This window comes from Ammodytes marinus (genome assembly GCF_949987685.1).
Source record: "Ammodytes marinus genome assembly, chromosome: 5".
In the NCBI taxonomy this organism is placed as follows: domain Eukaryota; kingdom Metazoa; phylum Chordata; class Actinopteri; order Uranoscopiformes; family Ammodytidae; genus Ammodytes; species Ammodytes marinus.
This window is the reverse complement of record NC_137234.1, coordinates 6,310,213-6,382,301: the sequence shown is the minus strand read 5'-3', so window position 1 is coordinate 6,382,301 and position 72,089 is coordinate 6,310,213. Positions and strand designations below refer to the sequence as shown.

General features: G+C 40.0%; 4 protein-coding genes across 4 annotated transcripts; 3 read left to right on the top strand and 1 right to left on the bottom strand.

Annotated features, from left to right (window-relative positions):
- The first annotated feature begins 22,777 nt into the window (after positions 1–22,777).
- On the top strand, positions 22,778–32,094 carry LOC307250407 (rhombotin-1-like). Its single transcript, XM_080027480.1, has 5 exons — positions 22,778–23,147; positions 23,881–24,094; positions 29,688–29,813; positions 30,230–30,343; positions 31,960–32,094. Exons 1-4 carry the CDS (start codon positions 23,126–23,128, stop codon positions 30,336–30,338), a joined length of 471 nt encoding a protein of 156 aa, XP_079883606.1. The 5' UTR covers positions 22,778–23,125; the 3' UTR covers positions 30,339–30,343; positions 31,960–32,094.
- A 1,698-nt stretch (positions 32,095–33,792) lies between these two features.
- On the top strand, positions 33,793–38,339 carry ric3b (RIC3 acetylcholine receptor chaperone b; the record flags this gene model as incomplete). The annotated part of the gene is made up of 6 exons (XM_080028514.1): positions 33,793–33,913; positions 35,101–35,324; positions 35,747–35,828; positions 36,408–36,501; positions 37,035–37,165; positions 37,852–38,339. 6 exons carry the CDS (start codon positions 33,793–33,795, stop codon positions 38,337–38,339), a joined length of 1,140 nt encoding a protein of 379 aa, XP_079884640.1.
- Positions 38,340–40,071: 1,732 nt separating this feature from the next.
- Positions 40,072–45,120, bottom strand: psma1 (proteasome 20S subunit alpha 1). The gene is made up of 10 exons (XM_080027369.1): positions 45,059–45,120; positions 43,565–43,609; positions 43,344–43,445; positions 42,744–42,847; positions 42,276–42,364; positions 42,031–42,101; positions 41,769–41,898; positions 41,400–41,479; positions 40,835–40,939; positions 40,072–40,399 (listed from the first exon to the last, which is right to left on the bottom strand). Exons 1-10 carry the CDS (start codon positions 45,059–45,061, stop codon positions 40,328–40,330), a joined length of 801 nt encoding a protein of 266 aa, XP_079883495.1. The 5' UTR covers positions 45,062–45,120; the 3' UTR covers positions 40,072–40,327.
- A 19,285-nt stretch (positions 45,121–64,405) lies between these two features.
- On the top strand, positions 64,406–66,815 carry LOC307250811 (calcitonin-1-like; the record flags this gene model as incomplete). Its single annotated transcript, XM_080028022.1, has 3 exons — positions 64,406–64,491; positions 65,581–65,715; positions 66,626–66,815. 3 exons carry the CDS (start codon positions 64,406–64,408, stop codon positions 66,813–66,815), a joined length of 411 nt encoding a protein of 136 aa, XP_079884148.1.
- Between the last annotated feature and the right edge of the window lie 5,274 nt (positions 66,816–72,089).

Here is a 72,089-nt window from a genome sequence, read left to right as displayed (position 1 = left end):
ATTCTGTTTTTTCTAGCTGGTGTGTAACTTGGTCTTTCGTCAACTTTGGATTTTGATTGATGTGATCTTTATGATGTGGACTGACTCAAACACGTTCATAAGTTATCCTAATGGCAAATAAGCCAAGCTAAGCAGCAGTAAGAACGGGTTCATCATGAGTGAAGTGATTCAAGTGATTCACAACAGATTGATTTCATTAGTCATAATCCTATAACCTATAACCTAGATTCTAGATCATTACATCGTCATTGATAAGCATTTCTTATCGATAAAGCACAACTTTAACATTCAAAGCAAATTATTTTGTGGACCCCTTGGCTACGAGTGGTGTACCCCACTTTGGTATAGAGTACATATGTAATGTTGTTTCTAAGGGAGAAAAGCTGATTGATCATGTTAATTGTGTACCTGTATATAAAGAACAGTAGCACTAATGTTTTTAATGTAATTTTGTTTTCAATATGGTGGAAAAATAATGCAGTGAGAATAACTAATGTTTGCTTATCTGCATTTATTTATTACAGGTGAAAAAACTAAGTGCATTGGGCTATGTCCCAATTTTATTTCATGCCAGAAGGGAGAAAGCCTCTGGAAAGTGGGTGGCTGATGTCATGACCCATCTGCCACCCACTGAGGATAACATGAAAATTGTGGCCAGCATGAGAAAGGCTTACAATTTTGTTTTGCTTAAAGCAGGTAGGATTTGTGTCATTTAAAAGTCATGACAGTTTTAAACGTTTTGCCTTTGCTGATCGAAAATAAACATACACATTTAATATTGTAGGGAACCAGCCTCAGCCTCAGCCTCAGCCTCAGCTTCAGCCTCAGCCTCAGCCTCAGCCTCAGCCTCAGCCTCAGCCTCAGCCTCAGCCCCAGCTTCAGCCCCAGCTTCAGCCTCAGGCCCAGTCTCAGCTTCAGCCTCAGCCCCAGCCTCAGCTTCAGCCTCAGCCTCAGCCCCAGCTTCAGCCCCAGCCTCAGGCCCAGCTTCAGGCCCAGCTTCAGCCCCAGCTTCAGCCTCAGCCTCAGCCCCAGCTCCAGCCTCAGGCCCAGCTTCAGGCCCAGCTTCAGCCCCAGCTTCAGCCTCAGCCTCAGCCCCAGCTCCAGCCCCAGCCTCAGGCCCAGCTTCAGGCCCAGCTTCAGCCCCAGCTTCAGCCTCAGCCTCAGCCCCAGCTCCAGCCTCAGCTTCAGCCCCAGCTCCAGCCCCAGCTTCAGCCCCAGCTTCAGCCCCAGCTCCAGCCCCAGCTTCAGCCCCAGCTCCAGCCCCAGCTTCAGCCCCAGCTTCAGCCCCAGCTCCAGCCCCAGCTTCAGCCCCAGCTTCAGCCCCAGCTTCAGCCCCAGCCTCAGCCTCAGCTTCAGCCTCAGCCTCAGGCCCAGCTTCAGCCTCAGCCTCAGGCCCAGCTTCAGGCCCAGCTTCAGCTTCAGCCCCAGCTCCAGCCTCAGCTTCAGCCCCAGCTTCAGCCTCAGCCTCAGGCCTCTGCCCTGGCTGAGCCCCAGCCTCAATTTTATGTATTAGACCTATACCCTGCCTTGGCCCAACCTGAGCCTCAGCCTCAGGCCCTGGCCGAACCCCCCCCCAAAATAAGAAAGAGTAGGTGAACTGTGGTCTTAACACACTATGTATGAATTTCCCATTTTTGTAATCATTATTCATGAAATACAGAAATCCTCAGGTGAATTTGGCTCCAGTCCTTTCGGCTAGGCAGTAGGATTTTATTAATTTTGTAATTAGGCTACATTTCGGCCGTGAAATCACCATGAATTTGATGGCTAATACATTCTTTAGTTATTTAGCTGTATTTTTGTTGCTTGTTCTGACATTTCCAAAGTTCAAGGACCATGTTTAATGTTGTTCCCCAGATTTTATGAAAACTTGTTTAAAATTTGTTAAAGTTTCATACAAATGCACAAGACTGCAGATCGTGTCACATTCCTCTACTTACTGTTTGACATTTATGGTTCATTAATATTTTCTTTTTTGTCATTTAAGGTTGTCGGAAATGTAGCAGGCAAAAAATATTTCTTTATGACTCTGTCATAGAAAGGAGGATGAATGAGGTAAGATATAGAAATATATTTTTAATTTGGCTGTCTGATCATCTCTCCATTGTCTCTGACTCATCTGGCATTTCACAAATCACAAAACACTGACCATTTAAGTTCAACTTCAGTCATTCTTGTCCTCATCCATGTATTACATGCAGGGTTGTAATTTTACAGTGGCCACAACGGCCATGGCCCTTTGCGTGATGCCCCTTTGAGGTTCACAGGCCACTGTGGCCTTGTTGCCCCCTTCTTTCAATATTCTGCTTTACGTCCAACTAGAGCGATTTTTATTTAGCCTATGGCCAGTCAAAACAATCTAATAGAAAATAAATGTTACATACAGCCTAGATATCTGTACATATTAAAATCAGATGATTTACAGTTCTACGTAATATCTCATGTTTAATTTTTTTGTAATGTTTCATATAGTGATGCAGGTCCACTGCTGTGAATAGGCTAAATACAACTTTGATCCTTTTTATGTAGCCGTATAGTTAACTTTGGCCTTGGTGCCCTGACGTGTGGCCTTTGTGCCCCCCGCCAAATATGCCCAACTGAAGGCCAAGTGGCCTTGCCCCTATAATTATGAAATTCCAAGCCTGATTCTATGTATGTCTTTCTGTAGGGGCAAGCAGAAGTAAGGGTGAGATGGTTACCTTGCTCTGCATGGTAAGTACTGGTTTATATTGCCTTCATACATGTCTTTTCTGCTTCCATTTTTAACCATCTCATATGTAGTGGATAAAGGTTGGAACGTATATTGTAGCACACACGACTTCGAATGTACAGGTGGGTCTCCGAAAATTTGAATATTGTGAAAAGGATGACCGCAGCCTTGAGAGATTGTCATGTCCACTGGGTTTTAAGTCCAGAGTCAATGCAGCCTTCTACCAGGAGATTTTAGAGCAGACGAGCTTTATGGAGATGCTGATTTCCTTTTCCAGCAGGACTCAGCACCTGCCACAGTGCCAAAACTGCTAGTAACTGGTTTGCTTACCATGGTATTACCGTGCTTAACTCATCTCATCTGAACCCCATAGAGAATCTGTGGGAAATTATCAAGAAGACAATATTTTGAAATGATGATTTTTGGTTTTCATGAGCTGTAAACTGTAATCATCAAGATAGATTAAAACATAAGAATTGCTTGAAATATTTCACTTTATATCTAATGAATCTAGAATATATGGAATATTAGCTTTTTGAAATACATTTGTGGGACAAATTTTACTTGTTCACAATATTGTAATTTTGGAGAGCCATCTGTATAATAATTACACTATTGGTATAGGATAAATGCTGTGTCAGATATTGTCTAGAGGATTTAGCCACTAGCTCTTTTCAATACCATGCCTGGTGCCATGCATAATTGTCCCTATGTGATTCTATGTAGGAAGTAGACATTCATCAATATATTGGCAGAACATCAGTATCGGCCGTGATCATCCTTGTTGACTGATATCGGCTATTGGCTAGTTTACTTTCTATGACTTTATAGATGAGAGTGGCTGATGTGTATCTGTTACATTGCATCAAGCACTATATATGTATATGTTTGTATAAAAACAATATAATACAAGACGTACAATACTTTTGGAAAATATATATGCTTTGAAACTATTATGTTAAAATGGCTCCTCCATTTTTCACTGTTCTAATGTGATTTTGCGCTACTTTTACTTACAGTGGACATATCTGGGAGGAGACATGGGAGCCGGCCTGCCAGTTCCCATCCTAAGATGCCAGCCACACTGTTTTTTCATTTATTATTATTGATTTTTGTTTAAAATAAAGGAAAGTTTACCCATATTTCTGTTTATGTCTTTCCATTTACCTTGTGGATTAAAAATTATTGACAGAAATTAAAAGATTTTGGTTTTACTTTTCCATCATGTTTAGAAACATCATGTGACAGTTTTGTGTTTCATAAAAAAGATTGTAGAAGAAAATATGGGAAACAAATATAAATAATGCATAATTATATTTGGATATATTTAGTTCAATTTAACGTCACAATTATTATTTAAGTGGATTACATTAATAATAATAATTAATAATTGCTTGGATTTATATAGCGCCTTTCATGATGCCCAAAGCGCTTTACAGGGTTCCAGACAATTCGTTCACACACAGTCATACCGGTGGTGGTAAGCTACCATAGTAGCCACAGCTGCCCTGGGGCAGACTGACAGAAGCGAGGCTGCCATTCAGCGCCATCGGCCCCTCCGACCACCACCTCAAACATACAGCAGTCATACACATTCACACGAGGCAAGGTGGGTGAAGTGTCTTGCCCAGGGACACAACGACCATGACACAAGTGGCCGGGCTGGGATCGAACCGCCAACCCTAGGCTCATTGGCCAACCAGCTTAACCACCTGAGCCACAGTCGCCCCGAACTGATCTCCTTCTGATATATTTCACCCAAATCATCTATATACAGTATAACTGTCCTAGTAATACATGGTTTCTCTCCTAGCATCATAAGCATGAACTGCAGCCAAATGCCATACATGTTTTATTACATGTTTTATTTACAAATCCTTGTAACTTTTCTTATAAAAGCAATTGATGTCACAAATCCTATTATAACTGTGGCATGCATAAAAAAAAATTCCATTAAATAATCTTCAGTGTATGAAATATGTGATTTTCTGTTAGCTCTGATGCCACCTGTCCGAATTGCCCCAGCACCTGCCCCATGCCCATCCACTTCTTGTTTATTGTTTACTTTTACCAAGGAAGAAGTAAGACACAACAATAAATGCCCGGGCAGTGGGATTCCTCCGCTGCACTACCAAGGGGCATGTGGACGACTTCCGCGAGGCGGGCCACCAGGCGACTTCCGCCGGGCATAGTTGTGGCGGAACTATCGCGTTCGGCTACGGTTTTAACACTTCTGCCCAAAATATCTTAAGTAGACAACATATCAACCTTTTTTTAAGTGAGATGAAATGGCTTTAGTGTTATAATGAAATCGGCTTCGCTAAATATGTCATATATGATCCAATAAATCTATTTGATCGCAACCCTGATTTGCAAACAACCAGAACTACTGACCCAAATACCCCATTTCTACAATACCAGCCAACATGTCACAAACAAACTATTATTTGTACTGGTTTTGTAATGTAGATCTTATATTGCAGTGTATCAACAAGTTCGGCAGTCCCTACAGTTTATGTCTGTAACAGATAAGTTATATATTTAGTACACAAATATTTTATCCCAAGCCTAGCTCGAAAACGAGAAAAACTACAACTATGGCTAACTACAGCATTTGAGTGCATGACGCCTCGCTGGGAAATGTAGTTTTATAACAAAATTTAATTTTTTTCATAAATTGGAACTTGAATTATTCTAAATTGAGAGTACTTTGAGGTGTTTCATGTGATGCTTCACACATTTATGTAATCAGATTTAAAATATATTATAATTAAATGGTTGAAATGTTATTTAAACTATAAATTACCCAAATTTTAGATTGCCCCTAGGTGTGTATTATATCACATTATAGTCTAGGCCTGGACATTTCCATAACTGTTAGTTCCATGTCTGTACGACCTTTTGAAGCTGAATTATGAGCCTTCAAGCATGCACTAAGGTCAAGGTTCAAAGGTCAGTATTTCTGAGTAGGAGCCCAGTAGAATCCTCACACTGACATAATGTTACATTGTAGGTCGAGACCTTTCCAACGATATATTTTGTTTACCTCTAAGACAAAGATTTAAAATTTCTCATTTCATGGACACAGAATCTCAAGCCTATTAAAGCCTACGCTTCAGACAGTGTCTGTGTGTATCCATAAAATGTGAAATATTTTCAATAGATAGAGATGGTAAATGATAGACAGAGTTGATAGATAGATATATAGAGATGATAGATTGATTGATTATTCTGTCCCCTGTCAGAGTATCACCCTCAAAGTGCTATGGATCGTTTGTCAGATATTGAAAATTGTATGAGAACATTAAAAATGTGTATAAAAGTTTTAACAAAATGCAGCCTGCAGTTGGAAAGGCCTCGAACTGGAGAGTAACACGTCACTATGAATAGCCTACATGTTTCCTGTTTTGAAATACGGAGAAGAAGGAGATGATGTGGCCCTTTTTTAATCCACTGCCCATGTTTAGGGGATGATGTCTACTGTCTCATTTTGCTTTATTTGTATTTATATATTTTAAGATTTTACATTGGAGGGACACATAAACAAATGAGACATATTGCTGCAGACTATTGTAGCTGGAAACGTCCATGATGTAAATTAACACATAGACAGACAACTCAGGATGTTGAGAAACGATGACCACATAGCCTAGAATTCATTTTTAAATTCCTCTTTTATTCTTTTGTTTTATCATTGTTGTCTGTACATTAGGCCTACGTGTATTGTATGCCCTTAGTTATAATTCAGTTAAGTGCTATATGAACTAAGTTTATTCGCCTATTATTGAATAGGCTACATACAGACAAATAGACGAGATGGCACAGAGAAGACACAATTCTATAGGTATAGCCCCCCCCCCCCCCCCCCCCCCCTACACTTTAGGCTACGTAGGTGGCAGGATGAGGGCAATACATAACTGGGCTATGGCACAAAATAGTTTGACAATCTCATCATGGGAATTCACTTCCGGTCTACGCATTTGCAGTTCAGCGCCACATTTACCTCACTCTGCAAGTGACGTAATTAACTTTTTTTTTTTTTTTATAAAAAAACAAATTCATAGTCTAAATTATTGAGTTAATTAAGTAAAAAAGGGAAGTTTAATATTAACAATATTGGTTGATTGAAATAAATGGGGGAAATTAAGTGACTACTGAAAGGTTCAAGACCTATACCAGCCTTGGATGTTTGTACTAGTGTATTACATCTACATTGTAGACAGAAAGCATCCGAACTAAATGGCAATAACTGGTTAATCGCTCCCTTTGGCATTACCTTACCTTGTCCCAGATTTTTCATTCCACAGCCCAGGCATACAATGTCTTGATGATACCAGAATATATTTCACATAGTCATTTTTGTAAGCAAGGAGTATGCTTCTTTTTTCCCGGTTGTTGACTTAAAACCTTGAACTTATTAAAAGCAAACATCAACATGGAAATTGACAGTGTAGAAAATGCGTCCGGCCGACGGCCTTCGTTCTCTAATGGGATTGAAACTGAAAGTGTTCTTCGGCACCATGTACATAATTCTTTTCTAGTAGGCCAAAGTGGCTGGATAATTTAACAACCAACTGTGTGATAAACATATATTAATTAAACAAAAATATCCAAACTTAATAAATTCAATTAATGCATGTTGGGGCTAATGGTGACTCAATAACTACTTGACCCCTCTCTTTGGCATCATCTTACATTAGGTGTCATTCCATAGTCATTCCACCAAGCATAATACATTTAGATCATGTGCCTGTACATGAAGATGAGTGTTAAGACAGGGAACAAATTGGTTTGCAGCAAGAGCAGGGTGCAAGATGAAGTAGACTGATGTATTTAACACTTAGTAAAATGTCTTGTAGTAAAGAATGATATAAATAATTGGTGGCTTAATCTAAATATTCCAATAGAAAATAAAATCACTAAATGCTCGTGTTTTTGCAAAAGTGCACCCATTTAGTACTTCAATTGACCAATTGTAGACTTCAAATCAAATCATAAACATCAAGTGTATTGGAACAGTACCAGAAAAAGTAAAGACGTATTTCAAAGTTAGTTATTTCCCAAAGGTTTTAGAATGTAGTTACATAAAAGAATGAACTCAATTCAATCAATTCAATTATCTTTATGTAGCACAACATCAAAACAGAAATCAAGGATGCTCTGGTACATTGAGAGGGAGACACAGCAACAATAACATAACAAACAGTAACAATAACATTAGTAATTGACTAACAGTAGCACCAACAACCGTGCTACTATAAGTAGCACCCCCACCGTATTTACTGTTACAAGTGCTCCGAATCATTCTTAGTCCCCTCACCTGAGACCGCTTTGCCTTGGGAGACCAGGGGCCTGTTGCATAAAACTAAGATAAGGGATTAACCTAGGATATTTCGGTTATCCTGGCTTGCGTTAGCCATGATCCGGTTGCATAAAAGCAGAGGGACATAAGTTACCATGGAGATTTATCCTTTACGTCAGGACCAGGCTAAACGTAAAGTATAAACTTATTCTGTTGCCTGATTGGCTCAGTCAGCTGTCACTCCGATCTGAAATCAAGGTGTTTAACAGTTATTCCATGATCTTATGTGTAATGCTTTAGTTTCATTAACCTGTTTTAAGTACCACATAAAAGACTGCATTGTCATTTAGTTAAATAGTTCTTCTTTTTTAGTTATTTAACCTGAACCAATTATAATTAACTTAATTATAATTAGATTAAGATTAAATTATATAAATTATAATAATGTATGTGATAGTCTGTTCATATTGCAGGCTATATTTAACAATTGATTATCGATGGCAGATGACGTTGCAACTGTGGGTCAAAGAAATTCACTTTGTACTTATAACCATATACAGGTGCATCTAAAACAACATTGAATATCAATGAAAAGTTCCCTTTTTCTGTAATTTCATTCAAAAAGTGAAACCTAAATATATTGTAGATTCATTACACATGAACTGAAATTAATCTAGAATAAACATACTTTTCAGAAGGTCGACACTTCTGTATTATAAATCCTTTTTTATTGGTTGTATGTAATATTCTAATATTTTGACATACTGGATTTTTTATTCCATGATCAATCAATCATCCAAAACAAAAGGCCTGACATATTTCACTTTGTGTAATGAATCTATGAAAGTTACACTTTTTGAATGGACTTTCCATGATATTCTATTTTTCAGATGCACCTGCAGACTGCTCACTGTCAACTATTTTATCAATTATCAATACAGGGACATCAAGATCATTTGGAAGAGAATACAGTTGCTCTATGAAATGAACAGCCCCCTCACATACGGTTTAAACTAGCAAGTCGTTGTGGGAAAATGGCAGTCTTTTCCATTTTTCCATCAGTAAATCTGTGTTCGATCTCTGGGTCTACTTCTGAAAGCTGTGGGCTGGCACTTAACAGAATGACTTACACCTGGCTTGACAAAGCGGCCCCTTTTCATCCTGGATTGGCGTTTATGCAACTGACTAAAGGCTCATTTATGCTCTACGTTACATACGGATACGGATGGAGCCTTCTGTCCAAAAAGCCCCAAAGTCAATGTTACTGTCATTATGCTTAGAGCTTTTATTGTATTGCCTTTACTGTAGATGATTTGTATAAAGGATTTGCTTTTTCCTTTCTCTCTCACCAAGTAACCCAATCCAGGCTTGCACACTTACTATAGCCTTGGCCTTTTAAATTCAGTACCTGTGTGTATTTAGATAGCCTTTTATTATTTAAAATGGCTTGTGGAAATATGCAGAGTTTGTTTGTTACGTTGTTTGTTATAATTACATTTTTTAATCACAATACTCTTAGTGTGCTGTATTTTTAAGTGTTAATTTGATGGTGCTCAATAGTCCATATGGAATAATCAAGACTTTATGGTGAGACAATTTCCTAACTTATTTACTTTTAATGTTAATTTACTTAAAAGTAAAAAGCATGGCATACTTAAGAATACTTAGGAAATTATACCAGTTCTACCATTGAAGCACAAAACTAAAGTCAAATCACAAAAACAGTTTGCTCTCCATATTGCGTTGTTTCTTATTCTTTACATTTTTCTTCCTCGGACCAGAAAGAGCACAGGTGGAACATACTGTATGCACACATGTTTGGATAAAGTTTGAGCGGTCCACTCAAGCCGGCTCAACCTTTACATTATATAAAGGAATATGCAGAGAGATGGGATAGGACACATTAACTTCTGTTACCACAATACCCCTTATTTCTACACAGGGGAATTAAATGAACAGCTGATACATTTTACAATCAAACTTAAAGGTCCCATATTATGCTAAATGCACTTTTTAAATGTGTTCAAACATATCCATGCGTCCACGGTGTGCCTAGAGACTGCCAAAATATAAAAAAAATTAACAATCTCTCCTTTTCTCACTCTCCCCTTTTCTGAAACCCCCACCCCTCCCCCTCAATATACTCCAGTCAGAATTCTCCCAGTTTCTGACATGGACATATAAAGAAATGGACACCGTATTGAAACATGGCGCCCATTCATTCCTATGAAAGCTGCTCATAGGCGCAGAGAAGCAACAAGGAAGTATAATCCGGAAATTCCATGCGGCCCAAAGCATGACGTAGCATGGACGTAGCTGCATTATGGACCTATCAAGAAAGAGGGCGGCAAGCGTAGCGGACTGGAGGCGGGAGTAGAATCATTCTCGTTCTGTAGCATCTAGCCTGGCGAAAACAAACTGAAAGCCGTTAAAAGCCGTTGGGCTAATAAAACGCTTGAGGCGGCGTTTTGAAATTAGAAAACTTCAGTCTTAATAGTATATGGTCTAAAGATAAGTATGAGCCTATGATTGATATCCAGAAAAATTTTGCAGAGACACAATCTTGTTCGCCGCTTGTACTGTGTGGACAGGGAAATCTGCCTACGGGCCGTATGAAAATAAGCTCCACCCCTCACCATGCAATACCAATGGGTTGGCCACATGTCCATGCTGGCTGCTTGGAGAAGGCAGCATCCTGGGGGCCTGGTTTCTGACCTCACAAACTGGAAAGTCAGAAGCTTCCACTGTGCAGCCCACACCCCTATTTCTTATTGGTCCACGGCCCTGACAGACAGAGGGCGAGGCGTATCTGGCTTCGCTTCTGGACAGGGGGCGGGGGCGGCTCAAAGATTGTATATTTACGAGGGGAGCTGCAGCTCTTTTAAAAAAATAGGCCATTGTGAGATTAGCTGAACATCAGCATAGTACAATAAATTATCTTTTTTCAGCAAACAATTAAAGAAAAACGTATTAGGGACCACTAAGACCATATAATATGGTGTATAATAGAACCGAAAAGTGTATAATATGGGAGCTTTAATTCAATTTCATTCCACTGACGCTATTGCTAACCTTTTTGTGTACCTGTCCCCACTGAGACAGGTCATGCCTCCTCCTCCTTTGGCCCTGACTCCTCGGCCTGTGCTTTGGCACTGATAAGCAACAAATGCAAAGTTCAGTCGTCTGACAGTTCAGAGTCACTGTCGTATCCATCCCAGTCACTCTGGAAGTCCATACTGTTTCCAGTCAAAACTTGAGCATAACAGTCTCTTGCATGCTTCATCATTGTGGTGACTGCTTGCTTCTTCTTCGAAGTTAAGCTGCGGAGACCCTTGATCCCTTCTTCATTTAGACCCCAGAGCTCACCTTATGGGAGTAAAACAAAAAAGATAACGGCCAAATAGAAAATCTCAGGAAAAATAAATAAATAACATTGTACAGTATAGTATTCCAACATATTACTTAAATACGTACTTTTCAATGGCTCACTGGAAAACAGGCATGACATCTCGTTGAGTGTGTCTGCACGAGTGGAGAGAGATTTCCAATGCTTTGCCATCTCGGCAATAACAATCTTCCTCTCCTCCTCAAGTCTCCTTATTGCCATCACAACATCAAAAGCCTTCCTCTTGGTTTTCAAATCTACAGCGTCTGGGATACAGTTGTGGAAAATAAGCCAAAGTACGATAATTTTTTAAGAATTTCTGAGATCATCTGAAATAAGGCATAATTGGCTGTGTTACTATGTGAGTCAAACAAAATTGTCAACTGATTTGTGTACATACCACCATGTGAAAGTTGCCATGGCCAAACTGTCTGGTCAGAGAGAATGCTGTCAAAGACGATTCTTTCTGTATCCTGAACCATGCTGTTGTATTTGTCAACAACAGAGCTAAGAATGGCCTTCTCCCCTCTGATTTTGCGCCGAATCCGGGCCCGACCTTTGCAGCCATCGGTGTCTTTGTAAAGGCGCTGGGACCTTCTTTTAATGCTGGCCACCAGCACCTCCAGTCTACTAGTCACCGCGTCAAAATCGGCATTCTTTTGGGATGTTGTTGCTGAGAAGAAAAGAAGTGTAAACATTTCACTTACATTTTCATGGTACTAACTGAAATGAGCCAAGTCTTAATGTAACACAAAAGGCCACAGGGAAGTCATAAGGATTCTCCTATTTTTCTGCAGAACTGACACATTGATCAGTAATAGTATAACTCTCACCTTCTGCCCACTCTTTTATATCGGTGACCCAGCCCTCAACTTCAACCTGTGTCACTGCCAGTTGGATTCTCATGACCTCCAGGTCCTGACGCTGGCTTTCCAGGCCTTTTGTGGCCTTTAAATAACAAAAGACGAAAACAACAAAATAATTTTTTTTATCCCAACACAAATATACAATAGAAGGCATCTACAATATAAGAAAAAAAATTACTCATGTCTACCTTCTGATATCGGCGAGCAAGTGAAGTAGCCAAGTTATTAAACTTTTGCTGATTCCAGCGCATGGCCATCAGCGTAAGCATGTCTGTACGTCCTACAAAAAAGAAATAAATAAAATCATCTGTGTTGTACTACATGTCCCTCACCTGCCGTCTTGTGAATTTTTCTTGTCAAGTGAACAGAACAAATTATTAGCAGAGAGTTAACAGTGGGGGAGAAGTAAGTAACATCAAGTAGCTCGTCACATGACCGTAGACAAATGGCGCAGGGCAGGAGAGTGGTACAAGTCAGTGTCTCGAGACATTTGGCGTAGAGTCGGAAAATGTGTGACCTCAACAAAGCTCACCATAACTATAAGAATCTGGAGGTACAGTAATTCGAGTGCTTTCGTTAACAGGGGGAAAAGGTGGAGATTTGCAGCTGCTACACTTTCCTTATAACACTTTCAATCTAAGTCGTGCAGTGTGTGGTTAACTTACCTGCTTTGGACATATGCTTTGTGGTCACAGCAATCCTAGAGAGGAAGGCGTTGCACTGCTCAACCTCCTCCCCAAGTGTCAATCCGGCCCCTTGCTGGTAAGCTCCACTCCATTTAACCTATTAAAGAAAATATTTATAAGCTGCCAACATACCTTTGCAGGTGTTCAGGGACAGTCAATGAGATGGTAATGTTTTCTTACCTCGCATTTAAAGTCATGGGCTTTCGCATGAAACACTGACAGGAATGGCTTCATGTCAAGAAGGTGCTGGAGCTCCGGGCAGCTTTTTGCCACTTTGTTGAGGTAGGGCCAGTACTTACAGGTTACATCCATGGCAAAAAAGGTTATTGGCTTATCTGCCAGCTTGTTCTGCAGGTAGAGGGGATAAGCATAGATTTCTCCCCTGAACATGTTGAGCGCGCAGAGAAGAACTCCATGTCGACACACCGCAAGCTCAAGTCCCTCCTCATCAATTTTACTTGTGGATCTCTGAGACGTTTCCCTGGCTGCTGACCACTCCCCTCCACAGACACCTCTTCCAGAGACCTACAACATGGAAAACGGTTGATATATATGGTCAGGACTCACCCAAACAATGTCAACTGTAGGATGTTATTGGTGGCGTTTTTAGAAATATTATAGAAGTTTACATGGTTGGTGGTAGAATGAATGTAATCCACAAATCTCTCTACTTCATCATCTTTTGCAATGAAGATTCCATCAAATAAGGCTTGCTCTTCAGATCTAAATGAAAGGGAGGTACAAATTGACCTTCAATATGACACAGCAAAGGTTACTTTAACAACACTGGAAATTACACACATTTAGTTAGTACCTTGCGGCGTTCTTAAAGCGGTAGTGCTTGCGATTTCCGTCCACTGAAACGGCAAGCATGTCTGGGGTGCATGCAGGACAGACAAAATGCTCCTCCCTGCATATCTTGTCTACCTCAAATCGAACAGCCTCCCACTCCAAAAAGCTTTTTCTGAAGCTGTCTGCTGTGATCTTCCCAGTCTGTTTCAGAACAGTAAAACATGTCAACATATTTCAAAACATGATAGAAGAATGTTTCTGAATGCAATCTGCATGACTAGGACGTGACAAGGATCTTATACACGGGTCTGAATGAAATACATATGTTTTGAGTGATTGAGTTGTTAATTGCTCCAATACTTCTGTACATGTAGTGTGCAAATGTAGAGCTATTCTTTACTGAGCATTAGTTTTTACACAAAGACTTTGAATCTTAGATGATGTTCTATCAATGTATTGAGTACAGCTGAATCACTGTTGTGATATCATCACCATGCTCCAATTATAATAATCAATGTGTTGATAATGTCACCATAGTCATTCTGCTATACTCGTCATACTAGTTGTTAGTGATTCCCACCACTAATACTCACACGGCCGAAGCGGACAGTTCGTTGATCAAGCATTCTTAAAAATGCTTGACATGAAAGTCCTGGTGCTGCCATCTTCAACTCTTCATATGAATGAAACACATCTGTAGAGTACACCGTGGAAAAGTGAAGGGTAGCAGGCCAGTAGTCATTACGGACCAAGTCATGGACTCCAGCGCTCCAAGTGGCTTTGCATGCCTCGCATTTCATCTCAGGCATACAGAGATCATATCGTCCTGAAAAAAAATATATATAAAAAAATCAAGAACGCATTGTATATGGGATGAGAGAGGTGTGTTTGCTGGTGCGGGAGGAACAGATGATTCACTGCACTTCCGCAAATGAAAATGTGAGTAAAATAACATATACAAATTATCAAAGTAGTGTATATAAGACCTCTATTGGAAACATTTGAATAGAAATTAATCAGGACACATTTACAAAGTCAATAGAACAGCTTTGTTTTTTTTATCCAAATAGGACAATGAAAAGTGTCAGGAAGCGAGTGGGAGAGCCCTATGGGGTGGGATAAGGAAATGACCATGGGTTCCCCCAAGTTCATTTTATTCTTACCATTCATTGTAACCACAGCAACAACTTTTCCTGTGTTGACACTCAACGATCCCGGATTACAACCACATATTTTCTCTGGCATCTCCAACGGCACAATACACACTGAAAGACACATATGCAGGGATTAAAGACATGCATCATCGTATGTATTAACTGGGAAGTATTCTGTAATCATTTAAAAATCAATAATTTAAGATAAAAGGTAATTAAGTGTTTCAGAGAAAGTACACAAAATATTCCTGTGAAGCCCATTATACTGTGAAGTTATTGAAATAAACAAATCTGAGAATGGGACTAGGGCTGCACAATATGGGGAAAATACACAATTGCATTTTTTCTGACAGATACAGCGATTACGATTTCCGATACGATTTTTTGAATGTGAATGACTTGATTCAGTTCAATATTACAAATGTCTCTTTAATTTTTGTCACCCCTGATAGGTGAGCACAGCCAGTGTACAAGAACAATACCCCCTGACCAACTGAAGTTCACCAATCAGAATTTCTGTACCCCTCACACACTATGCACACCCACCAACCAGAAGTGGCACAGTCAAGGAGGATGACGTGAATATAAAAGTCAAATGACAGAAATGTACCTATGCATGATTATTGGCAGATTATACGATTAGGCAGTTGCGCAATTGTGCAGCACTAAATGGGACACTACAGCTTACCACACTGGGAAAGAACCCCCTCCATGACACAGGTTGTTGGAGGCAATGGCTGAAAGAATCCAGCTATTGTTGCATCCCTGTTGTGGAACACGTGGTCTCTGTGTATACGGACATCACACTCAGCACAGAAGAATGGGTGTGGTCGGCAGTCACGACAACGGACAGCAGCTGGACTGCTGCCACACTGTTGGCAGATCCAAGTTTCCACAGTTTGTTGTGCCACCACAGTGTTCACCAGCCGGGGTCTCTCTTTCGCCCACCTCTCTGAGAGGAGACTTTTTCGGGTAGACCAGTCTGAGGAAGCTCGTGGTGGTGCTGGTGCCGTTTCCTGATCATTCAAGTCACCCTGCGAGTGGTTTAGCTCTTCGAGGAAAGACTCTGTTAAAATAATACATCATATTTAAAAACAAAATTAAAATGTGCAACATGGATGTTTTTTTAATTATAATTCCATGTTATTCTGTCGCAAAAAAATGTACATTCTAATTATTGGAATTTATAAGCACAATGAACTAATAGACGAAATAAATAACATACCAATAGTGTCAGGAGGACAGTAGTTGGTTCTCTCAACGCTGCTGTCCAACATTGTAGTATGAACAGCTACAGTCTTTCGACTGTAGCTGTGACTAGCTGTAGCAGAAAATAAAACACAAATCAACCTTTACAGCATTACAATTCCATACATTTTGACCAGCTCATTTTATTCCACAAATTGATACAAACTTTTATTAGCCCAATTTCGTTTTATTTATACCACTTTGGATGAATATGTAATAAAAACCTCATATCTTATACCAGACCCATGGCTGATTCATGTATTCAATTCAAAGTGGTTAAACAATCTAGATCGTTGTAGATCTATGTGAAAAATCGCAGGAGTTCTCCTTTAAGTAATATGACTGAAAAAAGAAAACTGACCCATTTGGTTTCGGCATGATCTCGGTCTGTCATAGACAACATTTCCATCACTGTCCCTCTTCAGCCACCTGACAGGTTGATGGCTGGTGGATGGTTGAGCCTCCTGGACCGGTTGATGGCTGGTGGATGGTTGAGCCTCCTGGACCGGTTGATGGCTTGTGGATGGTGGAGCCTCCCGTTCTACCTCCATCTTATTGATGAAACCTTCCAAGGTCTGGAGTTCATCATTCAATAAAGAATGGTCAACAAGCTCATCAAGCTCCTTAATGAGCTGCTCCACATTGGAGTTGTCACTCATGATGAACAAGACAACACAATGACAAAAAACAATAAAGGGGTAGGGGGAAGGAGGTGGGGGATGGGGGAGGAGCGAAAGAGAAAGAACAACAGAGAACCTGAGAGACAGACAACAATTAACTAGACAAACGTGGCTCTTAAAAGAGCCTTTGTTTTGGCTTTGTAACGAAGCTGAAGTTTTAAAGCAAATGATGAAGGGACAAGGGGACCTGTTGAGAGAATGGAAAGAATATGAATTCAGATTTGAAGCTCATGCTACATACTACTACATAAATACTGAATAACTAAAAGGTTTAAGAACTTGAGATAACCAGTGCCATTTCTTTTATCTGTTTTGTTATTAATTTTACATTTGAATTGACAAGGAAACACATTTCTTTAACTGGATTACAACACTGGCTTTAATTAAGTAAAAAAAATAAACACATACATCCATATGAAAATGTAATTATAGTAAAATAGGGAAATAATAAAAATCCAAGCAACATCAGATAATTTGTACAGGTTAATTTTCATTGAGCACTTCTTTTAATATACCTACTGTATGAGCACATTTCTATCCCGGATGGAGAGGCGAGAATTGGAGAATTTGGTTTCATGAATATGATATTTCTCAAATAGAATCAATAAATTAGGTGTCCATATCAGCCTAGATAGTTGAAACTCTTTGAGGCTAACTATCTATGTTGTCCCAAGGCTCATACTTTCATATTAATATTATGCTTTTGTTATTGTCATCTGACAAGATATAGAATTGTTTTTAGAAACAACTAATGACCACTTACGAAGATGCTGTTTAAGTTTTATCAACCTTCAGTATATGTATGTCCAGTTGACATTGTACACAACAATGTTTAAATAAAATATAAAAAAAAAAATATATATATAGCCTTTCAGCTAACGTTAGCTATCAAGTAAAAGGCTATAGTTGAACTTGTTGACGTTATCCTACGTTTTAACTAAGTCTAACATTAGTTGCTTTCTATTTTAAAGCTACATAAATATACATAGCATGACAACATCAATGGACAATCTTATAAAACCCCGTTCAAACAAAGATATTAATAAATTAAAACAGCATCTGACGCATGCTCAACTTACCAGATCGGAAGATGCTAATCTTTTTCTTTGCTTGCTGTAATGTTGACATTGACATCAATGGTCGCCCCCGTGGTCGCCCCCTGTTGGTAGCATGGTTGGTGGTCCTCCAGCCATGCAAACAGGCGTGAGCTCTTGACCATGCTCTTGACTCGGCGAGCAGGTTTCTTCTTCCTTCCTCGCTGTTACCATTTCCTGTTCGGCCGGGCTATGCTAATGCTAACAACTGTTCAGAAGGATGTGGATGCAGCAGGCTAACCTGTCAGAAATCTAAACAACACGTCACCCTTGCACTCAGATAGATGTGTTTCTAATAAGATGATGTCATTAAAAGTTACATAAAGTAACAGTTTATTAACACAACAGCGGAAAACATGTGAGCTGCTTGTTTAGCGATAGCAGCGTCCCTAGCAACCTGACGTCATTGAAACGTGTGGCAAGCGAGACCATAAAATATTCGTAATAACTATCAAACTAAAGATCAGACACATTCACTGACTGAAGATTATGCAAGTAAAAGGTATATTTCTCGCTAGAAATGTAATTAGAAACACGTTTGATGGTGAATCCGTCCTAAAATATTGCATTTTAGATATTAAAAATGGCTACGAAACCATTTCACTAAATGCCGGGAGAATATCTCGCCCCCTGTTGGTGCAACACAGACTGTGTTGTTGAGGGATTAACATGAATGCATATCTGACGGACCCCCTCGTTGAAAAACAACGCAAAGGGTACACATTTTTCGTCGGAACTTGACGCCAGGGATCATTGGCCATGCGTCACACCTTTGACGAGTAGGATGTGAGACTGTGTTGGACAGACCGACTGACATTGCTGTCCATGCAGCTATGTGGCTGCACTGGCCAGAAATCCAGAAAATATTTGCAATTCATTTCACAAATTTTACATCAATATGGTTGTCTTTAACGAGAATGAAGATATAGCTAACAGCCTAAACCTTTTGGAAAATAAAAAATCTAATTAAGGCATGTATTGGAAAATAATGTATGTAATAATGTACTGGTAAACCTACACTGGATATTAACTGTAGAAAATGGTTTCTGAGTCTTTATAACACTGTTTTTTTTCTCCTTTCGAGTCGGATGAGAAGCCGCAAGCTGTTGGTTTTAATATGCAGAACCATGTGGCCTTGCTGCCGCCACAAATTGCAACAGTGTTCATGTATTCCCTCCTCAACATATGAAATGTGCCCGGGCGCCTCTCATGGCATCACATCTTGACAAACAGCCCCCCTCCACTAAACATCGCCTAAATTTGTCTGTGCCCTTTCCACACACAGAGGACACACGACTACGGCAACGCAAATCCACCGTCGAAGCAGCAGCAGCAGCAGCAGCAGATGGCACAAAATGTCTTCCTCCTATTTCCACAGACTGCTAATTAGAGCCCTTGCCATACAGCTCACCTTTAATGTCAAAGGCAGACTTGCTTTTAGTGCAATTAGCCTAATGGGGGTCCGGGGTAAGTGAATGGCCTGTAATGTTCCCAATGCCAACCGTTTGCATTGGACTTGTTATAATACACGTCAAAATAAAGGACAAGAAGCTGGGAGGGTCTATTGCAACGTGCGTACTTAGAACCCATTTATCACCACTAGCGCACAGCACAGACAGTAACCATGATTACCCAGAGAAACTATTTAATTAGAAGCATTAATAATTGAACTAATTAGGTCTCATGTGTCTTGCAAATGAAGAGGGAACCCGGAGCTTCACTTGCACCTCATCAGCTGATAAATGAGTGTGTTGATCGTTAGCTGTCTTCTTGGCGGCCTATATGAGAGAGGGCCGGGTAATGAGCGAATTGTCGGTCGATGGTTGCTGGTTAATTAGTGTGACCTGATCCAGGGGCCATGTTGGAACAGTTGTTTATGCCACAGCGTTTCTAATGAGGAGGACTTAGGGGCCGGGTGATCTATTTGGAAGCAGACTGTGCTGGCTGCTGCACTGTGTGTGTGTGGGTTGGATTGTAAAGCACACAACACACTCATGGCCTTGAAGAACCCTCTCCAATGAAAGTCACTATAATGTTCCGATAATCTATCTACAGAGACTAATAACATAACGCGCCTGTGGGGCTCAATATTAACTTTACATAATGACCTTAACATACTTTGTGGCATTTTGAGTCCTCAAAGTAGGAACTCTAGATCAGGGACTGAAGGCTATTTGTGTTTCATTCATGGTTTTCTGTAATATTCATATAAAAATGGACGGACTTGGTTGTCTGTGGTATAGATCTCATAATAATTATATAACTTTATAGCCCTTTTTAAAATGCTGGCTTTATCTCAAATATGCCTATAAAAGGCTTCCAACAAAGCTTTGCAGTGGTTTTATTCTATTCTAAATGTTCCTCTGAAGACTGGTAGCATAATATATCTACTAGTTTCTAACAACATATGAATGCTATTTGGTGTATTGAGAGACTATGAAGAACTTTTAAAGGTTTAGGAAACAGTCAATTGTTTCCTCTGATGATTATAAATGACCTGTAACAGCAAACCTGAGACCATCTTAAGCACAACATGGATCAACCAGGCCAAGGGTAAGTATTACAAAGTCACATATAAAAACATTACCTCATCGGGATGCATCCTGCAGTCTCTCTTTCACTCGCTGAACAAATGCACGCGCCACCGGCACGCACTAGCAAAGATCTTTAGGACAGCAGGCTCTGGTGTTGTAAAATCACTACAGCTTTTGTCCAAAGGTTGCGCTAGAATCAGCAAAACTAACTAACTAACAGCCCTTAACTCAAAGTTTCTCGTAGCCACTTTAAAGTATCTCCTAAATATTAAAGAACACATATGAGCACTGACTTTATAGTGACATAGAGCTGCTTAACACTATGGCTTGTATTAATATTAATATATAGTTTCTACAATGAACATAGTGAATAGCAGACTCATAGCAGACCTCATTCTTATATCCCTATAGCTTAATTATCCTACAAGGACCCTTAGCACAATAGGGTCCCTAATGAGCCCATTGCTCAAGAGAGACCTAGAGCCGCCATATGCTATTTTAATTGTATCTTAATGATCCTACAACGGCTTCTACAATAATAACTAACTCAGTTTACAGACCTGTAGATATACCATCAATTATTTAAGTGTTGTTATGTCATATTTATACTATTATATGAATACTCATCATTTTCCCAAAAGACTTGTATAGGGCATTTGGTCTACCATGAGCTGATAGCTTTTTGTTTGTTTTCATAACTGTATTCAAAGACATAGCAGTAAGTCTAGATATAGGCTACTGAAGGTGAAATTCTGCTTTTTATCTAACTTTATATTTCTATAATATCTATAGAAGGACTCATGGTTTATTGAGTTGGTGTATTGATCTTATTTCACTTATTCATGGACATTATAATGGTCTGCTATATGTCTAAGTAATTATAATGGACCCACCATAACTGCTAGCCCTATAGAGCTATAACATTCCTAACATATTCCAATCATTATCCCAGAATATTCCCACAGGAAACCCATAGTGACCCATCTGCTTCATGGTATTTTGATAGTATCAATTTACATTTCTATAGTCCGTGTGTTGAGTTTATGGTGACTTGGTCAATTCTCAGATTTTTGGCTATTTTTCTTCCATAACATGTCTTTTTTCCACAGTATAAATTTAAGGTCCAAATTGTACATTTAGGAGTGTATTTCACTAAACCTTGTCTGTTTGTATCTGTATATTTCTCCTATGCAACCATCTTTAATGGTCATCATCTGAACATATTGTTTTTTTTCCGATACTCTGAACCAAAAATCTCAACTTTTAAAGAAACTATATCAATTTATCTTTCCATAATCATCCTTAGCAAATTTTGAAGGTTATTACAGAAAAATACATGTTCATATGTTGTTAATTGTCTGATTTATGATACATTTGTTCTTAAAATACATGCCAGAAATGCAATGTTTTGAATAACTGTACATAGATATTTTTTTTTCAATAAAAATAATTATATATATATTAAAGTTTAATGATGATACGCATAAGTAAATTTTTTACTCCCATTACCCACCTGCAGTGTAATAGCTAACCGTCTTTTAATCACATGTGTCCATAATATTCAGGGATAAGGTTATAAATCCATAATTTTTTAAAGCTTTTTGGTGTTTTTATCTTATATAATCCAATAATATTCCGCCAAGGACCTTCCTCCTTAGTGAGTGACCTTTGTGTTATTTCCAAGTATTCATCCGAGCTAGTAACTGCTTTTGTTTTGCAAGAAGAAGAAGATAGTAGCCTCTAAGTGCCCATAATAAGGTATGAGCAGCGAACTGAATATGTGTCACACGCACGCACGCAATGCACGCGCGTGTGAAAAGGCGCTGCATCTGCTGCCGTGCTGAAAAGCCAGCAGTGCTTTGACTACAGGGCGGCCTGGAGATAATTGGTGTCCTTGGAGTTGAATAAGCTCATTCTAAAACACCTCAGGCCCGGGCTGTCCTGGTGTGTGACTGTCTATTGAATAATTGATTCAGAGTGGGCGGGGGGCGGTTACTATCAGATCTGAGCATAATGACTTTATATAATTAGCACGCAGCAGCGTTGAAAAAAACATTTGACTGTAGGAGTTTTTTTTTTTTTTTTGCGGAGAAGGAATAGAGTGAGAGAGAGAGAGAAAGAGAGAGAGAAAGGGAGAGAGAGAAAGAGAGAGAGAGGAAGAGAGAGTGAGAGACAGAAAGAGAGAGAGAGTGGGAGAGAGAGAGAGAGAGAGAGAGAGCGAGAGAGGGAAACGGAGGGAGGTTCAGTCTGGTCTGTGTAGAGCAGCTCATCAGACGCAGCCCCGTGCAGAAACACAAATGCTTATGCACTGACATCAGACACGATACGGCACGTAACAGCACAGCACAGCTCAGCCACTCCAGATTTGAGTACATCTCTCCTCTCTGCCGGCCAAGGTGATAGTGAACCCGGGGACGCTGTTTTCATCCATCCGGGGGCTATAAATATATTTTATTTTTACGCGCGGACCCAGTGAAAGCCTCTCCACGGTCTGTTTCTCTCTCTCGGCTGTCCTCGTGGGGTTATGAGGAGCGGAGCGGAGCCCGAAGTTTGAGCGACTCTCGCGGATTGATACAGTAATTCATAGAAGGTGTTAAAAAGCCTTCTGTCTGCGTTTTATTATCGTGGTGTCATTCCTCCTGCTGCTGTTGGATTGTTGGCGCGTTCCAGAAGGATGGTGCTGGACAAGGAGGAGAGTGAGTATCATACTACACAGAGTAACATTACTGTTTGCACTTTATTTACATGAATATGCGTGTTGTTGTTGTTGTTATCTATAAAATAAGATTACAAGAAAGGTTTTGAGACCTTGAAGATGAAGAATCTGTCCCCCAATTTGCATGTCAAACTTAGTCTGGGTCTGGAACATACTTTTATGAAGATCAATGAAGCTGTTGACTCTAACTTTGAATTTTAAGAACTATGTATAGACTACCTTATAATGACTTTATTAAGTCCCATATCATAAAATACCTATAGATGATTGCATGTGTTAGTTTTGCATTGCTTATTTTTCCATCCCATCACTTATAATGACATTTTCTGAAGTGACTGTCCCTGCATTCCAATCCACCCTACTTCCATACTATTTAGTATGGCAGAAAAAGATGTCAAATGCAGTATGCAAGAAATACCAGGATGCCCTAATACATCAAATAGCATGTTTTCCAGTAAGGAAATCAGCATGCTTTAGTAAAATAAAAGGAATGGGATTTGGAATGGAGGGTGGGTGTGGGTCTTGGGTACTCACTAATTAATTTTTTATTTTGAAGAAGTAAATTCTTTCTTCAAAGCATTGCACCTCCATTGTTATCGCTATAGTAAGTTCCTGACAGCCTCCGTTGCTTTCCCAAATGCCCCCAAGCCTTTTGAAACATAACCCCATGTGCCTTTCTCTCCTTGTCTTTGTCTACCTGTCCCCTCTCCCAGGTGTGTCTCTGGTGTCCCTCCAGTCCAGAGAGAAGCCGCGGGGCTGCGCCGGGTGTAACGGGAAGATCCGCGACCGTTTCATGCTGCAGGCGTTGGACCGGTACTGGCACGAGGACTGTCTGAAGTGCGCGTGCTGCGACTGCCGCTTGGGCCGCCTGGGCTCCACGCTCTACACCCGGGCAAACCTCATCCTCTGCCGCAGGGACTACCTCAGGTAACCCACAGGTCCCACCGGGGCAGCTAGAAGGAAAGAGGGTCAAAAATAACGTGATGGAGAGCTTTATGTATAACATCAAAACAAACAAACATAGAGCTAATGTATAGGATTATTGATGCTGTTTTTAAAGCTGTAACTTCTGTCGCCCCCATGAGGAATTCTGAGTAATTACAACAACATTATCTACGCGTCTTCATGAGCCTTCTGTGATGGTGCATGAATTTTTATTTTCTTCTGCTCTATGTCCAGGTTTTTTCTAAGCAGTAGAATCAACAACTGAAACAGTTTTTCGCCGCTTCTTGGGGATTTTTCTGAGCTCCTGCGCCACTGTCAGGGGGCGACACCAGTTTTTAAACGTTGCCGTACTGAGAAATACAGAGAGAGTTCCGTGGAGCTGATAGGCTTAATCAACTTTGTGTCAACTTACTTGGCGATGGCTTGAATGTAATCGTCATTCATTTATATGGAGAAAGTTAAAAGCACTATAGCTTTAAGATTGAGGCCCCAACCGAAGCAGACTGCTGTGACAGTAAATCCATGTCAAATGGAAAAGTCTTATAATGTAGGTTATCAGAGCAACTGCGGCAACAGAGATATTGAATTAAATCTGAGTGCCTCCTGTTGAAAACCCGGCCGAGACAGAACGGAGGAAAGGAACATTTGATTTGTAACGGACACAGACGTAGACATGAGGGAGCAGACTTGGTTCGCCAACAAGATTTTACCTGCGAAAAGTACAAATACAATAATGAATGAATGTAGCATTAAAACAACAAAACAAAGAAGCAACAACTTTCTGTTATCTATCCCAATTACTGCGAGCCTGTAAGCTATCTTGTGTTACTATTGACAAGCCACTTTGTTTAAAGGTGCTATGAGGAACTTTGAAATATTTCTGAAACAGTCCAATTTTTCCTCTGATGGTCATAAATTACATGTAACAGCAAACGAGACCATCAGTGCAAAGAATGCTACTTTTATATAGTTTTTCTTAACGCCTTTGTGATGGGTATGCTCACCCAGGAACTACAAATGGCGTAGTAAAAACACTACCGATTTTGTCCAAAGGGGGTGCAAAAATTAACAAAAACTGGAAGTTCCTTGGAGAACCTTTAAAGTGTAGATGATTGTGTTCACAATAACAAAAACTATTCTCAAATGTTTTTGTTCCCAAACTCAGAGAGTCTTAGGGTTTTCTTAGGGCGGATCCAACAAAACGACTCAATGCATAAAGCTGATTTGATCCAGAGCATATTTTACCCATGTTTGGATGCGCTTCTCCGGTCTGCTTTGAATCATCATCATAATGGGATTCCCCGCTGTGCATCAAAGTCTTTCTGTGGACACTGGACACATACTTGGGCTTTTGCTTCGGACTGCGTTTGAAAAAAGAGTTTTTAGTCTTGTGTTGGGGGACATGTGGTTATAGCTGGAAGTCATAAATATTGCATTCTTAAAAAATATGAACTTGAAGGGCTCTAGAGAGATGTTAATGAAAGCAACAGTGTGGACACAAACAAAACAGTAACAGAATGAGCAGAGCGCTGTCCTCTTAGTATGTTCCAGTCTTTGTCAAAGGAAGGCAAGGCAAGTTTATTTATATAGCACAATTCAGACAGAAGGCCATTCAAACTGCTTTACAAGGGACATAGAATACATCAAGATTAGACATTACAAATTGCATTTAAGAGATAGTAAAAACAAAAAGCTCAAGTACAGGCAGATAAATTGCCAGGAACACAGTAAGGCCATGTGGTCATTGCCCAGCTTTCTCTGTTCACATCAACCTTTTCAAATAACTTTTCACTGTTTTAAAATAAACAGTGAAAAGAGAAAGAAATGAGAGAGAAGGGGTTTTTGAATTTCAAGAAGAAATACTTAAACTAAGATGTAATTCAATAATATGTTCATTCAATTAATTTTTTTTTTGGCTGAGACTTACATGAGAAGATTGATAACACCACTAAATCTGAAAACTGTAGCTATAGCAACTGGTTAGCTTAGCTTAGCATAAAGACTAGAAACAGAAGTAAACAGCTAGCCTTAATAGTGTGTACTACTGTATGTGCCGGAAAATGTCTTGGCTGGGTGGGACCAGCAACTTTCTAGAGTCTCTGTTGGTTTGCCTGACAAAGCCCTGGTATCCCTCACATAGCTAACGAGTGTTTTTACAGTCAGGTTATATAACGATATATGTAATGTGTTTACTAGAGAGCATTAGAGCTGCTGGTAGGAGGATTGTGTTTGGAGAAAGCCAGTCTAGCTGTTTCCAGTCTCTTATGCTAAGCGAAGTTAATCTAAGATAACTGCCTGCTATCGGTCCAGCTACATATTATACCTTTTAGTACTGATTCAAGTATATTACTCCAAGGCAAGGCAAGTTTATTTATATAGTAGTACAATTCAGACACAAGACCATTCAAAGTGCTTTACAGGGGCATGAAATACATCAAGATTAGACATTAGAAATTGCATTTAAGAGTTAGTAAAAACAAAGAAAATACATCAAGATTCTTCGCCTACATTAGACATCATGTTGGCCGATCACATCATCAGATCACACATCTGTTTGGACTGAAGTCTCTTTCCCCAAATTCGAGTGTAGATGAGAGTTGGCAATTAAATACACCAGTTGACACAATATTGAAATGTTGTCAACGTGTGTATTCCAGGTCAAGTAAACACCGTTCTGAAGCATGATCCACAGTGCTTTTACCTACAGCACTTGAACTACGTGACCATGTAATAGGGCTGGGGGTTTACAACACACTTTGAGGCACTTCAAACCCTTCAGATGAAAGATAAATGGTTTAGAGAAATCGTCCGAGCCGCTTCTCCTCCCCGAGTGTCTGTGAATCACTACAAGCACTTTATGAATAAGTATATTTTAAACACACTATAGTTTCAAGCAGGTGTCCACCCTCACTATCCTTGGGCCATGAATCTTGAAGACACCCCCTCTTATACACAAACCCTGGACCCCTGGCTTTCCTCTCCTCTAGCTCTGAGAGAGAGAGAGAGAGTTATACAGCCTTCATTTTTTTTCGTGCCTGAAATAACGACGTCTGTCTGGTGTCGGGTCAGCAGGCGAACTCCTGATATCTCAGCCCACATTGCTGAACTCATGTGTTAGTCTCATGTACAATCCCAGCTGGATTTGGTTGGAGCTAAGTCTCTCATTAGCCGCAATGCACTTACGAGACCAAAACCCCTTTTGACAGTTAAATTGGCCCGATTGCCTCCTGTTTTCCTCATCATTGCGAAGGGTGCAGGACCCAGAAAAGCCTTTGAAGAGCGGGATTAAAACCATGTGATTTCTTTTAATTGGACCATTAGTAGAGAATTAGCATTGAGCTTCGTCGCCTCGTTAAGGCGGAGGGGGAGAGCAAACCCCCACCAGGTGCCCGTGTGCTCGGGACTAACGGGGCTCGTTACATCGGAACATTCGGTTAATTAGGACTTCTCTCTTTTGTTCCAGTGCTGGTCACTGGTTTGATGACGTTTTTCCATTGTCGTGGGAGGCTCTGGGATACACATGTTCTAGCAGCTTTAAAGGTGGAGTCAGTGATTCTGGAGAATGCATGTTGTCAAAATCACTTGTGTCAGTGAATATCTACTCACTATCCACAACCTGTCTGTACTGTGTGTGTTAATACACAGCCTAGGCTCTGTAAACTGGTGTGTAAACAAAGGGAATGTAAACAAAGGGGTCCCATCTTATAGCTATAGCAACATGCCCGTTTCAGGGCCTTAGGCTGTGTATTAACACCAAACTTTTTTCAGCACACACACATAGTATGGACAGGTAGCATATCGTGAGAATTTTTTTTCACTGATTTTGCCAAAAAGTGATTTTGACCCTCATGCATTCTCCAGAATCACTGACTCCACCTTTAACTTCCCTTCTTGTCCCTGTGTCGTTTTTCCTCTGGGCGCCTCCCTTCCTCCCAAACTAAAACCTCTTTCTGTTTGCCGTTCTAATGGAATATGGAAATCAGCGGTGGCCACTTATCTTCATGTGTGTCAGGCTTTCAGGGAGCCGTTTGTTCACTCCTTTCAGAGGTGAACGGGAGGTGAAGCAATCTGCAGCTGGTCAGCACTGAGTCACACAGTATTTAAAACACAACACAGGGGAGGGTTCTGTTCTCAGGTAGTTGGTTAGTTAGAGGACATAGTTCACATATAGTGTTAGGTTTCAGAATGAGTGTAATAAAATGGACTCAGTTCTTACATATAAAGTCAGTGAGGCAAAAGCAACCCGTCTGCTGCTTTTAAGAAAGTGATATATCAGTAGAGGCTCAATCTCCATTTTACTGTTTGTTCTCTAGCAGCTGATATAATGCAACAGTCATACAAGTTATACCCGCAAGAGATGTTTCATGATTCATTCGACCTTTGACACTCACTCCACATTTGTGCATTTAAAGAGCTACAGACGTTTGTTCAGGATAGATAAAAACTGAGAAAAAAGAAGAAAGTAATCCATGTTGGGAGAATAGGAAGAATGACTAACATTGAGGTTTAAAATGAGTTGAACCATATCAAAATGAAATTGTTAAAACTTTTGGTTTAAGGATGAGATAAGATGCAAAAGGCAACATCCATACAGTATATACAACATTACATATAGAAATCCATACATGCTTTACTTTGAGCCAAGTGCTGATTAACAGATGTTCACATGCTAACCCGCTAAATGAATATTAACATGGTAAACATTATACCAACATGTTAGCATTATGGCTGCAGTAGACTATTGGTCTTGTTAACTATCTGTCATTAGCTTGATTTGCATCAGTGTTAGTATTGGATTCTACTTTAACATTAAACGGCCATCGATGGTGCAGGCTTTGCAGTTATTATGGCTCTTGATTGTTGATACCTCCGCAGCGCTATGTGGGAGGTTTTTCATATCTCTTACTCAACTGGGAGGCTGCTGCTGTGTGAATGCTTTTGCTGATTGCTGGTAATTATGATCCATACAGCAGGACGTGAGTGCTGCATTATTAGCAGAAGTAATAAAGCCAGCAATATTAATCTTACACTCAGACGCATATAAGGGGTTCTGTTGAACAGAGGTGAAAGAATTTCTCAGGTCTGTTGTAGAATTATTAAGACCTCAAAGTTGAAATACAAGTAATAGTCCTGCATTTAAAGGTGCTCCGAGGAACTTTCAGTTTTTGTTCATTCTTGCACCCTCTTTGGACAAAAGCCGTAGTGTTTTTACAAAGCCAGCTGTTGTTCCTGGGTGAGCGTAGCCTTGACAAAGGCATTAAGAAAAACGATATAAAATAGTTATAGATAGATTAGAATTCTTTGCACTGACGGTCTTGTTTGCTGTTACATGTAATTCATGATCATCAGAAGAAAAATCTGGCTGTTTCAGAAATATTTCAAAGTTCCTCGTAGCACCTTTAATTTCAGTACTTGAGTACATTTGTTACTTTCCAACACTGCTGTTGAACTACTTTTTAAGGTCGTTCTCTCCTTTATTTCAGTATATTTTTCCTCTTGGCTTCAAACTGTCTACTGTCTGCGTCCACTCCTCCAGACTACATCTCTTGCTTGTGGCCCATCTCTCCCTCTTTAGGCTCTTTGGGGTGACAGGGAACTGTGCGGCCTGCAGTAAGCTGATCCCTGCCTTTGAGATGGTGATGCGAGCCAGAGACAACGTCTACCATTTAGACTGCTTCGCCTGTCAGCTCTGCCGCCAGAGGTAAGATTAGGGCAGCAATTAGCCGGCCGGATCAAATTCACTGTGTAGGTGTATATGTACTAGTATAGTGAGCTGAGCTCACTGGTCGTTATGAGCATATTACCAATGCATCGTAATCAACATGCGATGAAATTTACCGCACAGCCTAAATCCTCTAGGGGGCTTAAAACGACTTTGTAAATCACTTTGAGAGTTAATCAGCCAGCAATCATGCAAGATTAATTTTCTGATTATCATAGCATAGTGGTGGGATGTACTGTAGGCCTCTGTATGTATGCTGAAAATATGCCTGAAAATGCTCCTTTGGGAACCGCCATGATTCACTTGAGCTCAAGCAAAAGAAGCGAGACCCAGTTCCATATTTTAATGCCTCTCTCTCTCTCTCTCTCTTTTTCTCTCTCTCTCTCTCTCTGCAGATTTTGCGTGGGAGACAAGTTTTTCCTCAAGAACAACATGATCTTGTGCCAGCTGGACTATGAAGGAGGCCATGCGACTAACGGCAGCGCGGAGAGGCAGACGCAGTGAGAGAGGTATAATGTCCTGATGACGATGAATGAATCGCTGCTTCTTGTCAAGGTTTTTGAACCAAACCATGCGCCCAGATATCTGGAAGGTATATACAAGTTAGTGAGCTCACGGGCTCATCCCCCAAATATATGACCATATGTAGACATGAGACTTCAAAACCCAGACACTGCTCACATTAGCAAAGAGAATCCAGGGCCAAGATACAGCATGCCTGCATATTATCCTCACGTTAAGTATGGATGCAGAAATGTTCAGTTTTCATGTTGTTTTTCACTTTTCAGGGCAGTTTACAAGATGTTTGTCAGGTCAAATTAAAAGTATAATAATAATTAGTCATACATATAGCCTGAGAGCAAGATTTGTGTCATTAATTACTGCATTAAAGGTGAAACCCGTCTCATAAAGAGCTTTACAAACTTCTCAGTAATTGGATTAGCGTTCATATCTTAAATCTTAACAGTTATTTTTGGTGTGGTTACAAAATCTGTAAACCAGGTTGCCTGGAGCTTTATTTAAAACATGTTTTAAAGCAGTACAAGAGACTAATATAACTTGTATGTTTAAATGTCACTCAATCAACGGACTATAGACTGGTTAGGTAAATACAGGCGTGAAATATGCATTTATTGGCACTTTCTTTTAGGGGGAAATCACACTTTTCAAAACAAGTTGGACACATCCAAAGATGTTCTTTTAAGATGTATGCTTCAGATAAATAAATCCTTTGGGTTCAGAGCTCTTCCCTCACTAACCCTCCTCATGGGCGTGAGCAGTGGCTCGATGGGAGACGTTTGAAATCAAGTTCACCACAAAAAAATACACAATTATGAAAAGTTCCAGGGTTCTGCCCGGGTTCAAAACCCTCCCCTGGGGCCCCAAGCTGTCCAACCTATCATTATGATACTAACTCTACAACTACAGATCATAAAACACACAACTCCGCTCCGATGGACTCCGGTTTGTACTCTGGGTTTGGTCTGAAGTTCCCCCAGAGTTCATGTTGAAATAACTTTAGATTTTAGGAGATTTCTCTTCCCTTCTCCAGCTACAGAGGTTTTAGTAAAACTTTATTGGTAACCGAGGTGAGAAATAGGGAATCTTTAAAACGTGTGCGGTTTATCATCCGCTGTTTATTTAGTTTGGAGTGCGTAGAGATGGATGTTATTTCTGATAAAATGACTGCAGTGAAGGTTTTTTGGCCTCCAAGTGCTGTTACTCTTTCTAACCTTTTCTCTGATGTATGGATGTTTTGATGTTGGATTTTTTTGTGTATATTTATACAAATGTTTTATGTGTGTATTTTTCTTGGTTCTTGCCCTTCTTTAAATATACATAATAAAATAACATTTTACAGCATTTGTATTCAAAATATAATAAAAACATATATTAAAGTTGCTCCGAGGAACTTTCAGTTTGCTTCCTCGCACCCCCTTTGGACAAAAGCGGTGGTGTATGACAGAAGCATTAAGAAAAACTATATAAAAATAGCATTCTTTGCACTGATGGTCTCGTTTGCTGTTACATGTTTTTATGATCATCAGAGAAAAAATGAGACTGTTTCAGAAATATTTAAAAGTTCCTTGTAGCACCTTTAACTGTGTATTTTCTCTCTCTGCAGATCAGAACAGGACTGATCAGCTTTTAAAGTCCTGAACCATGTTTGGAGACAACACGGACGGGACCCGTTATCCAGCAGCCAATGACTGAACTCTTTACTGTAGAGCTGCTGCGTGGTAAACGCTCCTGAACTCTGACTTTGTCTCATCGCAGAATGGAATACTGAGAGTGGAACTATCGGGAGGATATTTTCCAGAGGACTGAAAAAGAATCCTGATGAACTCTTTTAATGGGTTTGGCTCTTTTTATTGTTTGTTATATTCAAACAAACTTCAGTGTTTTGCAAAATAATATGAAGAGTGTGTTTTTTTGCCAACGTGAAACACTAGCTGGATGCAGCGGAGAAGCCAATCAAGCCACACATAGCATCCACCAAGTCATCCATCACACAGAGAGAATCCTGCAGTCACTGAACTGTCCTCTGCGGTTAAACCATCAACCCCACCCGTCTGGCACGCAGGGAAGGAAGCCCCCACCCCCAAAAAAACAAACTGAAAGATGTTTTCGCAAAATAAAATACAGTTTGGCAGCGTTGGGACAATCTGAGGAGGAGTCGACTGATTCTCCCTTCATCTCTCTGCCTCTCGACTGGACCGAGGCCACAGTTTGGTTTACACTCTGATTTCAATTTTTTTCTTCTTGACTGATTAAATTGAATTTTAAATTTCGGTTGCTGTGTGTTTTTTTTTTACGGAAGAAAATCAGTGTGAGATCGATTATAGGTGGTGGCAAATAAAACAAATACCCAACAATCAGTCTCCCTTGAAATACAGAAAGCATACTGTATAACATCAACTCTGGTTGTGTGGCAAATAAAAGTTTTGGAATAGTCTAATCATTATGATTGGGTTAAATTGGGATTAAAATCCCCTTAAGCCCTAAATAGGTAGGCCTACTAGTGTTGCAGCCATTGAGGAGTCCTATCTATCTATCGATCGATCTATCGATCGATCTATCTATCTATCTATCTATCTATCTATCTATCTATCTATCTATCTATCTATCTATCTATCTATCTATCTATCTATCTATCTATCTATCTATCTATCTATCTATCTATCTATCTATCTATCTATCTATCTATCTATCTATCTATCTATCTATCTATCTATCTATCTATCTATCTATCTATCTATCTATCAATCTATCTATCTATCTATCTATCTATCTATCTATCTATCTATCTATCTATCTATCTATCTATCTATCTATCTATCTATCTATCTATCTATCTATCTATCTATCTATCTATCTATCTATCTATCTATCTATCTATCTATCAATCTATCTATCTATCAATCTATCTATCTGTCTGTCTATCTGTCTATCTGTCTGTCTGTCTGTCTGTCTGTCTGTCTGTCTGTCTGTCTGTCTGTCTGTCTGTCTGTCTGTCTGTCTTACCTTCCTTTGGCATTATTGTGTTGTGATTGTGATGTGTAAACGTGAAAAATAATAAGAACTTACAACATTCAACAAAACATTTACTCGGTCGCGGTCCTTTGGCGCCACCATGTGGTAAAACAGGTGAATTGCTCCCACGAGTAGCTCCATTTGACAGACCGAGTAGAGTCTAGCGGACAGACCAAAACTAGTAATGGGGATCTTATTCAATTAACTAAACTCGGTCCTTTGTCGCCACCGTGTGTTGCAACCGGTTAGTTACAGCTCTCGCGCACTTCCGCTCCTCCAGTCAACAAGGAAGTGCACTGTGCACCCGACCCCATGTAATGTAATAGGTCCGTGGCCCCGTATGGATGAGAAAGGACACCGACCAGCTCCAGCGAATTCGGTTTTCTCTCCTTAAAAACATCGTAATTCTTCCCCCACCGTCGTCATGGCGATGTCTACGTTCCAGAAGTTGACCTTAGCGACGTGTCTCGTGCTGTGCGTCGGTTTGTTGCTCCCCAAAATGCTGCTGTCCCGTGGGAAGAGGGATGCTGCGGATCGCCCCGAAGGTAGGCTACGTCATCTGTTAATCTGTCTATTAACCTAATTGGTCTGATTGATTATATATGCTTAGTCTTATTATTAACTGGTTATAAAGGTGGTGATATAAGAGATGTATTATTTCGGTTTATATTGCATGCATCAGTGCATCATCGACCGTGCAGTTACACTTTCCTCCCTGAGGAGGGCGACACATGCTGCCTTACACCTGTTTTAATTTATCAGCAATATTAAATAAGTAGACTATATTATATACAGGGCTTCTACAGGTTGTTAAAACGTCTTAAAAGGCATTGAATTAATTACATGTAAAACAAATAAGGCTTTAATTGTTACTTACTTCAATGTCTTTGCTACAGTTTTAGGTTATTGTAGAAACACATTCAAACTTCAACTGACATCCAGTTAATTAACCACAAAATCAAATTGTTAATTCTTCGCCAATAATGTTAATGGTGTTTTTGAGGTTTGAGATTTTTTTTTCCTGAAAGGATATTTCAAAACTTGTTTTCTAGGAGGCCTAGTAGCCTTTACATGAATAAAAAAAATATCTACATAACATCATATTTGTATCATTAGTTTGTGACATGACCAACTGAAGCAGCAGTCTAATAAAATGAGGTCCTGAAACATTTTCCATTTCTGTGTGTGAAAGCCAAGGTTCCGTTTTAAAACGGGAAATGAGTATTGATGGTGTTTGATGTCTTTGTAATGTCAATTACATGAAGAAATGTGTTCTTCATTTTTACATTTAGTAGATGGATAGTAGTAAGTAGATCTTTATTTATATAGCACTTATAACACAAAACACAGTTACAAAGTGCTTCACACTCACATGACCAGATACATGTGATCAAATAAAAATAGACACTATTACAAATACAAAAACCATCACAGCACAAAGTGGCGTAGCTCTTTACAAGAAAGCTTTTGTATAAAGGAATTAGGCATTTTTTTTGTATCAATTCATGCATCACCATTTTATATAACTTATTCCTGAGTGTTAATTGTTGTTCTAGTCCAGATTGGGCTTTTCCTTTGCTATTATGTATTACTCTCCACTGTAACCTCTTCCCTTACCATCTCTTAAAGTGATGTCTAATCTTGATGTATTGTATTCCCCCTGTAAAGCACTTTGAATGGCCTTGTGTCTGAGTTGTGCTATATAAATAAACTTGCCTTGCCTTCCCTCCAGGTTCGGGCCGCCTCCCTGCGATGATGCCCCGTACCGCCCCGTCGGGCGGCGGGCAGCGGGCGGGGAGCTCCGTCTACTCCAGAGCCCAGACCCCAGAGACCTCGGCCCGGGCCAAGGGAGGGGGGACGGGGGTTGGGACCAGTGGCAAGTCCAACCTGGCCGGACAGATCATCCCTGTATACGGCTTCGGGATCCTTTTCTACATCCTCTACATTCTCTTTAAGGTGAAACGATGGAGACAGGACAGCTTCCGAATGATGAACTTTAAATATGCTAATGTGGAAAAAATATGATATTTAGAAATGTCACGTACTGACAAGCTGGCATGGCATGGACAGATTTGTAAACCTTATTACTATTTCTTCTTGATTTAATAATCGTTTAATAAAATAAATAATGAAATTGCTTTCATGCAAATTGCATTAAAAGTTAATTGATATTTAATAGTTTTCCACAAAAATTAAAGTTTTCGTATACAAACTCAAAGACAGTTAAAAAAAGGATATGCCAACACATTTAAGAAGTTTGATAAAATCAATAATCTTAAAGGACTTCAGAGGCTCGATGCATATGTTTTCTCTGTAAGTATATTGTTAATTTTAGGAATGTTTGTGATGTATTTTGCATGTGATTGTCTCCCTGTTAGATCACATCTAAAGGGAGCAGCAAGCCACTAGAGAGCAGGTTCCCCTCAGTCCGCCATGAGAGCACCAAGAAGAGAAAGATCAGTGAGTATCAATCAATAGCAATTATTAAAATCATTTTATTTTAATCATTCAGCAACTTTAAGCTCTATCTATCTACCATCTTGAGCATTTTGTTCTGTAGTGTTGGAATGCACTTTTTAATGCATATATTTCTAGACTAAAGCATCTACCGAATAGTGTAATGTCATTGTCGAAGTACAAGGTTAAACATAATACCAAAGTACAAAAAATTTAAGTACAATGCTTGCAACGATCAGAGCCAGCAAAGAACGCTTTATTTAAATGAATAAAAGTTTTGCTATAACTGTTTGTGTGTGTTTGTGTGTGTCTGTTACTGTGTGTGTGTCTTAGAAATCTCTTCATCTTCATAGTGCATTTACCTAATGAGAAATAAATGAATGTCGGTTGCTCTCTGGCTTATCGATTTCCCCTAAAGCATCATACAAATGAAGTGCAGTTCACCCACACTGTGAAAACAAGAACTACACATTTACCAAATGACTGTAAACAACGCCTACACTGGAGTCTTCTGTCTGTGCTGCAGTTTGACAGAGCCCTGGTTGTGTTTTAAACTTGACTGTGTTTCTGTATCTCCTCTAGCCGACTTTGAGTTGGATCAGCTGCAGGAGAAGCTGAGGGAGACGGAGCTGGTGATGGAGAAGATTGTGTCCAACGCTCACCACAGCCCAGACAGGTGGGGGCTTAGTGTTAAGTTTAGTTGAGTTTAGTTTGTTAAGATCACGGTTTGCTTCTGTCTGTCTTAAACAGTAGCTACTCTTCCTGGGGGCTCTATGGGGTGTGAGCCGTTTGCTGAGAATTGTACTATATGTCTGTCTGTCTGTCTGTCTGTCTGTCTGTCTGTCTGTCTGTCTGTCTGTCTATCTATCTATCTATCTATCTATTTATCTATCTATTCCATCCTCACAGCCTACTCCCTCTCTTTTGCTGACATGACAAAAACATTTCTTAATTTAATTTGATCACACACACACACACACACACACACACACACACACACACACACACACACACACACACACACACACACACACACACACACACACACACACACACACACCATTTATTATTACTCAAGACACCTAACACCTAATGCTCCACAGTTTATGAAAGTAGTTGTGGATTGTGTTTAAGCTGTGTGTGTGTGTGTGTGTGTGTGTGTGTGTGTGTGTGTGTGTGTGTGTGTGTGTGTGTGTGTGTGTGTTGCAGGGTGAAGGGAGTGACTGCGGACCAGGAGGAGAGCCTGCTGCAGCAGTTGGCTGAGATCACCCGGGTGATGCAGGAGGGTCAACTGGTGGAAGACCTGCAGCCAGAGAAGAAGAGTCAGGAGGACTGGGGAGGTACGTCCAATCAGCACAGGCCGTCTGTGGCTACACTGGCAGTGAGGGGCTGTGTATGGGTAGTTTGTTGTTTTAATTTCAAATTCATGTGAAAGTTTTGTTTTTTATTGACCCTTACCTTCAATTTAGAAGTGAAAACTAAACTTTCACCTCAACATGAAATGAATGAGTGACCAGGGAGCACACTATTGTACGAAGCATGAAAACATAATGACACTTTTACTACCAACGGGACATGAACACTCTGATATCACCACTTTATGCTTAAAGGCTCATATGACACGTTTTGCATGTTTAAGCCCGTTACAATTTTTTTTTTGATTTCGAATTTTCGCATGAGCTGAAACTAGTGGCTTCCCCGATTACAGGAAGTGAGTTTAAATTTGTACAGCACACATGATTTTGGCCGAAAATAAATTTCAGGTGCAATACTGGAACACGGAAAATGCCCAAAACAAAAAATGTTCAAGAGATTATCTCCAGCTGTACTTGCACATTTCTTATCTTAGATGTTTGACATTCACTTCAGAAAAAGTGAGACTTCTATATATTCTATTTTAATTTCACACAAAGTGAAATACATAAAGTCTTTTCTCTTTTTATTTAGTTTTAGTTTTACTCAATAAGAATCACAGAAAACACTGAACCAACTAAAAACTCCTTCCATCTCTCTGTAGAGTCTTCAGATTATCCTGAGGAGCCTCAGCAGCAGTACTGGGAACATTCCCACTGCCCGTGTCCTCACCACGGGCAACAGCATCCCCCCGGGCAACAACAACACACGGACACACAGGCCGAGAGCAAGCAGGCCGACGGCGCCGACCCGGAAAAAAATGCTCCAGAATCGGAAGCTCTGGCTAAAGATTCCGTGAGTGAATGTGATTTTACAGCAGAGAATGGGGAAGAGGAGGAAGATGAAGTGAAGCCACACAGTGATTTAGGCCAAGAAGACAAGATGGTGGATGATCTCACACACACAGAGGTATTGGGTGGAGAGATTGAGCTGGGCACTGGGCTACAGGAGCTGGAGCTTTCACTGGAGGTTACTACGTCTGTGATGGAGCAGGAGAAGATGGAGGACATCGCCTTGACGACAGCGGCGGAGACAGTAACGCCCGGCAACGCGGTTAGACGTAGGAACAAGAGGAGGAGGGCCAAGAAAGCCTCAAACTGACTGTGTATTAACTCAAGACTGGGCCAGGGTGGTTGACAGCCTTGTTTAACCTTTTACTTGAAGTGGTAGAGTGAGAAATGTGTACAGAGCAGTTTCACAATTTATCAGATAATATCGGCTTTTATCCAATGGTTTAAAAAAGGGATAAGCTTAGTTTATAGTATTTAAACTGCTCTGACTCTTAAGATATTGGATTCAAAGCAGAAGTCTAATTTATAAAGCCTCAAACTGACTGCTAGTTGACTCAAAGCTGGGATGTTGTACACCAAATAATTGAGATGACGGGAGCGATCCTAATTTTAGTAAGACTATCTTGATTTCATTACAACATTGGACATTTGTCTGCAACACTGAAATCATGCGAAAAGATGTTTGCAGTAAGGTCGGCTTTGCTTGAAATGATTAAAGTGAGAAAATGCGTACAGAGCAGTTTTAAAATATCGGCTGATATTGGCCTTATCCAATGGTTTAAAAGGGAATAGTATAATATTATCAACCTGCACAATGTATGAATCACATTTTTTAAAATGTAATTTAAACTTAAATGGACATGCTTCCTTCCTGGACTCCTCTAGGTCAAGATTTTACGTAAAAAAAAACGTTTTTTAAATGTTTAAGTTCCTTTCAAACACGACTGAATCAGGTCACACGCATGAATACATTATTAAAACACCAGATATACAATATTTTTAAATCAAATCAGGACTATTTGATGATGTCATGTAGGTAGAAATTATGCAGTTTTATGAATGCTGAATTTACAAAGGAAAAGAAGCACTGATTATAAAATCCTTCCATCACTGTAATTTACTGGCGTTTGTGCCATTTCTCTCCTATGTCACAAAATATGTTTAATTCATGTAACACTTGAACAAAAATAATTTTGAACTTCCTGCTGTCTTAATGTCCCAGACGAACACGTTTGCAGGCGAGAACGAGTGTCTTAAAAGGGAAGAAAAAGGGACATAAGCATATCTGGACATTAAGAGTTTCCCCTTTTTGTCCTAATCAGTGTTTGTAATGGAGAAAATCTGGTTTTCTGTACCGATAATATTTTAAAGCTTGTAACAAACCTGTCCTCTGCTCCCTTTAAGTTATTGAAATATATTTTTACTTTTATAAAACCTAATTTATTTATTCACTGTTTATTAAAAGCTCCTTGGTTACGCAGATCAGTGTTTCAAATACTGTGGTCAACTTGAATAAAGTTTTCTGGGTTCTAAACTTCCTCCTCAAGGCTTTTAGTTTGATTTATTCCACTAGATTGTCACAAGATCAATATTGTAAATGCACTGGCTCAGGCTCAAACATTTTTACCTGCAATGTTGCTCATCTAGATATTAAAAATATCTCTGCAGCAGCGCTCATTCTACATCAGCTTAATGTGTATTAAAAAAGGTGGAGACAGCAATTCTAGAGAAGGCTTCAAAACAAGTGAATATCTCAAGATACACTACTTGTCCACACTTGGGGGGGCACCCTGAAAGAAAAATCCAGTGTTAATACACAGCCTAGGCTCTGTAAACAGGCATGTTGCTAGCCATGGTGGGCCACTTTGTTAACATACCTTTTTACAGAGCCTAGGCTGTTGATACCAGATTTTTTTTTTCATCACACACATACACACGTAGCGTAATGTGAAGAAATATTCACTGATTTTGATAACAAATGTTCTCCAGAATCACTGACTCCCCCTTTAAAGTAGGCCACTAAGTAATGAATAGCGACTGCACACTTCCAAAAAAAAGAGTTTATTACTTGTATAATGGTACATTTTACTCATACAAAAGCAACATCACATTGGTTGATGTTAGCAGAGAATATTTTGGATTAACAGTTTAGCAAGTGGCACATCTTAACAATAACAACCATCCCCTCTAAGAGTTCCTGTGGTGAGTTGTAGTAAGTGTCAGGTTGGTCGTGGGTTAGTGCCCGCCCTCCCCCCACCCTCTCATAACAGGAAGTAGATTCAGATTGACAGGAACGCCTCAGTGTTCCATTGGCTCGTCAGACACGGCTGGGACAGCAGGGGCGGCGGCATCATCTGCAGGCGCGACAACCTGGGACACACACAGAGAAGTGTAAGGGTCGGTTTTAACACTGATGTTAATTTGCCATACGAATATATTTAAAACAGCAAATCTGAAATGTTTAATTTAAAAGAAAAAATTCACTTTCATGCCATGAAGCAAAACCAAAACTGAAATCTTGAGTTACACGCAAACACAAAGTTCAAATTGAGTTGACCCGAAGTTACCAGTATATTCAAATATAATGGCACTGGTTTATTACCAAGGGGAAGGATATTGTGAGAGCTGGAATTACAACTGTCTAACTTGACCCAAACGCAATGTAACAAAATGTGTTCAGAGGAGATATAGAGTTCTAGTTTGAACTACTTGCAACAATTATGCCGTGCAGCAGAAGAACATCACACTATTAAAAATTAAAAAATTATTCAAAACACTGTTCCTCAAATCCAAAGCATTAAGTACCTTTCTCTGTGGCCTCTCCTCCAGTCCCTCCAGGAACGGGGCGACATCATCGTCGTCATAAATGACAAACTCCATGTCCTTACCCACAATGCCGATGGAAACATTCTGATGAAAAAAGAAAAACAAGTAAGAAAAGACCTGAATACTATTATGTTTAAAAGACTAAAGTTGAGCTTTTATGATGGACAACTGATTTGAATCCTGTCTGATTTCTAAGAATCCATTTTTAGATTTATGTTTATCAAATTGTAATACATATTTGAAAACTTATTTTACTAGACTATTACATGTAAATGCTATTATATCACAGGTCATTTCTTCTTAGCTAAATCAATTTCTTAATATGAAAAAATATATAGAGAAGTCCACGTTATTGAAGGAAATTTCAATTATTTATCTCAGTTTTTAAATCACATGCAGTACAGGTTTCATGTAGGGCACAAATGAAGACAGAGATAAGCTCCGATCTGTTGTGTGCTGGTGCGTGTGTAGCATCAGTCAGTAGTGTGGAGAGTGTGTGTGAAGCAGGCCGTGCCATCAGACCGTCTGTGTCGGGTGTGTGTACCTTGGTGGTGAGGTCCTGCTCGGCGGGGAGGGTTTCTCTGAGAGCACGGAGCCCATGTTGGACCAGATCATTCAGTTCACCTGGCAACAAGACAATCCTCTGTTAAAGCAGGAAGTATTAACACTCATTCTGCACTGTGTATATCTATGTTTAAACAAGGAGATCTATGAGAACACGGATGAGTTTTAATTTCATAATCTATATCCAATGACAGGTAATCAGGATATTGGAAAATTCATGACAAAATATTTAATAAAACCTGAATTATAAAACACGCAAAAACATTTGAAAGATTTGCCAGTTTGAAGATCTTAAAGTTAAAACTGGTTCATTCTAAATATTAAGTGTAAAAGGAGTTTCATTTCTCACAGTCAGAGAACTTGTCCATGCATCTCTCCAGGTAGGTGCGAGCGGACTGAGAGCGTGCGCCGATGGACATGGCTTTGCAGTCAAAGTAGTTTGCTGACGGGCAGGTCTGGAAGATATGAGGTCCCATGTCCTAGGGGGGGGCGACACAATAACAAGTTCAATTTAAATTCAAAATGTGTACGAGAGGGGGAATTCATAGACAATAATAGTGTGCTAGATATAATAGAAAATAAATTCAAATATCACGAGTGAGCAAACTTACATCATAGCCAGCAATGAGCAGTCCAACACCATAGGGCCTCCTGCCGTACCTCTGTGTCGGGATTTGGGTTTCTGAGGGTTCAGTTAGGGAGAATTGTTGCCATTCACATTTCACGTACCTCTACCCTTATCCACACAAGAAAAATAGGCCAAAATAACAACTGATGTCACACAAGTTAAATAAACACATAAATAGATAACTAGCACCAGTTTTACTCTAGAGCTCTGAGTGAACAGTGAGGATACTGCTGCCAATGAGAGAGACGAGACGTGACGTGGGGAGGGGTCTGTCGAAGACAAATCTGGAATCCAAACACTCCTGACGCATGAAGTTACTGTGGGAGACAGAAAGGGTGTAAGCATTAATATTCAGGATTAAATACATTTGCTGGTTCAAATTCAAATTTAAAAAACTTTATTTGTCTCCAGGGGACAATTTATTTATTTTTTATTTATTATTCTTTCGGACAATTAAACACAATACACAATTTTCTCTTTGACATATTCATACACATTTCTTTGTGTAATGGTCCGAAGGGTAGCAGGAGCCGCCAAAGGCTTATCAGGTACCGCCCCCACTGCTATCAGATTCAGCTACTGATACAGATAATTATTATTTTTTTTTTCAATTGAAGGCACAGAGCAGCAGAATTGCAAAGTACAAATGCTAGGTTGACTGAATGAGCTCCATAGAGGCAGCAGTGAGTGACCCACCACAGCAGTCTGGCGTCAGCCGTCAGTCCAGCGATGGAGATGCCCACGTGGTTGTCCACATGGAGGATCTTCTTCTGGTGGGCTGCCAGCTCAGACTGGGCTCTCTGTTAAAGACATGAAGGAATGAGACATCAGACAAGGCATGGGGGTGTCTTACTGTAGGCCTCCTACTTAAAATCTTAAATATATAATGGCGAAGGCTGTACATTTATTTCATGCATTTCTGTTTTTCCAAATAAGGTAAAAGAACACAGATGAGGCATTGGATGTGACGTCACATCAACGAAACATTAGTATTAAAACAACCGGGGATGCCACTTATGTAAAAGCAAGAGGCAAGATCAAGGCGCAATGTTATGATGAAATAAATAAGTAAAAGTATGTCCCAATTGTATGACTACTGCATGCTAACTAGATTATTTTAATGGTCAGATGTAGTATGTAGAATAGAAAAAATAATAAATAAAAATAAATAAAATATAGAGTATGCAATTTGGAACGCAGGGATTGTCTCAAAAAGTAAGATATTATTTTAAAGGGAAACAGTCTACAAGTGTTGCAAGTTTTTTAGAAGCAGAACTCTATACAGAATGACTTTACCTTTAGTGCGACCAGGACTGCGTGGGATTTGGATTTGAGTCCTACAGTAGCAGAGCCTTGCTTCACTGCCTCCATGGCATACTCGATCTGATGGATACGGCCCTGCACCAACATCAACAATGGTATTTATTATTACATCATTTTCCATTTCTCCTCAAAGATACATGGACGTTTCTCCCATGAATTCAGTCAAAGAAAGATGAAGGCAAACAGCGACTTACCTGTGGGCTCCATACTGTCACATCGTTGTCGTACTGATTACGAAACTAAAAGAAAAATAAAGCCGTGATTAGTAAGTATTATTTTAAATCACTAATATTACACACACACAAACAGCTGAGCTTACATAGTCGCCTTGCATGATCAGCCGTGTCTGAGTAACAGACTGACAAAACTCAGAGCCTAGCCTCACATACAAGCCTGGATCTTTTCTAGAAACAGGTTTTAAATTTCTACAACACTAAATAATTGATAACGCCAGCTGTGTTTGTTTTGTACAGCCAGCCATGTACCAGGACAACCATTCAAGGTGATAGGTAGGTACCATCAACACACAAAGCAATGGTTTGAATGTCCAGCGCTGAGTATAAAATGAACTTCATCCAGTGGAAAGCTAGCTGACATAACATGGTTCCTACTGAGCTACAGGCAAGTTAGATCCAAGATTACTTTTTCAAATCCAAAACTCTAGAGAAAAAAACCCCACATCAACTACTCTGAGTTAGGGTCAATTTCTATAATAAAACCGACTTCTTGGCTGCAGTGAAAAAGTAAGAACATCCACTTCAACTGTTGTATAGAGTGTTATTTTGCTATGTCATCTAATTTCAGGTCAAAGAAAAATACAAAAGAAAAAAGCCAGTAAAAATTTAAATATTATACTGCGTCACTTAAATGTCTAAAGGTGACCATATCCATTCATTGTATGCTGATCGGCGATTGAGGAAATATTTAACAAATAGATCGTACACATTATTTTGAAGTTTCAAATTGCAAAACCTGATAAAGAAAGTTGATACACTCGTGCACTCCATGTCTTACACTTAAGACTTTTGGAAGACTGATTTAAGATATTTTAAAAACAATTAAGGCCTTTTTTTATTAGATTAACTAATTTAATGCCATTTAAAAATACTCTGCAGCAACACTGCTATTGGCATTAGCCGGATACAATGCTAACTGAATTATTACAGTGACCAGTGAGTGCTTTTTAATGTGTTATGTTAACAGAAAAAGTTAAAAGTCTGAAGTTATAACCTGTTAGCTGAGGGAAAACGAAAGTAAAAGACGTGATTCTTCAATTTGATGCTGCTAACGTCTGCTTCAGCGTTAGCCTGCTAGCTACCTGACAATGCAACTACCCGAGCTATTATGACAATACGTTATTTAGCCACTTATTGACCATATAACCGGGTTAATTATATTCCATTATATAATGTGATCGACCAGGAAATATCAGCTAGGCATCAATTGTTTTGGGCGCACGTCTTTTAGCCGGCATCCATGCTAAGCTAACGTTAGCAGGAGCTGTTTTGCTTACTCACAGTGCAGTTAGAGGTAAGCTTGCTAACGTTAGCATGATGCGAGTGAATAAACCCCTGTTTTTTATAATTAAAGTATACTTTACGAACAGTATACTACACTTGTGAACCGTGTAGACGTGTTATATAATGTTAACTTGGTTGATTTGTTGTTTAAATTTAATTCAAACTCACCATCTCTGCTTTTAGTGAAAAGAGTCTCCTCTGACGGTGCTGGGATCCGGACTCGATTTGTTTTCCTGAGCGCGACGTCAGGCGAAAACAGCAGAGCACTGATTCAAATCAGTGATCGATTGAGTTGTAAGTTGTGTTCGGCTGTTAAAAAAAAAACATTTTGTTCTTTCAATTTATGAATCAACAGAACGACTTTATTTGTAACATATAAGACAAACATAATTGACTATAGATTTAATTTATATATTTGTTTAGTTATTTCATTATGCCTTTTACTCTGCTGCACTAGCCCTTGTGCTGCTGTAAATTAGCACATAGAATTTGTTTAGAGTTTCATGCAATATCCTAGTGGTTTATTATTTCAGCAGTAGCCTATTAAATTCTGTCGGTAGAACCGGAACTAAAGTCCAGTTAAAGTTATTTATCTCACTTGATATTTTCTACACTGACAGAACAGCCGCAGTGTCTGTGAATGAACACTAGGCGGCAGCAATAAATTAGGAGAGGAGATAGAGAGGGCGCATCATTTGGTCGTTTGTTTGGACAATAGACTGAACTGTATATAAAAGAGGTTTGGACAGTCAGGAGGAGGGACACGCAATCCAATTGACATTTTTGTAGTTGTGTGTGATTTTTTGGTCAAATAAACGAAATAATTCAGTAATTGATTGTACAGATCCATACATAAACAAACAAACAAACAAACAAACAAACAAACAAACAAACAAACAAACAAACACAATTTAATTAATAAAAAAATGAATTAACTTTGCAAGCAATCATGTGGCCAAGATGACATTTGTGAAAACGCAAAATAATGTTGTAAAAGGACGTCAGTGGCAGTTCATGTGCACCTTTAAAGATAGGCTCAATGATATTGCTAACCATTTTAATAATTCATGTATGTTATTTCTGTGCCACAGAGCACTCCAGTCAATAGTTGTCATCCTCTGAGCTCTCCCCCTCCACCCACCTATAAGCTAGAAACTAGAGATTCAGCTCATGACCTTTAGAGTGTAGAGCACGACCTCAATGGGCAACAGACTGGACTGTGTTGAGGTCTGGGATTTTCTGGAAAACTGGCTCAACTGTCTCATGATGATCCATTGACATTTACTGTTAATTCTCAGAATTACGCCATTAAAAGTTTAAATGGATCTTATTTTTGTATTGGCTTCACCATAAATTTATACAATTCCTTAAAAGTGAATGTTTTTTTTGTCTTTCCGATGATTGACTACTTTGTCCAAAGGAGATGCAAGAATTAACACAAGTTGGAAGTTCCTCGGAGCACCTTTAACTAAATCATCGGAATACTTTTCCACCAATTCCTTTTGTGAAATCACTGATGTCTGCTTTTGTTTTTTGGCAGAGGATGTTTCTACATTATACCATTGTGTAGCAGCTCTACAGGTGGGTAGATGCTGACAGGTGTGGTGGTTTCAACATGTGGCCTGGGACACTTCTGCTGTATGGCCCCCCAGTCTCCCTCAAACACTCACTTTAATGTCCCGTTATTGCTCAACAGATTCTTGGCTCTCCTGTTTGTTTCAGACATATAGAAGCATTATTTAATAACATCTCCATGGGGATTATGTCCCTCTTCTTCATGCCTTCGTTCGTGTGTCTCAGTCTGCAGTTGGAGAAATGCTTTCGCCTCTTTTCCCTGTTAACGATATGTGATGTACCCTTGATCCGGGCCGGAGGGAGGGAGAGGGGGGAGATGAATTAGGAGGGCTGTGCTGTACTGTGCTGGGCTGTGCTGACGAGCTCTCCTCCTCTGCCAAGCACGGCGGCGGCCATTACATCAGCGCGCCAACCTCCTCCTTTGTGATTGAGATTGTAGGAGCCGCTGCTGAGCTCAGCAGGTTTTTTTTTCTTCTTTTTTTTTCCTCTTTCCTGGGGGCCTCATTTAACTCTGCCAAACGGCCACCCGTTTAATTTTTCAAATGGAGAGCAGCCTGAGTCACTGTGCGATGGGTCCAAGCCACACTGTAGACTCTGCGCTCGCACGTGGTGGTGGAGGGAGGGAAGGGGAGGGCTGTTCAATGGAGTACATCAGACTGTTAGTGCGCTCATTCCTCTACCCATTCATGGTTTTCACTTTGGTTTATTCACACAGGGAAAGACCAAGACCAACCTCTCTTACTATGTGCTATTCTTTTTAACTTATCACAACACATCAGCAGTGCACACCTATACCTCTTAACTTAAAGGTGCACTATGCAGTTTCAGGGGAGGGTAATTTCTCCCCCACATTTGCAGAGCCTGCAGTTAGTTTACAAAACATATTAAGTCTACATGTAATTCTTAGTATTGAATAATTCTATCATCTTGTATCAACATTATTCTTTTGAGGAACCTGGAACCAAATGAAACACCAGAATATGTTTGTATACATCACTGTGGGCCCTAGCTGCTCTTAATAACAACAGTAAGTTTTCAGGTAGATTTCTAACTTCAAAAAGTGTTCCAAGGATCAAAACTTGCGAGGAAAGTTTGGTTATTCAGTCATGAGAACACACCTTAGAAAAAGATTCACTTATCTGACACACACGCAAAGTTACATAGTGCACCTTTAATATAGCATTAAGTCTGCATCCTGAGTGGGCTAAATATTCCACATCAGCTCCCATCTTTCTCTTGTTGCTTAAAATAGGTCAGCGATGCGTTTTTAGCCTGGGAAATGACTGGGCTAATGGGCGGGAAAGGTGTCGGCTCTGCCAAGGTTGCATTAAGCTGGCAGCTTTCCTATAACAAGAAGGGTCAGGGGTCGCCAGTCCAAGCTGCAAAAAAAACTCATCTCCAACCCCTCCCCTCCATAAGTTTTTCAGACTCTATATACTTTATGTCATCATCATCATCATCATTGACGTGGACATTTGGTACGGCAAGGCAAAGGCCAGAGCATACGTGTGTGAGAGAGAGAGAGAGAGAGAGAGAGAGAGAGAGAGGGAGGGAGGGAGGGAGGGAGTCGGTGAGCTGAGGTGGGGAGTCTTGTTGCAGGGATTGTGTTGGCTGCCCATCAGTTTTCCTGGTGTTGACGAAAGCGCTTATGCAGCATTTCAGTGGCAAATGGCTGAAGAGGCTTTTTTCTGGCTCAAAAAATGCAGTGCATTGTGGGGGCACTTAATAATATCAGCAGCTAGACAGATAGTCTCTTTGCTCAGTCTATGAACCCTAAGAATAGATGAATAAGTATCAGACCGCGCGCACAGGCTTTTTCATGAAGCATATGTCATACTTTAGCTGATCCGGTGTCAGGACAACGGAAACCACCTGATGCCAGCAAGAATGAATGATGAACACACAGATACACACTGGCCCATGGGCGTAGGTTTTGTTTCAACACATTCAGCAGACCACGGGTTAGAATCCAGCCCATGGTCGTTCTCTGCATGTCATTCCCCTCTCTGCCCCATTTCACCTCTGTCTCTCCAAACTGTCTGATAAAAGCATAACATGCCCCAAAAATATCTTAAAAAAACACCTAATTTCCTTTATTCTGGTGAATTGTCATTCATCACTTTGGACCTTTTATTGCATCAATTGATGGTGGAAATGTCTTTATACACGTAAAAGACAACATTAAGGTTCCCGGTGACACAAATATAATGGAATATAATGCAGTAAGGCTCTCAGGCATTCTGCATTGCTTTACAATATGTATTCTCCTGGATTGTTCAAAACTGTCTACACATTCAAAACATATCACAAACGTTTTTGGGATGTTTTTTTTTTTTTATATGAATCATGTATATCTCAACAACAAATCTATAAGAGAGAATGAGACCTTGTTTTAAACCTTATAGGCTCCAAAATCGAAATCTACATAACATCGATGACAGTTACACTCTTCTAAATATTGCCTCTATGTCACCATGGTCTTTGAGTTATTCAAATGCTTTACAGTAATCAAGTTGCTGTGGGAAGTGACTTGAGTATTCTTCTCTGTAAGAAGGAAATGCAATCCTGGAAAAAGTGGATTCGACTCATTATCTTAACAGCAACTCACAATTACCATATCCGTCATTTTTCATTGTTTTAATGCCAGGAAATGCACCCACACACCAGAAATCCATCATTTTAATGTTCTGATTGCGTCGGACCACGGTTCACAGAATAGAAGTTTTTTAAAAAGGGGATCGCTATGGTGCTATGGGAGGTTAAATGCGACAAAATGGTCAGACGTTGTAGTTAAAGTTAATTTTGTCAATCAAACGAGGAACACAAGAGCATATTCCCGCATAAATGATGCTCGTTAATATATGTTTTTAAGTAATAGGCTGCACGGATGAGGTCAGAGATGAGCAGTAAATCATGCGGGCTGCAGTTTAGTCTCTTTAGAGGAGGACATCCATAATCCATTGACTACAGGGAAGCCCCTTTATCATCCTGTATTGTACCCGAACAACACAACTGAGCTCTGTCTATGCGCTGAGAGGATTTATCTGTTAAGACTCACACTGTGTTGGTTAGAACTGTTGTGGCCCTGTGTTCGATCAAGTGTAGTTATCCTCCTGATATTCATTGGCTCTCTATGATAGATGGATGGATAGATAGATAGATAGATAGATAGATAGATAGATAGATAGATAGATAGATAGATAGATAGATAGATAGATAGATAGATAGATAGATAGATAGATAGATAGATAGATAGATAGATAGATAGATAGATAGATGGATGGATGGATGGATGGATGGATGGATGGATGGATGGATGGATGGATGGATGGATGGATGGATGGATGGATGGATGGATGGATGGATGGATGGATAGATAGATAGATAGATAGATAGATAGATAGATAGATAGATAGATAGATAGATAGATAGATAGATAGATAGATAGATAGATAGATAGATAGATAGATGGATAGATGGATAGATGGATAGATGGATAGATAGTTGGTTTTGGCCAAGTAGTCCAAAGTACGTAAAACGTTTTATTTTATTTAAAAGTAGCCTCTGCAGTGTTTTCATGCATCTCACATATTAGTTTTTTGATGTAATAAAAGTCATTTGTCATAAAGGGTTGTCAGTCTTGTTTTTATCTGATGCACATTCTGGAGTTTCTGGACATACAACAGTCTTAACCTGATCTATAACTGAATGACATATAATAAAAGTATAAGACTGAATGGTGCTGCTTCCATTCTCGTTAGTGATCTGAAATTATAATGTTTCCTCCTTTCTCCTGGCCATTTGGGACAGCTGGAAAATACATTACTGGAAAAAGATGTTGGACTCTTGATGGGTAACACAGCCCGAACTCATTTTGAAAAAAACTAAATGCACCAGAAGCATTTGTTTCATTTGTCATCTCTTGTCAGTGTCAATGCAGGATCATCTGATGATGCCAAGCCCACAGAAACGGAGACATCCAATCATTACTTTGGCTCTCTCTGGCAAACATTTAAGCACTGATTGCATTTGCTCATCTATAGCACTGGGCACTTTTTAGAATAAAACTTAATGTGAGTGGTCACTTTTGGAGATGAGATAAGAGCATTGTCTTGTGTTGGATAGCACTGATCTGTGCAATATCCACAAATTATAATTGGACGTCACGGCAGCAAGAGAGAAAAACAAACTATTGATATTGATGCAACAAATCAACTCAGACCTCGTTGATTGATTTGAGTTTGACAGGCCGGTCAGCCCTTTACCGTGATGACACATGCTTTTTAATGATAGCGAGAGCAGGAAGAAGGTGGGATAGGTTTACGACACTGCTTCATTATGAGTCACCCTTTTTATTTTGTTTGTCACCCCAGAGCACAGTCTTATTATCAAGACTCTGAGGTTTGTCATCAAAGCCCGTCAGCTTCGAAATACATCATTCTGAGTTCTGACACTTTTTGTTCAAATCAGTGAATATCTCCTCACGATCCACTACCTCTACATACTGTGTGCGTGGGAAAAAAATTCTGGTGTTAAACACACAGCCCAGGCTCTGTAAACTGGTGTTTAAACACAGGGGGCCCACCATAACTATGAACATGCCCATTTACAGAGCCTATGTTGCGTGCATGTTTTTTTCTCCAGCAAACACAGTATGGACGGACAGGGGATCTTGAGGACATATTTACTGATTTTGACATTAAAGTGATTTTGACAACAAGCTTGTGTGGCTGAATCTACCTTTACATAGTGACATCTTCATCTTTATTAGTATTTTTATGCGTGTGGCAGAAAGTAATTGAGCTGTAAATTGTAAAAGGACATGAACTCTGTTAAATTTGAGATGTGTAGAATCAGACCCACAGTGGACCTAAATGCTCGTCTCTGTGAAAATTACATTTCTTTTTACAAGGGGCCCTTACCGTTGTCGTAAAAGCCTTGTGTCAACATCAAATCTTCAATATTTCAGTTTGTGTTAAAATCAATAAAGGCCCATGTGCCCAGGGCAGGTTAATCCGGCTTGGTATAAAAGCATGTACTGCATAACAACAAATTTGAATTGTAAACTTTGAGGAAAAATAAACGTAAAGTATTTATTCATGTACAATTTCTTGTATATGTGCTAATACAAACAATATTAAATTGACCATGAATACCTGCTCAGACAATGGGTTTCATCTGTAAGCCTTACATGTTAATATTACTAATGTTACCAATTTGGAGATTTGTTTTCACGTTTTCCTATTTAAAAAATCAACCTTAAAGTGACTAAGAGGAACATTCAGTCTTTGTTGATTCATTTTGCGACACCTTTGGACAAAATCAGCAGTTTTTTTTTAATGATTTGCTGTTACAGGTCATTTATGGTCATCAGAGGAACAAAAATTAGAATGTTTCATAAACATTTCAAAGTTCCTCCTTGGAATTCAATATAACGACGATTTAAAAAGAACAGACAGGACCACTCAACCACTTACGCGAGAAACAAAATATAAAGGGGGGCGCTTGTGTTGCAGTGGTTAGAGCGCCCGCCCATAGAGGCTCAGTCCTCAGAAGCAGCAGACCACAGGTTCAAATTAGCCCCATTTCACCTCTGTCTCTCCAAACGATCTAAAAAAACATAATAAAACCAAAACATTATCTGTAAAATAAACAAAATATAACAGGTGTAGAAATGCTTGGATCAAAGCTGTTACAACTGAGACTGTGACAGACTTTTGTCGAAACTAATTGAAACATCCTTTTGCTATAAATTCCCTGTGATGTGACCTCGGTGTGCTTATATACAGTAATTAGTACAGAAACTCATGGACTGACAGCACGTTTTATCTTGACACTACCACGTAAGAATGTATTGTTGGTTAGGGGGTCGAGACGCATGACAGTAAAATGAGGACACAGGGAACGTTGCCAATCAATACTCCCAGGAGGACAGCAACCAGTCTGCACACTGAGGAATTGTGGTTCATAACCAAAAGGTTAGCTCTCCTTGATATTTATGCTATTTGACTCTTTGTGACTTTTATTCCATTGAAATACTACAAGTCTAGACATATTTGGATGTCTCGAGGGAATCCACTTTTTAAAAGGATCAGTTTACGGTATACGAAACAATGTTCTAACAACCTTTACATAGCCAGGTAAAGTTTTATTTCCCTGCAAAACAAGAATAAACCTGTCCGCATGGTGAAGTGAAGAGCTAAAGTGTGACTTAAATACGCCTGTGATTTGGCAACCTAATGGGCTGTGGACACTTTGGTGGTATAGCGCGTAGGTGGGTGGTTGTATGATCAAGTGTTGTTGTGGAGACACCTGGCTGCTCTGGCCATTCTATCCATCAAACAGCCTTAATGGGCTCTTGTGCTTTGGGATCCATCATGTCACCATAATGGCCTTTACCAGTGAAGGGCACTTTTTAACTGCATTTGACTGATTGGGAAATAATTCTGGTGGTGGTGGAGAGAAAAAAATGCAAATGGATGAACACACCGTATTAATTTCATTGCAATGCCGAGTGAACCGTGAACCGGCATAGACTGGATTACGTCAACGCCGGGTCAAGGATTTGATGGTCCGCATTCAAAGTGCTTTACAGGGGCATAAACTAGATTTAGATTAGACATTAGACATTGCATTGCAGAGATTGTAAAAAAAGAGAATACATCAAGATTAAATCAAGATTAGACATTAAACATTTAGAATCTGTATTAACTAAACCAAATAGAATGTATTTTATTCTTCGCCTAGATAAGACATCATGTAGGCCGATGGCATCTGCGACTGTTCGGACTGAAGTCTCTTTCCCCAAATTCAATCCCATTCTTGTACTCTTTGATCTATCTCATGTGCCTTACTAACTAATAAGGAGAACAACGATGTTGAGAAGGATGGTGATACTCTCTTTGGTAAGACACATGTCAAACGAAATGCGAAGACGATGATGCAAAAAAAATTCCACCAAAGAAATTTCTTTTTTGGATGAAAACATTTAGAAACATTTGCTAAGAACCTCTATCTAAATACAATATATTTCTTAATTGTGTTTGCCTGTAAATGATTATTTATTTTGCTTCTTGGTTTTATCATTGTAATCTTAGCAGCTTTTAAGAGCCAAAAAATGTCCAACTCTGGGCTTTGCTGCAGAGGCAGAAATGATGGCAGATTCTTGGGTCTGAGCCAGGCTTTATAACCGCATAACATTTAACTTTCTATAAATACCACGGGACGGGGTCCAAGTTGATCAAGTGTGATTGAATCTGAAATGACTCCAAAGACGAGAGCCAAGTTTCCTTAAGATACTTGAGAGGAACCGCTTGCCCCTGTCCAGCTTCTGACAGGGCACCTACCTGAGTCACTGCACGATCTCTGGAGGTAGCAGGAACATCAACGTTAAAGGTTGAGATACACAATCATCTTAAAGGTACTATGAGGAAATTTGAAATGTTTCTGAAACAGTCAAATTTCTCCTCTGATGATCATAAACTACATGTGACAGAAAACAAGACCACCAGTTTAAAAGAATGCTTATTTTTATGTAGTTTTTCTTAATGTCTTTGTCATGGGTACGCTCACTAAGGAACAACAGCTGGCGTCCAAAGGGGATGCAAGAATGAACACAAACTGAACGTTCCTCAGAGCATCTTTAAGCAGTGTTGGTATCTTAGAACAAGGGGAGCTGTTCGTGAGCACAAGTGTAGGAGATCCAGTTTGCTTTTTTCTTTCTCGAAATATTAGGTTTTTTTTTTACAATAAGGGAAAATACAAACCCAACTATAACGATCACCAACCGTCAGACCAATGGTAAATATGTCGGACTTTTGATCTGTTGCAATAACGGGCCATCCGACTTTTGTTGTGTGTTTGAAAGAAGAATAATCTGCTTGACACATACAAATACTTTCATAAAGTGGCGCTCGTGGTGTAGTGTTTGGAGTGCCCCCACCCCTGTTGATTGATTTGAACTTCCTCTATTAATAACTCATAAACAAAACTGAGCTTAGAGCCTAGTGGGCGTCTTCTTCGGTTACAATTAGGTTGTCATAAAGATGCATCATTTGTGTTTAAATAACGTGTTACTTGTGAATTATTGATCCCGGAAGTTCAAATCTGTACGAGTTCATTCTGGACTTTGTATTTCGTCTTTTTTCCCTGAAGTTTTTTTTCTCCTGTGCCCCTTATACTTTTCTGTTAATGAATGGATAATCACAGCTTTGGGAGAATGGTTAAGCTGAGGCGCAGTTCTTAAAGCGCATTTAAGACAGGGCATGTTTGAACACTGCTACACTATCAGTATTTCAACATCTAATGGTCTGTTTGGCGCTGTACTGGCTTCAGCATTAGTAATAAACCCCCCAAAAAAAGACTCACAGATTTGTGTTTGCATCAGCGTCTGGGTCTGCATGAGGTCTTGGCTTTTATTACAAAATGTGAGTGGATGAAATAAATGGTCGGATGATTCACATAATGTTTTGTATAGTCGAGCTGGCAAGCATAATCGCTGCACAGCTCAAATTCAATTCTACCGTATTTTTTGCTGGTCGGGTCACTTCATTTGTTCTTGTGTAATCATGATAAATAGGACGACCAGCAGGCACTTTTCGGAAACACAAACTCCACTTAGTGTTGCTCCATCTGGACACAGCATTTGTAAGTGTCTGGCTATAGATTGCTGAGAGATCTCTTTTTCCCCCTTTTTCTTGAATGGATGTAGAGTAGATACAAGCAAAGCCCTGCCATTCAGACAGTGATGTCAGAGCCAGAGGGTGTGTGTGTGTGTGTGTGTGTGTGTGTGTGTGTGTGTGTGTGTGTGTGTGTGTGTGTGTGTGTGTGTGTGTGTGTATGTGTGTGTGTGTGTGTGTGTAAGAGAGTAAGTGAGTGTTTGTGTGTGTGTGTGTGTGTGTGTGTGTGTGTGTGTGTGTGTGTGTGTGTGTGTGTGTGTGTGTGTGTGTGTGTGTGTGTGTGTGAGTGTGTGTGTGTGTGTGTGTGTGTGTGTGTGAGCGGGGTGGGGGCCATATCCCTCCCACGCGTCGGGCGATGCCAAAGGCCCCTGATTGATGCTTCGAGGTCTCAACGATTTTAATGTAATCTCCCTAATGTCTGGGGATGAACAACAGCAAAACGCCTGGTAAATTAGAACGGGCCCTGCTTGCTCCTTGACATTTTACAAGCTTCCTTTAACTGATGACCTGTGCCCAAATGTTACCGTGACCTTTTCACTCAGCCACTTGTTCCACTGATTTAACAGAGAGAACGACATGTACTAACACTGTACCACCTGCCCATAGATACATTTCCCTCCACTTTAACAGTTCCTGGTTAATCCTAGTGAAGGCTCCATATCCAGGTGTTTAAACACAGTCCCCCTCCTTCACCCTGAGTTAAAAGCCACAAAGTGACACCACAAGCCCACCACTTGAACTTGCATTTAATCAGGTAGCGAGCCTTTTCCCTTTGTGGGTGCAAGCCGCTGATTAGATTTGGAGATTGAGAGCCATTACAGGAGGCTGCAGTATAGTTGGATAATGACTTAAGTGCTGTTTCGCCTTCCTTTCTCTGCAGGAAGTGATTTATCTGGATGGGCCCGGCCTTAACTAACGGAGCGGGACGGGGATGTGCCCAACGGTGAGCGGTGTGCCATTCATAGATCATATCACCTGGGCTCTGACCCCCATCAACATGCACTGTCCTTCCAATGGTGATGTATTGCTTCTCTACATGGATAAGAATGATGTCATAATACCAGTCATATTCCCCTTTTCTGAGATTGGATCTTGCTGTCACATACATGTCCTTCCTTTAATATTTTACTATGCCAGAGCGATCTCCAGAGATAGTTGGTTTATATTTAAGCTAACCTTCTACTGATTCATCGATTAATCCATACTGTCAATAATCATGCAGTCATGCAAAACAAATTCTAAAAAGAAAAAGTTTCGCATTTTTAAACAGCAGCATGCAGCATGCAGCATGCAGCATGCAACCTTATCCACAATTTTTTCCATCTACAACATTGAATCAATAATGGTTCTGCACAAGGCTAGTTTTTCTAGTTTTTACTTGAATAACAATTGCTTAATTTGCTTGGGGCAACAGATTGTTAAAATAAGTGAAATTGACAGTGCACTGCCTGTTGACCTTATATGAAATTGGACAGATAATTACAGATAAAATATAAAATGTTTTCCCACATTCAAATGGTAATAATGGATGTAACTGTAGCTTTTCAATAACTCAGTCATATGAAAATAAATTATCGTATATTTTAGTTTTGAAGTCATTATTTTAAATGGGTTTGTTTAAGGAAAACTTTAAGGTGTTTTTAAGGATGTAGTGATTCATACGCTATAGTCTCATGTAGAGTAATCGCAACCTGACAGTGAAAGACATCTTCTACAGTATTACATTTAATCATCCGTGAACATTACCTATAGTGATTTCCTGCATTTCCCAGAAAGCCCTTCCTTCATCAGGCTTTAAGGAACTAACATGAGCTCTTGACATTTATCCGGTGGGTGTCACGTTAAGTGTTGAAACCTGTCATTTGTAATGCTTCTTCCTTTTCCTAAGAATCACAAATACGCCTATTATAGTCTGGTTGGAATCGTTTGCTTAACAAGTTGTTGATAGTGAAACATCACATATCCACTAAGGATCCAATATCCAATACCAACCTTACTTCATCCTAATTGTTTTGCGTAGGTGTGTGGACTGTAATAGCAGCGGCAGTCAGTTGATTAATAACACTGAGAGTCCTGCCCCTTGTACATACACAACTTGTATTGTGGTTTCACTTCATAAAAGGAGTATTGAGTCCACTGTTTGTTGCTTTAATTTTCCCTTTCGGGAATGTGATCTCACTCATTGTTTGGCTGTTCATTTTGAAGCCACGAGATGTTAACATAGCCACCACCTGTTAGGGAGCTAGAGCAAAGACTGGAGCAGGGCTAGGTCAGAGTTTAGATAAACGTAACAGCCACGGATGGTTATAGGAAAGAAGCATAGAGGCCTTTTTTTTTTTTTTGCATTTTAATGCTTTATTTATAGTGCAGAGAAACATAAATGAAATGGGGCAGAGAGGGGAATGACATGCAGGGAAATGAACACGGGTCGCATTCGAACCCGGGTCTCCTGCTTCTGAGGACTGAGCCTCTATGGGCGGGAGCTCTAACCACTACACCACAAACACCCTCAGAGGTCTTTTTTTTGGGTTGGATTTCACTTCTCGAGGATCAATTATACAAAACGAACATTTTGACTTGTCAGATTATAGGAAAAGAACTTGCATTTCTACCCAACTAAGCCATTGAAATATGGCATATGCAATGATCCCTTTTTTGTGTGCGCCTGACTTTAAATGTACCTATATATCACCTCTTTAACGAGGTCAGTCATTATGTTGATACATTACAAGTCCAATACTATCAAAACAACACCATCCATATGTAAAGGCAGGTGTTCTTTATTTTTTGCTACTTTTACATTGGAGGTCCATGATTTGCCCAATAGAGTTGAGCCATTAAGATGACATATGAACGTTTGTTCCCATCTAATAACACCACAGCCAGCCGCAGACACAGCAGCAGTCATTGTGTCCCCAGTGATAACTTACACTACAGTGAGGTTGTTGATTCCAGCTGGGGGACGCCTGGCTTCAAAGGTTGCCGTATTGACTTGATTCTGAGAAACTGGAAAAAAAACCTTAGAGAGAATGGCCTGTGTCGCTCCCTAGGGAGAATTATGTCCAAAAGGGAAAACCCACGTTGAAAATATGAGCACATATACAGTATATATATCTATATATATATACACCATGTTCCAAATTATTATGCAAATTGTGTTGAAGTGTCATAAACATTTAATTTTTTGTTTTTCAATAAAACATATGTATGATATTGTGTCTCAGGGCACCTTGGATCATTGAAATCAATCTCATACACCTGTGATAATTAGTTGGCCAGGTGATCCCAATCAAAGGAAATCTACTTAAGAAGGACGTTCCACACTATTAAGCAGGCCACATGTTTCGAGCACTATGGGAAAGAAAAAGGATCTCTCTGCTGCCGAAAAGTGTCAAATAGTGCAATACCTTGGACAAGGTATGAAATCAATAGATATTTCAAAGAAACTGAAGCGTGATCATTGTACTGTGAAGAGATTTGTGGCTGATTCAGAGCACAGACGGGTTGGTGCAGATAAAGGCATAATGAGGAAGGTTTCTGCCAGACAAATTCATCGGCTAAGGAGAGCAGCTGCTAAAATGCTGTTACAGAGCAGCAGACAGGTATTTGAAGCCGCTGGTGCCTCTGGAGTCCCGCACATCTCAAGGTGTAGGAGCCTCCAGAGGTTTGCAGCTGTGCATAAACCTATTATTCTGCCACCCCTAAACAATGCGCACAAGCAGAAACGGTTGCAGTGGGCTCAGAAATACATGAAGACTAATTTTCAAACAGTCTTGTTTACTAATGAGTGCCGTGCAACCCTGGATGGTCCAGATGGATGGAGTAGTGGATGGCACAGTTTATTTTATTTTACCCTACACTTTAACTACACTATGACACGGACATAGCACACACAATTTGTCCTGTTGATTGTTAAAGACCACAGGGTTGTTCAAATACTCTCAGCTCATATGTTGACATTGGATAGAGACACAAGCTTCATTAAGGGAGATGTTATTGCAGTACTGTTGTATTAGGTATATGGATGGATAGAGGGTGATGTATGCTGAACAATTTATAAAGCTCTTTCACTGATTGTGCTATACGTTAGCCCACAATTGTGATTTTGGACTTTTTAAATACAGAAGTGTAGTCTTGAAACACATGAAGTGAAAGTGTCTTAAGATGCTATAGTAGGGGAGACCGGGGATAGCAGGCACACTTTTTACTCTAGTTCAATAGTCATTACTACATTAAATTGAAGCTTAAGGTGTTGGCTTGAAATGTGTACCTCTCACTTTTTCTAACTTATTGTAATAAAGAAGAAATTAATCATCAAATACACCCTTACACATTGTGAAAACCAACCCCATCAAGGGGTCGGTTGTCACACACTATGGGGTTGTTTGTGGGAATAATCTTAAAAAGAAGGCAAGAAAGCAGAACTAAATTTGAAAGTTCAATTGCATTGTCAAGTTGACAAATAGGCCTACATAACTTACTGTAGCCTTGGCAGCTGGTCTAGTTTGGGATGCACTGGGTTGTTTTGATTTTGTTGCCCTTTTTCTTTTGCATGCTAGCTGCCTTTTCCTGCTCTATTCTTTCCTTCTCTGGGGTGTCAGTGAGGATACAGCTTGACAATTTCTTTTGCTATTGGGTTCCTTTTCTGGCTGCAGCCTTTGGATAACATGTGACAACCAACCCCCCAAAAAATATGACGACCAACCCCAACTTGAATTTCTTGTTGCATCAAGGCCAACAACCATCTGACAACTTATTAGCTTGCTAACCACAATCTAAACTATAGTTTACCCTTCACACTTTTTTAGGGTAACAAGTGTTTTGTTATAAACCCATTGTGTAAAAGCCTAGAAGAAAAATACTTAGGAGCTAAATATTTTCAATTTGACATGAAAAACACAAACAGTCCTCTCACCTCAAATTCAGCAGTCTAACTCCAAGGAAGACTATGTAGGTGACCTCTGATCCCAATTCTGGATATTTACATACCAAAATTTCACAGACAGCACCTTCTGGTTCCGAGATGTAACGATTGTGGCAACCAACCCGTGTGACATATAACCCCGTTCTCCCCTATTAGTGCTTACTTGTGTTACATTGACAGAGGCAATAATAACTGAGGTAGGGGCTTGTAGGAAGATTGGTTGAATTCACATTTTTCATGCAGTTACTGTACCTTTTAAATTACTACATTAATGTTGCTAGGAGGAACTTTTAAATGACATGTAACCGCAAACGAGACCATCAGTGCAAATAATGCTGTTTTTATACAGTTTTTTTATTTTTTTTTCATGGGTACGCTCACCCAGGAACTGCAGCTGGTGTAGCAAAAACACTGCCGCTTTTGTCCAAAGGGGGTGCAAGAATGAACACAAACTGAAAGTTCCTCTGAGCACCTTTAATTGGAATCTTTGGTGTGTTCTGGTTGGCTTTCACATCAAAGGGAGTGACTGTTACATTAAATTACTTATTGCTAGCAACATATGAATGCTTTTGAAGGTTTTGTAGGTATGGTCTCTAACTTACCTTTTTTCAAATCCAACCTGTTCTTTTTATTTTTTATTTGGTGAATCAAAATGAAAGTAAAAGAGTTAAATAGGGGCGCTCCGGTGGCGTTGTGGATTGAGCGTGTATTGTTGCAGTATAGTCGCGGGCTCAATTCTGACCTGTGGAACCCCACAGCATGTCATCCCCCCTCTCTCTCTGTCTCCCCATTTCAACTCTGTACTATCAAATAAAGCTTGAAAATGCCAAAAAAATAACCTTAAAAAAAAGAGTTAAATAAACTTTTTTACGTCCTGAACTAGTTCCACAACACTTGAGTCGTACTTTACTGAACTTTTATCAAAGGTCTTTGTGTGGTGACGCATGATGCAACTTGTACAGATTTGACATTTGAAGTTTTAGAGCTCCAGAACTAAAAAGTATCGCTCTTTAAGAGGAACCCTTTAAAGTTTGGGTCAGCAGACCAGGGAAGGCAGGAAGGTTCACAACAGTTAGTCACGCAACCCATTCATAGCCTGACACGACCCACTTGTTGTCCAGCTCACCAACCTGCTCTTCAATAAACAGGTCTCAAAAGTTCTAGATAAAAAGGTCAAAAAGGACTGAAGCTGAAGAAAGAACTAAAGAGATATTGATGGATAGAAAGATAGATAGAAAGATGGAAAGAACGATAGAAAGATAGATAGATAGATAGATAGATAGATAGATAGATAGATAGATAGATAGATAGATAGATAGATAGATAGTCTCCTGGTATGATTCTAGCACTGTGTGAGAAAGACAGGTCCCTAGATGTGATGTGGCTGGGACCCAGCAGCCGTCTATTCAGCAGTGATTTAGCGTCGGAACATGGGTGAAGCCTCGTGGCTCAATAGCACTAAAAGGCTCATCCTGTCTAATGGGGTTCCTCTATGACGCAGACCAAGAGAGGCAACCTCTTCTTCTCTGACATGTAAGACCAGAACATACACGCAGATTTACGCACACATTTACTGTACAGCCATTCATCCATGTCCACTGTGCAGAGTGCACACTGGCACACACACACACACACACACACACACACACACACACACACACACACACACACACACACACACACACACACACACACACACACACACACACATGCACGTCAAACACACATACTGAGACACACGCACACACACAAGCACGCGCACACACACACACACACACACACACACACACACACACGCACAGGCGCTGGTCAAACACACACACACACACACACACATACACACACACACACACACACACACACACACACACACACACACTCTCTCTCTCTCTTTCGTGGGCCAACCCACGTAGCCTATACACTATACACACACATGCCACCCTGCACACTAATGAAAAGCAAGGGAATTGAGACGACGGTGCACGACAAACAGTTGTGTAATTGCTTTTGAGAAACGGCTCTTGTCAGAGGCTGTCATCGATTGGTCTTTGCCGAGGACAACTTGTTTACTCAGTGTGTGGGAGGAGGAGGCCCGGGCCCAGTGATCATTACTGGACTTACTGTGGCATCGCTTTATTAACTCAATATGCTTTGATGCTTCCCCGTGGTGGGGAGGGACCTTTTCATACTTTAGCTATTGCAGACAGAGTGCATACATACATACGGTATACGGTAGCTGCTGAGAAATAGGCCTCAGTTTGAAAAAAAAAGCACCATTAAAAGTTGTTGAGTTGACCCATATGATGACATGATATTTTAAATTGCCATGGGTTCATCTCCACTCGCGGTGAATCACATCATATCAAGCTGATAATTAGCTGATTGTGTGTGTTGTGTGTTCTTCACTGAGTGTGTGTGTGTGTAGTGCTGCTGGAGTTGTTTGGTCCAAACAGTGTTATGAATGAATGAAGATCCAATGAGTGCGTCACTGTGTAGTATACATCCCTCCCCAGCAGATGGCCCCGCCTGCCAGAGCTTAGCTGGGTGGGTGGTGCTGGTGTAAGGGGGGTAAGGGTGTGTGTGTCTGTGTGTGTGTGTGTGTGTGTGTGTGTGTGTGGGGGGGGGGTACCTTATCGATTTAGCATTTGAGATATAGCATGCAAAGTAACATTTTTTGGAAGGTTTCGTACTTCAAATATTTATGGCTGGTGATGCTTCCCCACAGCCACCAGTATGCTTTTGCCTCCTATTTAATTAATGACATCAATGCAAATTGGTGGGATGGCAAATGGTCCAAATGACTGGTGGATTTTGTGAATGGAGCACTTAGTGACTGGGGAATGACGTCAGCGCAAAAAAAGCCATAGTCCTTATTCGTGAGCCAGGACCCGGAAAGGAGGCGTCCCATTGGCCCGCCAAAGCATCAGAGCCTCGGGATTGGCTGCCGGCAGATAATTAAACACCTACACAGTCAATGCACAAATCCAAGTGGTGGGATATATAGGCTGGTGCGTTGGCGCTGCATGCAACAGAACCAAGAGTTGTCCTGCAAGTTGAGAGAAAGTCAACTTATTGTGTTTTTTGCATAGAGATACATAGAGATATATATTTATTTTTATTTTTTGCTGGGTGATTTTCACTGAAGGTAAGTGTTGACTTCTTAATGTTGGGCAATGTGTTGGAATGACGGGTTGACTTTAAATGCACCTGCATATGCTTTGATGTGTGTGTGTGTGTGTATCGGATATATGGACACAGAGTCCCTGAGTTTAGACTGCGATGACGTGATGGTGTTGGTAATGGGATTGGAGTGTGGCCATTGGGGTCACCAACATCGCCACCAACCATTTGTTGAGGGTCCAGTCTGCTGTTTGAAGGCCGAAAAGATGGCCATTCAAGAAAGAAATGGGAAGGAGATAAAGAAAAATGCCTAAAAATGAGAAGTTTACGTGAAGAACAGCGAGAGAAAGAGGGAAGAGAAAGAATAGATGGACGGGAACCAGGTTTAAGAGACAGTGTGTGTGGGTGTGTGTGTGTGTGTGTGTGTGTGTGTGTGAGAGAGAGAGAGAGAGAGAGAGAGAGAGTGTGTGTGTGCTGGCAGCTCATTACACTAATGCACTGGTCCCTTAGGGAGTTGGCAAGCTTGGAGTCCCCTCTCCCGCCCCTTCTCCTTTTCACCCCTCCTCTTCCAGCAACAGCTACATGTATTGCACAGTCTAGGACCCTCACACACACACACACACACACACACACACACACACACACACACACACACACACACACACACACACACACACACACACACACACACACACACACACACACACACACACACACACAGGCATGTCACACTCCAGGGTCCTGCAGCGTAATACGACATGAGGGAACTACCTGTCCTGTGCTCTTGGCTGGATGCTTTTGGAGGAACATTGCGTTTTTTTTACAGAAAGGGTCGTCGATGGGGGGTTGTTATCTGGCTCATTTTTGAAAGGGTGATGTGTGGATGAGTGGAAGTAAAAAGCAAAGGATGTTCTACAGGAGATCCAGGGATGAATAGTGGCAAACTGAGCACACCTCTTTGGGAAGTGACAGAAAGACATTTTTTTCTTGGTTCTTTGCTGCAACTTCTTCCCAGCATCAACAGAGGATCCTACACTAGCAAGCATATTTTTTTCTACATGTATGTTGTTGTCTTTTGTATTGTGGATGAATTTCTAAACAACTTAAACCACTTATAAGTTGTTTTTAGGGAGTGTGTGAGTGTGATTGTGGCAGCAGTCTTGTGCACAATGAGCTGATGGGGATGGTGTCTTTTTTTCTTGCTGTGTGTAGGGGACCATGGTTATGTTGAAGATCTCTGCTTTCCTGGTTGCCTACACCCTGGTCATTTGCCAGATGTACTGCTCACAAGCCGCGCCTGCCAGGTAAGAAGCTACAACATTCACCTTTTACACTTCAAACTGTCTCTCTCATGCTGACATGCCAGGAAGTTGAAATATGTGGGAAAAGTAGAACGGAAATAAACCATTGAACGGATGTATTGTAGTGAATATGAGCTTTTCTTTTTTAACCAAATAATATAATAATAAAACACAACATATTCAACGCTTACAGGAAAAAAAGAATTATGATGTGGGAGAGAATTAGTGTGACGGAGAGAGGTGTAATCACATTCAAAGATGTACAAGTCTCCAGCAGTGTGTAATATGCAAGCACACAAACTTAAAATGTATTTCTTCTTCTTCTTCTTATTCATTTTATATTGTTCTGTGTTGGCACTCTTAAAACAAGATTAAGTGTAGCCTCAATTAAGAATTGTTAGTTTAATTTTTTTTTTATTTATGACATACTTTTTAAATGTAAAAAAGAGTACTTTAGCCTTCTCTTCTACAATATATACATTATTAATTAAATAGATGAATTTAATTTTAAGTTTAAGCACTGAAAAACGGGAATAATGGAAAAAAAATCTAAAAGAATCAAAAAACATGGGAAAAAAAGTGTAATTCACTTCAGGGGAGAGAGATATATGGGATCTATAAATTTATATGAAGCCCCATTCAAGCCACTCCCCACACCGTTCCCATGAAGCTATCGATTTTGTAATAAATCTAAAGGCGGTTGAGCCTCGGCCCCCTCTCTGGGATGGGGCACTTTCCGCAGATTGTTTCCCCGCGGTTGGCCGGGGGCCCTCCGATGCAGACGTCATCGCTCTCCGAAGCCGGTGACGTCCCAGCCAACCCCCCTGACCCCCCCCTCCCTCCCTATCCATCCATCCATCCATCCATCCATTCAGCCATTCCAACACACACACACACACACACACACACACACACACACACACACACACACACACACACACACACACACACACACACACACACACACACACACACACACACACACACACACACACACACACACACACATACTGTACATGCCCCCACCCCTTATTTTAACTGCAGGTGATGATTTTAATGCTTATCTCTATATACCTTTCCTTCGCCCCACAGACCGGGTTTAGAGTCCATGTCAGACCGAGTCACGCTCACCGACTACGAGGCGCGAAGGTTACTCAACGCCATCGTCAAGGAGTTTGTGCAGATGACGGCGGAGGAGCTGGAGCAGCAGGCCACCGAAGGAAACAGGTACACAGACAAATGGCTCACATTCTAACCCCCCTTTTTCCTCCTTCTATAGATTCAACTGGTATTAGAAATTTGATTTTAATGACAGAATGGAACGTTTGAACTTAACTCCTTTGGCCTAAATATGATGGTACATTTGGACAGCTGTCTTTTGGGCTATACCGTACCATACCGGACTGTGTGTATCACTTGAGGGACTGTATCATAATCTGGCTTCACTTTTAACACCACTTATTAAGATGCGTCTTTTTAGTGTGGCATTCAGGTTCAGTCAGGCGTAGAGGTATGTACTCTAAACAGACCAGTAAAGAGAGAAAAGCTGTGAGAACAGATCTATAAAAAAAAGAAAGAAAAATAAATCCCTATTCTCTGTCTTGACCCTGCTTCCCGCATGGATAAGTTTGACTCTGACTTTGTTTGAACGGACTACAGTTATTTCCAGCCTTGCTGCCTGCCTGCCGGGCATGTGAACAGTGTGATGCCTAACGGAACGAAATAAGTGTGCATGATGATGTCAATTATGTGGAGTTGCATGACAGTGGGGAAAGAAGGGACTGGTTTTCCTCTGTTTGTTCTGTGGGTGTAAAAAGATTTGACAAGAGGGGCTTTGACTTGGGGGTGGGGGCGGATATGGTTTAAGGCGCATGATGGGTGATGGATGACTTGGTGATGGTTCTTTGAATGGTATAGGGATGGGGGAAATGCATGGTTCTTTTTAAAGAGGGGGATGTTACATTTTATTTCATACCTGCGATGGCATGAGAAAGAAACGCATGTGAGAGAAATGAATGCGTGAATGCGAGGAGAAAAAAAGCTATTCAAGAAAATGTGAGATGCATGTTTTTCCCATTGCTATGAGCCTGTTCTCTGCATGTGTCTCTCTGTGTGTCTTCCCCCTTCCTCCTTCCAGCATGGACAGGCCCCTAACCAAGCGCTGCTCCAACCTGAGCACCTGTGTGCTGGGCAAACTGTCTCAGGAGCTGCACAAGCTGCAGACGTTCCCTCGCACGAACGTGGGATCAGGAACGCCCGGCAAGAAGCGCAGTGCGCCCCAGAGCGACAGCTATGCAAGCTACGGCGACACGTTTGACAGCATCTAAAAGCCTAACTCCTCATCCGCCCCTCAGCCCAAGCCCCAGCCCCAGCCCCTATTTTACCTTTACTGCATCTCTCCCTGTACTCTCCTACCCAGTTATCTCGTTATTGTTTTTCGGATTGGCAAGTTGCATGTTGATTTGACCTGCTTGAAAAAGAATATGACCTTTAAGCTGCAACCAACTTTAAGTTCTTCTAACCCTTTTCCCCCAATATTTTTTTCTTTGGACAGAGAATAATTTTGTCCCTATCATTTCAGACAATCAGACTATATACGTTTTCATAGATGTAATAATTCAGGAGTCAGTTCAGACATCTTCTGTATACTGTGTGTGTGTGTGTATGTGTGGAATAATTTTGACTGCATTTCAAAGCCCTTGAAAAATTTTAGCATTGAGAGAGATCACTTAATCCAACCATTAATAAATGATCCACTCATGCGACACCATGTTTCTTGTTCAATAAACGTATTTTTCTACTGAGGAAAGCCTTAGCTGATTTTTATTCTTACACGGCTGCTTTAACACAGTCAGTGGGTATACTTCATGAACATGACATAAAAAAAGGATTTTAGAGCGTCTGGTAGTGTCTCTCATCGAGTTAAAAGGTGAGTTAACCTGTGCTTCGTGGCTTAATGTTGTTCTGTGCTGTGAAGTTAGTTAATTATATTGATACAAATGAATTGTCTCATTTCTGTGTGTCAGTTAAAGTATGAATTTCTTGTCAGATCTTGGCGTTAACCCCTTGTTTGCTCTCCTGAAGCAGCGTTACAGTACAGAAGCGAGCCTGCAACACGGCCACCTGCGTGACTCACCGCCTGGCCGACTTCCTCAGCCGGTCGGGGGGAATGGGCAACAGCAACTTCGTCCCCACAAACGTGGGCGCCAAGGCCTTTGGCAGGCGGAGGAGAAACGTCCAGATGTGAGCACTCCAGAACCTTCAGGGAACGGTAAATAAGGTTTTTATAACCTCCGTTTTATGTTCAGTGAATTCAATGAGTTGATTGGTTTTCATAATCCACCACTTTTTTAAATTAATTAAAAAAAAAATTCTATTTAATTTTTATATATATCTTTTTATTCTAATCTATTTATCTTTAAAATATTTATATTTAATGAAATCTACCACTTTTTAAAATATAATTTCCTTTAATGCAATTTTATTTTATATATATATTTTTTTATTCAATCTTTTTAAATGTTTTTTCATGTATAGAGACATCCATAGCTTTTGATAATGCATCATATCAATTTAGTATTTCTTCCTTTTATTAAGTTAAAATATGACACAAGAAGCTAAATTGTGAGTATTGTCTTCTGAAATCCAAACTTTGAATTTTCATCTAATTTCTTTCTTTCTTTCTTTCTTTCTTTCTTTCTTTCTTTCTTTCTTTCTTTCTTTCTTTCTTTCTTTCTTTCTTTCTTTCTTTCTTTCTTTCTTTCTTTCTTTCTTTCTTTCTTTCTTTCAGAGGTTGAAACCCGACAAGAAAAACATCAGAAAAAACAACAACAACCTGAGAACAAAAATCCACAAAAACAAAATCAAGCAGAAGATAAACACTGAACTGGCCCTTTATCCACTTCCTTCACGTTCTTATGGAAACAAAAAAAAAAACTGGACTTCTCGTCCCCATTTCCATCCTGTTAGTGAAACCCTTTTTGCTTTTGGCAAGTATGAGAAAAAAAGAGAAAAAAAGAAAGCACTTTAGTTTATGTACATGAACAAACAAACTCCTGAAGAAAGACAAAAAAAATATCCCTTAATGGTTCCTCCCTTTTTATACATGAGTATCATTGGAAAATAAAATGAACGCAGCAGTGGTTACCACCTTCGTTTTGACTCCTTTTCACCACGTTAGAGCACATTTCTTCCATGCGACCCACCTCCCCTTCCCCATTCGAGATCCATCCTCCTACATTTCCCACAATTCCCTATTCTCCCACTCAAGGGTACCCTGTTTTCCTGTGTGCCAGAGGGACGCCATTAAAGATCAGCCTACCCAAGGCCCCCCCCACAACGGCTGTTGTCTTGTGCCTTGATGTAGAACAATTTACATGAACATGATTGTACAGTTCGGTTTCGAGACGAAAAAGGAAGAAGACTTGAGAGCGAGGATGAAGAAGAGAATGAAGAAGACAGATTAATATTGTAAACGATATTGTGAAAAAAAACAAATTTCAGCAAGATTAAAATGTATTTTAGATACACTCGGGTTTGGGATACTTGTGTTGTTCTTCAAAAAGGTTTTTAAGCATTTAGGTGTAGAATGAGAACGATTGAGAGACTGAGACGCTTATATTTGTACATTAAAATGCTGGAATATTGACTGACAATGTCCATAAAACAAATAATTACACATGATAAATCAAATGGAATCAGCGAATATAGTGATTTGTAATTCATTGATGGAAATTTGACTGACAGATATGCGCACTCACAGCCTGAACATTTGTAGCACACATCAATAATTTGGCATTGATATATTGAAAAATCTATTTCCACATTCATACACTCCACTGTTCCACAGTCTGGTTCACGTTGTATGCAGCGACTGTCTGCAGGTGTAAACACATGAGTTTCATTGGGAGTATTTTAATGACTGACACCACAGCGGCATGGATGGATATGTTGAGATACATGATGATACAAGAGAAAAAATAAAAAATAACTGCATGGGTAATTGCTTAATAAAAGGCAGCCAAACCTGCAGCCAGACTTGTTCTTCTTTAGCGCCGTCGGAGGTAAATGCACACCCACTAAGTTCACGCAGAACCAATATATATATATATCATCATCATGTACATTAGTTATGAATGAAAAGCAATTTTTTTTCATTATAAATGAATAGAGCAGAGACATTTCTGGATCATGTGACAGGACAGAACATGTGTTCTCTCTTACATACTGTACTTTTTCACATATCAGCTAACCATCAAATGCTCAATCAAACACACAGCAACTGGAATATTTTGGGGTTCACATGTTTTTACAGCAGCACTCCAATAGGGGGCAACGTAGTTATCTTGACAAACGGTTCAGTGCAGCAAAAGCTTAGAAGAAAGTCTCCACCACCAGTGATGAATGTGAACTCTCGGTCAACTACTTCAGCAGCTGGTCTGAGACTGATAGGGATTTACATTGGGCCCGTTTGCACAAATGAAACGTCTAAGCACTTTGGAAGTAAACATTTTTAAGGACACACTGGATCAAATTATTGCATAAGGTTTCTACACTTGATGGTTAAATATTATGTCATTTTAAAGGGCTGTCTGTCTGTCTGTCTGTCTGTCTGTCTGTCTGGGCAGCAGTGAGGTGTGAAACTATGACCTCTTGAACACACCTGTTTCACGATTGGAGGACCATCAATCAACGCAACATAACAATGATGTGTGGTGTTGATAGTTTTTTTTTGGACTAATGAGAAATGGTAAATTACCATTGAGAAGGTTAAGCACAAGTCAAGCTGAAACACAATACCTCAAAGGAAAAGACTGGTCCAACAAAAAGCCTTGTTAACTTATATAGCGCTTTTCCCTGGTTTTTTCACATGCCCAAAGCGCATTACATTGTTTTGTTCACATTGAACCATCCACACACACATTCATACACCGATAACAGGAGCTACCACGCAGGCTGCAAGCTAACTATCGGGAGCAATTTAGGGTTCAGTGTCTTACCAAGGGACACTTTCACATGTTGCGGGGAGACGGGGGATCGAACCACCGACCCTGCAACCCAGTGGACGACCGCCCTACCTGCTTCACGGTGGTGTTTTTTTACTCTTATTTCAAAGTAGCCCCTCGGCAAGGCATGGCACCCTCAACTGGTCCAACCAGACATTCAAGCTCCTACTAACTGAATACAATAAAGTGAACTACTGCAGCAACCATGGATTACAAACAAAAGAAAAGAAAAGGTGGTCATCACTAGTGGAAAATACAATGATTTTATTGTATCGAGAAAGGTCTGTAACAGGAAATCAAACATTAATTTCACATAAATCATTCTTATTGCACAGACTTGAGCAGATATATATCATTGCAAATACACAGAAACATTTTCATATTGTATTTTGCCAACAATAACATTTCACTGTGCTGAATACACTGCCAATGGTTTGTGAAGTATTTCAGATGCAGTGCTTCCAAAACATTTTTTTTTATCCACACAGAAAGCTAAAAACAAATACAACCCCAGTTCCATAAAAGTTGGGACGTTATGTAAAACATACATAAAAAAGAATGTGACAATTTGTTAATCCTTTTTCACATACAATCAAGTTGTTAACAATACAATGGCAATATATTTAATGTTTTACCCTATATATTTCAATGGTTTTCGTAAATATATGCTTATTCTGAATGTGATGCCAGCAAAACATGTAACACAAAGTTGGGACAGGGGCTTTAAAAGATTGGGAAAGCTGTAGAATGTTAAAAAAACAACCTATTTTGAACATTATTGTGTGTATATTTACAAAAAGCAATAACATTTTTCAGTTAAAACAAGTAGATATGATGTGCTTGGGCTGTTTTATATTGAATACACGTCGAAAGGGATTCGGAAATGATCACATTCAGTTTTATTCTCATTTTACATAATGTCCAAACTTCTTCAGAATTAGGGTTGTACTTGAAGAGAGGGTAAATAATGGCACTGACGTTTTGGACGACAAATAAGGGGATGTGTAAGTCTGGTAATTGAGGGGATAATGCGTCCATTCAATAAGGGGTGAAATTGAAAAACAGGAAGCAGTTGATCCTATTTAGTTTAGCACGGATGGATGCCAAGAGTGCACCGGAGCAAATACAGGAGATTTGTCACTATGTGCATCACACACACCCAGGCACACAAGAGCTGTCAGAACTATGAGGAAAAAAGATTTCATAAGATCTTATTTAGTTTAGATTAAATGCAAGGAATGTGTAAGAAAAAACCGGACATGGCGTGTTTATGCTACAGACACTTAACGCAATTAATGTATGGTTATAAAACCCATCGGCTCAACGGGATGACTTATTCATTCCCAGATGAGAGGATGTGTATGAAAAAATATGTATCGGAGGATGGGGATTTGCACTCTATTCCCCCTGAAGCCTTAAAACCTTCATCTGTCAGTTGTTTTTACAGTCTTTCCACTCGTGCTCTCTCTCTCTCTCTCTCCGTCATACTGTCTGTCTGCCTGCCTGCCTGCCTGTCTGTCTGGAGAAAATCAGCGGCCGTGCAAGAATCCACATGGAAACTTTTCCTGCTTGACTGAAGAGCGAAAAAAAATAGAT

Coding starts and splice junctions, on each gene's coding strand:
- LOC307250407 (XM_080027480.1), top strand. CDS start 23,126: ATGGTGCTGGACAAGGAGGAGA. Junction 23,148..23,880: donor GGTGCTGGACAAGGAGGAGA/GTGAGTATCATA, acceptor CCCCTCTCCCAG/GTGTGTCTCTGGTGTCCCTC. Junction 29,814..30,229: donor TGTCAGCTCTGCCGCCAGAG/GTAAGATTAGGG, acceptor CTCTCTCTGCAG/ATTTTGCGTGGGAGACAAGT.
- psma1 (XM_080027369.1), bottom strand. Junction 42,848..43,343: donor CAGTCCTGGTCGCACTAAAG/GTAAAGTCATTC, acceptor TGTCTTTAACAG/AGAGCCCAGTCTGAGCTGGC. Junction 41,899..42,030: donor TGCTCATTGCTGGCTATGAT/GTAAGTTTGCTC, acceptor GCCCCCCCCTAG/GACATGGGACCTCATATCTT.